This window comes from Crinia signifera, chromosome 6, assembly GCF_055691185.1.
Source record: "Crinia signifera chromosome 6, ASM5569118v1, whole genome shotgun sequence".
Lineage (NCBI taxonomy): Eukaryota > Metazoa > Chordata > Amphibia > Anura > Myobatrachidae > Crinia > Crinia signifera.
The window spans coordinates 104,883,053-104,944,000 of NC_139222.1; the positions used below are offsets into that span (position 1 = coordinate 104,883,053).

At 43.6% G+C, this 60,948-nt stretch overlaps 2 protein-coding genes across 4 annotated transcripts in view; one reads left to right on the top strand and one right to left on the bottom strand.

Moving 5' to 3' along the window:
• Positions 1 to 19,343, top strand: part of TCEA2 (transcription elongation factor A2) — a 21,584-nt gene extending 2,241 nt beyond the window's left edge. Inside the window, exons 2-10 of one of the 2 annotated variants that reach the window (XM_083146719.1) lie at positions 1,639 to 1,701; positions 2,068 to 2,173; positions 9,712 to 9,781; positions 10,148 to 10,281; positions 14,547 to 14,603; positions 14,696 to 14,850; positions 14,935 to 15,081; positions 16,433 to 16,504; positions 17,628 to 19,337. In XM_083146719.1, coding sequence (XP_083002845.1) covers positions 1,639 to 1,701; positions 2,068 to 2,173; positions 9,712 to 9,781; positions 10,148 to 10,281; positions 14,547 to 14,603; positions 14,696 to 14,850; positions 14,935 to 15,081; positions 16,433 to 16,504; positions 17,628 to 17,636 — 813 coding nt within the window. In that variant the 3' untranslated portion in view covers positions 17,637 to 19,337. Of the gene's footprint in view, positions 1 to 1,638; positions 1,774 to 2,067; positions 2,174 to 9,711; positions 9,782 to 10,147; positions 10,282 to 14,546; positions 14,604 to 14,695; positions 14,851 to 14,934; positions 15,082 to 16,432; positions 16,505 to 17,627 lie in introns of those variants that run through there. The other variant, XM_083146720.1, reaches the window with a different exon arrangement.
• Positions 19,344 to 33,890: 14,547 nt separating this feature from the next.
• On the bottom strand, positions 33,891 to 60,600 carry RGS19 (regulator of G protein signaling 19). 2 transcript variants are annotated; one of them, XM_083146722.1, is made up of 6 exons: positions 60,235 to 60,600; positions 47,731 to 47,861; positions 38,789 to 38,907; positions 37,219 to 37,293; positions 36,577 to 36,811; positions 33,891 to 35,184 (listed from the first exon to the last, which is right to left on the bottom strand). In XM_083146722.1, the coding sequence occupies exons 2-6, from the start codon at positions 47,791 to 47,793 to the stop codon at positions 34,996 to 34,998; spliced, it is 681 nt and encodes a 226-aa protein (XP_083002848.1). In that variant the 5' UTR covers positions 47,794 to 47,861; positions 60,235 to 60,600; the 3' UTR covers positions 33,891 to 34,995. The 2 variants fall into 2 exon arrangements, with proteins under 2 accessions (XP_083002848.1, XP_083002847.1); XM_083146721.1 differs by lacking the exon at positions 47,731 to 47,861 and having other exon boundaries at positions 60,235 to 60,599.
• Positions 60,601 to 60,948: the final 348 nt, after the last annotated feature.

Below are 60,948 nucleotides of genomic sequence, written 5' to 3' on the forward strand. Positions count from 1 at the left end.
AAAAGTAACAATATTTTGTTGGACTCATGTAGAGTTGGACGTCATTGTTTTTTTTTTTCTTTGCTTATTTCTCTAAAATTACCATTTCCTTTAGTTGAATTTGCACAAAAGAAAGGACTGTGTCTATGCAGATGCATACCTCCCAACTTTTGGTATTATAGGAGCGGGACACACGCGCACAGCGTCTATTCTCTTCAGGCCGGGACAAAGGCGGCCCCGGGCGGAACGCGGGAACATTCCCAAAAACCGTGACGTAACCGCGGTTAGCGGGACAGTTGGGAGGTATGCAGATTGCGTCTTATGCTTACAACTCCCTACATTAGAGAGTTGTAACAGCGTTGTGCAAGTGCAGCCTGATACTGTAATGCTGGGTACATCCTTGCAGATTTGCTAAACGGTGCTGGAGACTTGACAAATGTTTGGAGTTGATCATCCAATTTTGTGCATACATATAGTACTACACAATCAGCAGAGATGAGTCATTGTTGATACAAATGCTCACAAAGATGACCTATCGGCAGAATTCCGCTCACACTACATTTTCAGTTGAATAATTTTTCTTCGGGTCCGACAATCATTATGCGGCAGTCCATGTATCAGGACCCAATGACACTGGTTGTGGCCTGAGGATTGGCCACAGGTGCAGAACTGACAGATATTCTGGACAAATGGTTAGAAATGGTCTTTTATGCCCTGTAATGGTAGAGTGTGTAGATAGCTCTAGATCAGTGGTCAGGGAACTCGGTCCTCATTACCCCACACAGTGCATGTTTTGCAGGTCTCCTCACAGAATCACAAGTGAAACAATTAACTCCACCTGCGGACCTTATAAAATGTCTGTGAGTAATTAGTACACCTGTGCACCTGCTGGGTTACCAGCAAAACATGCACTGTGTGGGGTAATGAGGACCGAGTTCACTAACCTAGATAGTTACGGATCTCTGTTAGAAGTATCTTTTGTGGGTGTTGACCCCTGGGAAAAATATACTGTTTTGTTGATGACGATCTGTGGCTGATACTGGTTGATGTTATACCACTCCCTCAGATCAATCATTAGCATGACTGCTATTTTTATATGAAGTTCGGGTTATGTACTAACATTACTTACTTGATATTTGGATTGCAGCAGTTAAGAACATTCCCATTTTCAAAGGGGAAGCTGATCTCTGTTTTGTTGGTCCTGGCATAAACAAATCATGTATGTTACGGTGTTCTTAAAGGCATATGGCCAGATGTACTAAGCTTCAAAAGTGATATAATGGAGAGTGATAAACAACCAACCAATCAGCTCTTGTCTGACATCATTTTTCAAACACAGCCTGTGACATGGCAGGTAGGAGCTGGTTGTTTATCTCGCTCCATTTATCACTTTTGAAGCTTAGTGCAACTGGCCCCAGTCTTGCTGCGTTTACGTCTGTTACTGAGCTGGGCACATCTTGCGATACATCCAGCTCGGAATACACAGGGAATTGTGCCTATTTCCCAGATATAATATACAACTTTTCATTTTTTTTTTATTTGTCTATAATGCAAAATCCAGCTTTGCATGAGCCCCTGTGTTGCTGATCGTCTGCCACTGTTGTCATTGTACAGTGGTGTCCCATATCGGTGGGCCTCACTACACTATTTCTCTTGCAGGATGGGGCGCTAGATCTGTTAAAGGAGTTGAAGAACATGTCCGTGACTCTAGACCTGCTGCAGGTAGTGTTTGCCTTACTCCCGTGAATGGCAAATGTATACACTATACAACTGTCCTTTCACAGATGCTGGCCAGTATGTATTTGTTTCTGCATGTTGGCGATGCTATGTACTAGAGCCTGTTGGTTTTTTTTTGTTTTGTTTACTTGGTACAAACAAAATTTTCTGTGCTGGAAATATTTTCAGTTGCATTAATTACTGAACATTGAATAGAATTCACTAATTGTTTTAATGCAGTTCATGTAACGAGAGAATGGTAACAGCCTAGTAAATGACCTCTAGATGTGACATTGGGGCTACATGGGTGTTGTGTATTGGGGTTATATTGTATGATGTCAGGGCCTAGTAACAGCACATGTTTCTTGCTAGTCCACTCGGATAGGAATGTCCGTGAATGCAGTGAGAAAGGAAAGCAATGATGAGGAGGTCATCGCTCTGTCAAAATCTCTAATCAAGTCCTGGAAGAAGCTGTTGGGTGAGTTGACGGCGCAGTCTCCCCTCCATATGAACCTCAGGGATATTCTAGACCAGCTCTCCTTCCACAGACCACTCAGGGATCAGAATATGTACAGTAGAGTTCCACTTATATAATTTCGGGTTATGTTATTTGGAGCAGAACTCCACGTACAAATCCATTAGGGTTCAGACTATGGGCCTGGTTCTGGTTGGCTCGCTAAGCAGTGGTAGTTCACTGCTTAGCGATCCTCGTAACACCTCCTGCCGGGCGTGCGAATGCCCGCCCCCGCCACCCAGCAAATATACTAATTGCACTGCGAATGGATGTTTTGCATATACAAGTCTCCGAAGTGCGCCCGCACAGAAGCCCTTCACCGGCACATAAGCGAATATGCACATCCACAGAGCTTCAGAATCGGTCACCCGTGCGAACACACAGAAGATCGTGATCATACTAAAATCAGGGCCTATATGCCCATACATTGTTCATTGGTACACAGAGCATCCCCTACGCACACACTGCTGGAAAGGATATATAGAGCAGAGGTTATCCCACACTACTCCTGATTACACATAGGAGGTCATTCTGGTTGATTCGCAAAGCTGCAAATTTTGCAGCTTTGTTAGCCAACTAAATGCCGCCTGCATGAATGTCCACCCTCCCCCCTCGCATGGCGAATGTCCCCACATGCATGCGAATGGATGTTTTGCATAAATCATTCGATGGTTGTCGACTATCGAATGACTTCTAAAGCGCTCGAAAATCTAAGTCACTCTTTGGTGACTCAGATTTGCGGTGCCCTGGTACGGGAAGAGGGCGGGTAGCTGATATCCGGTTACGTCAGCTGCCCGCCCCTGGCACCTGCGTCATGGCCGAATTACCAAGGGAACACCCAGTGTTTTTATGGGGACAAACATGAAACGCTGCGCGTTCCGGGGGTGTGCCCGCTGCTCCCTGCCCACACTGCTCCGTGCGAATGGGCCAGTGACTATACAAATCACCGCGTCTGTTGGCAAATGGAGTCTGTACATGTGCATAAATGCTTATGCGCATACATAGTAGCAGAACATCGCTTCCCTGTGCAAATGCGCAGGGGAGCGATCAAACCAGAATGACCTCCATAATGTAAAATTTACCATTTCCCCCAAGTTTTGGTCAGAACTGGCATGCAGTGTAATTGGTCTATGGAGCTGATTCAATTTTGTGGATGCCCAAATGTAATGGGCTTCCGCTGGAGCTATTCAGTTGTCACTCATGTTGGATGCGCATGTCCATTACTACCAAGTTAAGCTATGTAAAAATGGACTAAACCGGTCTAATGTCACTGTTGGAGCTCTCCAACAGTTGTTTTTGCATGTCCGCTCACATCACGGGAGGGTTTTAATTGAAATGTGCCCCCACCACTGCATGCACACCTAAACAGAGCAACAATTGAATTGCTCTGTTGGGCCCCATCTAGTGGAAGCCGGATAGTCCAACAATTGAATTGGCCGTTTTTTGTACCAAAAATGCAGAACTAGAACCACTTCACATTGGAGAGCATCTTATTGAAAAAGAAGGTTTGAAGAGCACCTTCAAAGTAAAGGTGAAAAGTTGGTTTTATAAGTCAAAGATTAGTCTGTCTATAGAGAATCTTCATTCCATACGGGAAAACTCCTTCCCTGTAAAGATTGTGTTTTCTTCTTCCTACTTCATGGCAGCCATTACAATGGGTTAATCCCTCTCTTCCCTCTAATTACACAGGTAGTTTTTTCCCAGGATCCTGCCCCTCCTCTTCCTCCTTCTCTAAATAGCTCAGCTCCTCCCCATAGCCTTTAGTCTTTTTCCAGTCTCCTCTGTATAGTAGTGGTAGTTAGGTTTGTCACTTTTTTTATTATTATCCTCAGTAGGCTGGTTATGCTGCTGGGTCTAGGCAGTGTGGGGCTGGCGGTGACTTACCCCTTTTTTTATGGCTCTGGCCAGCGGCGTGGACTACTGGCCTCCCTCTGCTGGCTCTAAGGATCCGTCTCCTGTGCAGCTAAGCGCCGGGCACTAGGTATTGCAGTCCAGTCCCCGTTCGAGTCACACAGTGGTGTGTGCAGCCTGGAGCGTCTGGGCTGCAGGGTGGCTGCTGGGTGTCAGGGCTGTGACGTCTTCCGGTGGCCGCAGTTGGAGCACACGGCCTGCATTCCAAGGCAGGCCGCTGCGTTCCAAAGGCTGGAAGTGCCTGTATTTAAGGGCCTGGCCAGTGTAAGAGGCGCTGCTGCTGTTTTCTTTGCGGTACCTGCTACACGAGATCGGTTGAGCATGGAGTATTCCTCTCCTAAGATAAATGTACCGCTGCCCAGGTAAGGCCTGGTTTTTATTATAATTCTTTTCTCTGTTTCTAGTTAGTCAGTAGGTCTTTCTTTTTCTTTGTAGTGTACCTTCTGCACCTAATAAGAAGATATGTAAGAAAAAGCATGCTGCCAAAAGTTGCCCTTCATGTGACAAACGTTTGTGGGAGAAGAAACGGTCAGGATTGTACTAAGAAAGTAGCAACCGGTCCTAGTGTTTCATCACAACTTCCTGAGCTTATGAGTTGGATGAAAAAATAATTTTGTGTCCAAAGAGGCATTTCTAAGTAGCAAGAGATCTAGGTCTCAGATCAGTCTGGATCGTGATGTGGAGTTTGAGTCTGGAGATGTTGGTTCTGATAAGGATGGTTTCTTTGGTTCTAGTACAGAATCTGGTGAACTGGTTGAAGACGAACGGCTGTTTAATCTGGAATTAGTGGAAGTGGTTTTAAAGGACCCCTGTAGAACACGAAACTGTAAACAGCCAGTGAAGTCGGAGTATGACTCCCTGTTTGAGGACAGGTCCAGGAAAGGCAGATGTTTTCCTGTGCACAAAGTGGTTAAGGATATTCGGTACTTATGTAATATCTGGGCTCTCGTTTTTCTTATGAGACCGCATCCCCTCGTGGGGCTCGCTGCGCTCGCCACGCTTCGGGCACAGTGGCTCGCTGCGCTCGCCACACTATATAAAATCAACTCCATGCGTAGTTGGATAGTAGGGGTATGAAAAAATGGGGTGCATTTAAAATGAGAGCCCAGATAATACATAAGTACCGGATATTCTGTCTAAAGAATGGCTTAATGCAGATAAGAGGGTAGGGTCATTTAAAAGAATGGACCGTATGTACTCAGTTGATGACAAGGAGTTTCTAAAGTGGTGTAGCATCCCAAAGGTTGATGCAGATGTGATGGAGGTTACGACACGAACGACCATTCACCTGGAGGATGGGGCTACGTTGAAAGACGCGATAGGAAAGAAGATGGAGAGTGCATTGAAAAGGTTGCATATCTCTAATTCAATGTCTATGAAATTAGGGGTGGCCATAGCCTCACTGGATAGAGCTCTTAAGATATGGTGTGTCTCACTGCAGGATAAAGTATCTCGGGAGAAAATCAGCAAAAATTTAGGTCAGGTTCAGTTGGCTATGGACTATATTTGTGAAGCCTCCCTGGATGTTTTAGTCTTTTCGGCTAAGTTAGTAACATCAGGAGTGGTCGCAAGGAGCGCCTTGTGGCTAAGGTCTTGGTTGGCAGATTCACATTCTAAAAATAAACTTGCTACCCTTCCATATGAAGGTGCCTTTCTTTTCGGGAGCAGATTGAATCAGATGATTCAAAGGATGTCTGGGGGCAAATCGTCAGGTTGCCGCAAGACAGAAGAGGAAGATTTTCTGGTTTTTCTTCCAGACAGTCATTCAGGCAAGCGAGGTCTTATAGGCCTGGTAGGCCTTTTCGAGAGAGATACGCGTCTGGTACGTCCAGGGCGTTTTTTTTTTCGCCAGTCCGTCAAGTGGGGTGGTCAGAAACAGTGAGAGTGTGTTTCCCGTGGAACAGTTCCCCCTGGCAGGAAGACTGCTGAAGTTTGCACAAGTTTGGGAGCAAACCATTCAGGACAAATGGGTGTTAGAAGTAGTCACCACGGGGTATCGTCTGGAATTAATTTCAAAGCCAAGATTGCGAAGATTTTTGAGTTCGAAGCTTCCACCTCCAAGTGTAGAGCAAGAAGCTCTAAATTTAAGTTCGAAGGGGACATTTGATTTGGGTGCAGTTAAAGAAGTTCCAGAGGCAGAAAAGGGGTTAGGTTTTTACCCCCCTCCCACTTTGTCATAAACAAAGTTTCTTGAGGATTCAGAGCCATTTAAGAGGTCTAAACAACCAAATGAAAAAGAAAAAGTTCCATATGGAGACTACCAAGTCAATCCAGATGGGCCTAAGAAAAGACGACTATTAAGTATCAATAGACCTCAAGGACGCCTATTTTCACATTCCTATCGCTATACACGACAGATATTTGAGGTTTTGCGCAGGAAGAAGACATTACCATTCAGTCTCACATCTTCGCCTTGAGTTTTTACAAAGTCCTTGTGGTTGTGGTCGAGTGTCTCAGGAACAAAAGATTGTGATATGGGCGTATTTAAACGATTATATAATTTCAGCACGATCACAGAACAAAGCTATCGGCGCAGCAGACTTTGTCATTCAGTTTTTACAAGGTCACGGTTGGCTAGTCAATTGGGAAAATAGCCAACTAATTCCCTTACAGAACATCCAGTTTTTAGGAATAGTTATAAATAAGGTGGACTTCGAAATGTCACTGGCCGAGAAAAGGTGCGAGAAAATTCAGCAGTTGATACTGTCAGTTTGAGAAAACATCCGGATATCACTAAAGGTGCCCATACACACACAGATTTATCTGCAGATCTGTCTGGTTGGAACAAAAACATGGTTATGGATGAGAGCAAGCGACAGTTGGCCATTTGCTTGGAAATGCTGGAAAACTGACAAACTGTCACTCATCCATAACCATGTTTTTGTTCCAACCAGCCAGATCTGAAGATAAATCTTACTAGTGTATGGGCACCTTTAGAGTGGCAAGGAGTCTGGGGATGATGGCTTCCACAGTAGATATCATCCCTTGGGCGAGGTGGAGAATGGGATCTCTGCAATGGTATCTGCTGAAGTATTCCAAAAATCAGGTTTCCTGGGATTGTCAGATAAAGATTCCAAAGTCCGTAAAACAGTCCCTGGTTTGGTGGGAGAGCAGTCGATTGGTGTTGAGTCCCTTATGAGTCCTCGATAGAAGGTGATAACTACGGATGCAAGCAACATAGGCTGGGAAGCACATGGTCTAGGTAGGACTTGTCAAGGTGTCTGGTCCCTTCAGGAAGCAGGATTATCTTCCAATCACAGAGAGCTAAAGGCGGTGTGGTTGGCAATAAAGTTCTTCCACAAAGACATCGTAGGGTCTCATCTGCGTATCTTCTCAGACCACGTTACTACAGTTGGTACTTATGTATTATCTGGGCGCCCGATTTTTTTCATTGCATGCCACTACAGGCATGCGATGCGATTTTTCATTGTAAAGACCCGATTTTTAATTGTATAGTCAACCATGGGTGATTTCATACCCCCCCCCCCACTATCCAACTACGCATGGAGTTGATTTTATATAGTGTGGCGAGCCACCGAGCCCGAAGCGTGGCGAGCGGACGCGGATTACTTTACATGTATTCTGCATCCCCTCGCGAGGCTCGCCACGCTTCGGGCTCGGTGGCTCGCTGCGCTCGCCACACTATATAAAAACAACTCCATGCGCAGTTGGATAGTGGGGGTATGAAATCACCCATGGGTGACTATACAATTAAAAATCGGGTCTTTACAATGAAAAATCGGGCGCCCAGATATTACATAAGTACCCTACAGTTTCCTATATCAATCGGCAAGGAGGTACACAAAGCATTGTTGGAGGAGGTACAAAGTATTATGGTCTGGGCTAAAAAGCATCTTCAATCAATATCCGCTCTCCATGTGCCAGGAGAAGACAATCAGGTAGCAGATTTCCTGAGTCGGAAGTGTGTTCTAACAGGGGAGTGGGAGCTGGAAGATTTGGTGTTTCGCCTGATAGTGCGTTGATTTGGCTAGCCAGAGATGGACCTTATGGTGTCAGCAAAAAGCTTGCTCTCTTCTCCAGGTATCCAACGCAGGGGTCATGCGGAGTAGATGCCCTGTCCCAAAGGTGGCACTTCTCCCTGGCATATGTTTTTCCTCCTTTTTTTTATAGTCCCCTGATTTTAGTTGTGTTTATTCCCTGTACAGCTTCATCAGATCAACACATTAAAATCCTAAAATAGAAGTTGGTATTTATTAGTAATAGTAGGAACATAAGTTAACCCATTACAATATTATTGAAAAAAGAACTTTGTTTTAAGTATAAATATTCCCATGCGATTCCTTTTAGACATTCTTGATTTTTGGACACAGAGAAAAACTGCAGTCTAAACATAACACAAGGTAGGCTGATGTAGATATATTTAAATGTCAAGATGACGTAGGGATACATAAAAAAAACCCTCCCGGGTTTTCCATCCTTTGAACCAGCCGCTTCCACAGCCAGAAATCCTCCACACAGAAGTTTTCCAGAGGAAAGGGTTGAGACTGTACCCCCGAGGCTACACACGGAATAAAGGGGTGTGCTATCCCCAAGAGGCACTAACAGGAACAGAGGTACCCGGATGAGGACTACATCAATAATCCATTGTGCCCAATAGGATTGGACATTCGCAGTCATAAGTGGAACTAGTGGGTGAATATACTCAATCAATTTGTGATTCATGACATTTTAACTTTCAAATTTCATGTATTGAATATACATTTTTACTCTATCATTTTTACTGTTAATAATAAATTGTATTAATCAATAGTATCTGGTGATTAGCGCTGTTACATCCTTCTTTTCTTGTTTACATACCTGACTGGGGGAGTACTACCCCCAGTATTCTGTAATAGCAGCTACTTGGCCTACCAGCTCACTGCGGAGCGCCCTCTCTATATCTTTTGATAACACCCACCAGCTGCCACATGGTCATCACTGCACACCTTCTCCAAACACTATGATCTGGATGTGTCCGAGGGGCGGTTTGGCAGTGAAGATTTGTGACAAACTATGGCTTGAGGTATTGTATTGCCCTCTACTGCTTTGGTACATCCCATTGTAATGGCTGCCATGAAGTAGGAAGAAGAAAGCAAAGGATTATACTTACGATCATTCCTTTTCTTCGGAATACTGCATGGCAGCCCATGTTAGCCCTCCCTGTGTATGTTTTTTCCTAGGATCCATGGCGGAGACATTCAAAGACTAAAGGCTATGAGGAGGAGCTAAACTATTTAGAGAAGGAGGGAGAGGAGGGGCAGGATGCTGGGAAAAAAAACAATCTGTCTAATTAAGCAGGAAGAGAGGGATGAACCCATTGTAATGGCTGCCATGAAGTATTCCGAAGAAAAGGAATTATCGGAAGTATAATCCATTGCTTTTGAGAACTTCGCTTTCCACATATAGTGATTGGATTAGTTTCAGTCTGAGACCTACCATTGAAGAGGATATTATGCAGCAATGTAAAAATCAGAGGGCAGGATCCATATCTGATGCAGTCATGTAGATTAGTGTCTGCACTAGAACATATTCCTAACAGAAGAGGGGCATGGTTACACATGATGTGTGACTTCTCCATGTCTTTCCTGCAGACAGCTCAGAACAGCGGGGGAAAGAGAAGTGTCAAAACTCAACCTCGCCCACCTCCTCCAAAGAGCCCAGGTGAGCAGGTGACACAGCCTCCTGGTGCTGACTGCAGGCAAGGATTATGCTGGGTTGTTGGATGGGGATCAGATAGCGTTTGTGATCATTTGATCCAAAGGCTTATGGGCCCAATCCTTACCCTTCCCTGGGAAACCCATCTGTTACCTGAAGCCAGGTGCGGAACTGTGACATAGCCTGTTCCTTCATGTGAGCGCTACAAACTGACTGTAGCTCTTTAAAAGCGCTATTGTCTGATTGAGCCTCCAGTGCTTTGAGTAATGGGGCAGCAGCCTCTCTGCTGCAGGTAGCAAGGGGGTTTCCGGATAGGAGCTTGTGATATCAATGTGTACAACCCTGTTTATTTTTTGCTTTTCATCTGTACAGTTCAACCAAGAAGAATGATGCACCCAAATCTCCTGTGACCCCAAAGATGACTCGTTTCCCGCCTCTTCCTGTCACATCGGATTCGGTGCGCACCAAGTGTAGAGAGATGCTGAAAGCAGCACTAGAGACGGATGGTATGACCAGACCTATTTTTATTTGATATCTCCTAGATATAACATTTGTAAGCCATTAAAAACAAGAAATATTGAGACTATCCAAGTCATGTAGGGGCAATCAATGGTATCTGCGACCTTCCACTTGTTTTAACCTGCCCCACACCCTGTACCATAGGAATGACTTCTGGAAGGTAGTTCCATGCATATATACAAAACTTATACTTTGATGGGGGTGGGTACGGGCAAGCGGGACCACACATTTTATAAAGTAGCAACATTGCAGAGTGCTGTACATTTGAAGGGATCATCATCTAAATAGTGTGAAACTGAAAGTTAAGATGTTCCCGCCAAAGTGTGCTTACATCCTAGAGAAAAGGGGAAGTTGAGATGAAAGATCCTAGCAGGAAGTGGAAAGCGGGTGTTACAGAGGGAGTTTCTCAGATTAGGGATTGGGCAAAGTGAAAAGGTTACTCTAGTTTTGAAGGAGAGTTTAAAAGATTGGACGATGGGGGAACAATCTGCTTATGTGAGAGAGGGAGTTCCAGTGGTTGGGAGCCACTTGAAAGACCTTTTTTGTAGGCGGAATTCAGAAGTGGTCTCATGGGTAAAAAGGCGCAGGTCTGTGGCAAAGGTAGAAGTGTATTTCAAGGCAATGTTACTTACATTGCCTTGAAATACTTAAATGGAGATTTGTTAGTGAGGGCTTTTCAATGAAGGTGGGCAGCATGATAGGAGTGTTGGAAGAGGAAGATTATTCTTGCTGCAGCGTTTAGAGCAATTACAGATGGGAGTGAGGAAGGCAGCTAGCAGGAGATTGCAGAAGTGAAGAACGGAAATGATGGGAATAAATGAATGAATGAGTGTTTTACTTATGTCTTGAGTAAGTTGGGTGTATTTAAGCAATATTAACAGGGGGAGGCAACAAGAGAGATTGGGTATAAGAAGAATCAGAGCAATAGGGCAGTGGCTGGAGAAAGCACAAGGCTAAAGAGAGATATATATATCTCCTCCATGGTGCGCTAATACTGGAGAGACAGCTGCTCCTTCGATGAGGTTCTCCTGTTAGCGAGAGCCAGGGGTGTACAAAAATACAAGGGGGGTATCGGAGTGCGCTAAAGTGAGTACCACTTAGCCAATTCACAATCAGTCCAGTCAGCTGGTGTTCTTATCAGAATTCCTACAGAGCAGTTATTTGTCCGTTTTTGAAATAAGAAGGAGGCTCCTATTAAGATATGTGATCCTTTATTCATAAAACCCAACGCGTTTCGTCGCACAGGACTTCGTCAGGGGTATGGCAATAAAGTTTTTTTTTATAAAATCTCGGCAAGATAGGTGTAGAGTTAGTGTCTTCGCACTGTATGAGATCTATAACTTGTAATTTTGTATGTGTGCGGTTATCCCTTCACAGGGATCCTCATGGGAATAGGAGGTCTATTTAGAATTTTAGATGGTGGTGGTCACCATGGCTTTGGTGGTCCCAGGGTGAATTCCACCCGCTTAAAACATAAGGTATACTGATCCAGTTCACAGGTACTTTCTGATCAATCAGTGGCGTTCCCACAAGGCGTAATTTCAAAACAATCTGCCGGCAGGTGATATAATGCTGCTGGATATCCCCAGTGTCAGTCACTAATCTCCTCTGCAGGCAGGGTTTTGGGGGCCAAATCCCAGGATCTCTCTGATCAAGATCACGGCATTGGCCACCCTAATCTTACCAATAGCTATCTTGTTGGATTATTTATGGTAGCTGCTTGGGTTCATGCTTCTAAATTACTGTGGCTTTGTGATGTTAGTTCTAAAGGCCCATACTCACTGGGAGACTGAAAGCAGCACAATTTACTTGTCTGAGCTGCTTTCAGCTCAAAGCCACGCAGTGTGTATGGGCCAGCGATGAGCGGTGATGCTTGCTCCTGCATCAGTTTATTTAGTTATTTACAGTTTCTTATATAGCGCAGCAGATTCCGTTGTGCTTTACAATTGTAGACCATGATCAAACAAACTGGGTAACAGACAGACTTGGAGGTAGGAGGGCCCTGCTGCAAGCTTACAGTCTATAGGCATCATCGCTGACCTTGCCGACCGTCTGCTGGTATTACGCTATGGAAAGCCACACACCAGGGGAAAATTGCCAAAACAGGCGAAAAAAGCCCAGTGTGTATGGATCTTTTTAGACGGGCCTAATGAAGGTTTTTGATATGTACATGTAATTATGTATTATGTTAATTTTATTTATATGGGTGGTTTACCACTGAACTTCCTATCCATTTATTTATTTTTGTTTACCCCTAGCATTGTGTATGTCCCTCAATTCCTTCCCATTCCATCAGGGGACTGAAATAATTTGTATAAGTGTGTATGACTTGATACATTCTCCATGTATATAAAGATTGGGTATGGACTGTATGTATCGAGTGTACAGATTAGTTTAAATACAAATAGATGAAGGGTATAAATATAGATAATATGAAGAACAGTTACTAAATATTCCTCTTAAAGAGAAAGTCCAGAATATTATGAGAGGATTTCTGTGTAGAATTGAAACCGCAGTGGTGACCTGATTCTGTGTGAAAGGTATTTTTCTTTCTAATCTGGGCCTCAGAAGTCTAATATAGTGATGGTCGGCTCCATCTACTTCAATGACCACACACTTTTAATTACAAGAATAAAAGAAAGCATTGCCTTAAGCTAGCCATACACTAGAACAGTGGTTCCCAACCCTGGTCCTCAAGTACCCCCAACAGTGCATGTTTTCCAGGTCTCCACACAGAATCACAAGTGATATAATTAGCTCCACCTGTGGATCTTTTAAAATGTGCCTGAATAATCTGTGCACCTGCTGGGTGACCTGGAAAATGTGCACTGTTGGGGGTACTTGAGGACCAGGGTTGGGAACCACTGTTCTAGAATGATATCTGGCCGATCTGCACAATTTCGACAGGTCGTGCAGTCGATTGTGTGCACATTGTGAGGTATACATTGGTACGATGTGTGGTCCTGCAAGTTGTGAGATCGATCCTCAGATCGTACGTGCTGCGTGTGTGATCTGTCGGCTTTGCTTGCTGTCTTAAGCAGATCCATGTTCGATCGCTCTTATGACCAGCATTCGATCAGGTTGAATGCAGGTCATTCTAGTGCAGTGGTAGCCAACCCTAGCCCTCAAGATCTACCAACAGTTCCAGACAACCTGAACTGCACTCATTAATCACTGACACATTTTAAAAGATACACAGATGGAGCTAATTACTTCACTTGTGATTATGTGAGGAGACCTACAAAACATGCACTGTTGGTAGCTCTCGAGGACTAGGGTTGGCTACCCCAGTTCTAGTGTATGGCCAGCTCTAGAATTTGTTACCACTTCCTTTCATCCCTGAGTGCACATACATGCCTCTCGCTTGCTCCAAATGCCCACCACATGCCATTCAGACCCATACAAACCTTCATATGCCTCATGTCTCCCATGTCATTCAGATCTCGCTGTGTGCCCCTCTGCCACTTAGACTTCCCCCCATGTAATTTTTATCTCCTCCCGTATGTCTAAATAGATTACTTCCACAGAGCTAACTAAAAGAGGGATGGCATTTATAACTTCCTCTGCTCTGGTTATGGGGTGTCACTTGCGTACAATTTGCAGCAGAGTGGGTGCACCTCTGCTTTCTTAAAGAAGTTGCTTATTGCCCTTTCACGACCTTTCATAACTACCCTAAAATAAGCATGCAGTGCTAATATTTAAGGCGGTATTCAATCCTGATCTCCATTTCCACCGGGGGAAATAGAGGCTGTCACATATTCAATGATGCCATTACAGACCGCATAGAAGGCAGTTTCCAACAATACAGATCCCACTTTAAAACAATTTGGATCTGATTTGTCGGAAATGGCTGCGGATTGTCAAATTAACGGGTGTTTTTGCCGATTAGCGGACTTTCCGACAGTCGGTACATTGAATACCAGCTGTCGAGTTCCTGTTGGAACAAACGAAAAACGGCCAAGATTCCAACGGTCGGGACGCAATGTAAGTAGCTAGCCAAAGCAATGCTTTATACCGCAATCTGATTTGGTACATAGAGCATCAATACTAGGGATAAACTATAGACAGATTAATACTGCACGTGGATATACACCCTCACTTTACAGTTCTTTATTGATAATGCTTGTTGTGTCCTTTGGTAGTCACCACTGATGAAATAGAGTTGTATTTACTTAATCTGCTATGTCCGCAGAGATTGATATTCTGTAAAACATGAAATGACGACATAGTTGTGTTTTTCATCCCTCTCCAGGTGATTATAATGCGATAGGGTCGGATTGCGAGATGTTGGCTGCTCAGATTGAGGAAAATATCCTTTTTAATGTTCGATTCAAGGGGTTGTGATATAGATCAAGGTTAGCACACTAATGCCTTCTCTAAATGACCCTTGACTATCATCACTAATATTTGATGGTGTGCAAAACACTGACATGAAGTACAAGAATCGGATCCGGAGTCGTATTGCCAATCTAAAGGACTCGAAGAATCCAGATCTAAGGAAGAACGTGCTATGTGGAGCCATTACTCCAGAGCAAATTGCAGTGATGAGCTGCGAGGTGATGGGGTGTACAGATGTAATCAGTGACCAGTCTGCATACTGTATATGTTCTGTTATCAAACAGTTTTCCTTTCCTTCCAAGGAAATGGCCAGTAATGAGCTGAAAGAGATAAGAAAAGCAATGACCAAGGCTGCAATACATGAACATCAAATGGCAAAGACAGGGGGAACTGAAACAGACCTATTCTCCTGTGGCAAATGCAAGAAGAAGAACTGCACTTATACACAGGTACTTAGGAGCATATGCATGAAGCAGTGATACGGGAGGAGAAGTGAAGGAGATGTAGTCCATATAGTAACATCTATAATTTGCATAATATCAAATACAGAGCAGCTGATTGGTTGCCATGGGCCACTTCTCCTCTGGCTTCATACATCTACCCCAATGTGTGGATTCTCTAGCTTATGACTACACAGCATAGATCCATCAGCATGCAGACACTCTACCTAATTTCACATATGGACTAGTATCACTATGTATATACCTTCACACCTACCCCAGGTTACAGGTGCACGAACGCACTTCTATGGTCCATATGCACTTTTTTTTTGCAGAATTTATACAAGCAATGTTAACTATGGGCCTAATTCCTATGTGATTGTAAAGCGGCTATTGGGGCTAATAAGCCCCGCCAGTGTGAGAGCAGAAAAACTGCAGTCATGTGCCAACCGCAGTGTAAGTAGTGACCGGCGATGATGGACTGTATTGGGGATGGCGGTAATGTGCTAGCACTTTGTTTTATAGTGAAATGACACTATGGCCCTTATTCTGGTTGGTGCGGTAATATCCGCGTGCGTTCGTGCCGCCGATGTTTTGTGTCTGCGCATGTGCAGAGGCATCTCTGCGCATGTGCGACCTGGACGCACGGCAACATTCTGCATGAAATGTGTACACTACGAACAGGGGGTGGAGAGGGGTGTGAAGGGCTGTTTGGGCACATTACCATATGTTTACACCCCGCGTTTCATGGGCGTTCCCATGAAAACGCTGGGCGTACGTATGGTAATGCGGCCGTGACGCACGTGTAGGGGGCGGACATATGACATTGCCGGATGTCAGCTGCCCGCCCAGATCCCTGCTTTTGCACGGAGAAATGCCCGTGTGGTCTGAGGTTGCGGTAGCTGGCAGACCACTCGGCCCTGCATTCGATGTTCTGCGACCATCGAATGATGGGGGAGGTTTCCTGAGATGGAGGGGGTGTATTCATGAGAAATACACGTGCGGTCCGGTCGGACAGCTTCTTACCGCGTACGGACGGAGTTGGCGATCCGTGTGGAAGGCGGGGTTTAGGACGCACGGTGCTGGCCGCATATTCGGATCCGGCCGCACCGACCAGAATAAGGGCCTATGTGTAATAGCCTGATCTGCCACAATAGTACCAATGTTTCTGCATTTGTACGCTGTCGGATGGAAATGAAGAGGCAGCAGTAGGCGTCCCTTTGCTCATGTTAGCTACTGCCTATATTGGCATATAGTTGCATTTATGTATGGTAAAATATCACAACTGCAATCGGAAGAACAACCACATTTGAATTAGGCCTTTCATACACCGCTATCTTAATCTGTGGCTTCTGTTTAGGTGCAGATCCGTAGCGCTGATGAACCAATGACCACATTTGTCGTATGCAATGAATGTGGAAATCGCTGGAAGGTGAGGAGAAAAGTTGTTCTATACTTTGCTTCATAATAAAACTATTGGTCTGCTGTATTTTTTTTTAACTTTGGTGTGTTTTAAATTAGGATTTATATTAATTGAAAAGAGGAGGGTTTTTTTTTTTAGAAACTAATGCACGCAGAAACCAATAGCTATACTTTCATTAGTATGGTTACTAAGGTAACAAAGGCCTGCACACTAGAAGCCTCTGTTTGTATCACTAAGATCTTATTGGGTACTTGTGTATTATCACGGCGCCCCCGATATTACGTCCCACAATTTTTTTATCGCATCGCATGCCATACACCCGATGCGATGCGATGTAAGCCCCCTATACAATGTTAAATTGTATAAGCACCCTAATGGGTGCTTACAATGTTAAATGCACCCCCACGACACCCCCCCCCCCCCCCCCAGTATGAACGTGAACCCGAAGCGTGGTGAGCGCAGCGGTACGCGTCCTCTGACCTTTTCATACCCCCCACTATCCACGTCGGCGTGGAGTTGATTTTATATAGTGTGGCGAGCGCACACATATACCTGTGAAGTAATGCGCGTCCCCTCGCGGGGCTCGCCACTCTTCGAGCTTGGTGGCTCGCTGCGCTCGCCACACTATATATAATCAACTCCACGCCGACGTGGATAGTGGGGATATGAAAAGGTTGGAGGACGCGTACCGCGGCACCTCGCGGGCTCGCCACGATTCGGGTTCACGTTCATACTGGGGGTGGCGTGGGGGTGCATTTAACATTGTAAGCACCCATTAGGGTGCTTATACAATTTATAATCGCATAGCATTGTATTCCATATACAATGCCATACAATTTTAACATTGTATGACATTGGGGAACATCGCGGGACATCGCATGCCTTATGGTCTGCGATGCGATGGGCACCGTGATAATACACAAGTACCTCTTATTGTATCACTATTTTATTGTTGAGCCAAATGACGGTTCTAAATAATAATCTTCCTATGTACAAAGAGGAATCCATTTTGTAGGTTGAACCAAAAGCCAGTAGTGTTAAACTAAAAAATGCTCTAGGGACCAGTGACGTCACCGAAGCACAAAGTAAGCGAATATGACATAAATTTTCTAATTTTCTCTTTTATTCACAGTTTTGTTAATGGTGCCAGCTGTGTGATAAATGTCCGTTCCCTATATACTGCATGAGAAGATGCCAAGAAAAGCACCTGCTCATTCCTTCGATTTTCCCACCCATGAACAGGGATGTGATTATCATTTTTTGCAGTTTGCTCACATTTTTGTTATACTGTTTTTGTTTTGGGTTTTTTTTCCCAGTAAAATTGTGAAGCAGGTGATGTGTTGCAGCAGGATGTTGCTGGTTTGTAAAACACAAATCTATTATAAATGAAAAATGCTATGTCTGAAGAACTGCGTCTCACCAGAGTTATTATAACAGGACAGAGACATTGCTTTGTGTTTATTATAAAAGTTCTAGTTTGTAATTATTAGGAAATGATCCTTGATAACAGACGGGAGAAAAACGCCTCACATAATATACCCAATGGTGTCTGTAAGAAGTGTATTCGTTTCAAAATTATAAATACATAGCCGTGCATATTGCAAAGATTCACCACTAGATGTCAGAGGAACCATTATTATTGCCCTTTTCTCCTAACCGTTTAGTTTGATTTACCAGAAGAGACACCTTTCTGGAGTCTGTACATCACAGCACATATTCCACTTTGCCTTCAGAATGCTGCTTTTTATGGCTGCCCATCAGGACATCCTAAGAGGTTTAAACAACTGGATTGCAACGTATCTGCTCAGATTAATTCTGTCAGATTATGTAGTTGTGATCTGGTAGATTAGTGTAATCATCTGAGTGCACACTGTAAAGCCTGGCCAGTTTAGTATACAGTGACCGTATTTATTACCAGTTATTTATATAGCGCACACATATTCCGCAGCACTTTACAGAGAATATTTGAACCTTCACATCAGTCCCTGCCCCAGTGGAGCTTCCAATTTATATTCCCTACCAAATGTATTCATTCTAGGGTTCATTTTATTAGGAGCCAATTATCCTACCAATTTTGACTGTGTGACCAGTTTAGGCTTCTTTAATGCACATCTAAACCTAATATAGGTAACATGTAATAGGTAATACTCATGTAAGCCTGGAGTATTGTTTTTATTTATTTATATATATATATATATATATATATATATATATATAATGTATTTTAGGCTACATAAAGCTTATTGCAGAGATAATATCTGACAAAAGAAGATAATGTAGGGTGTATGACCTCAAATTATAGTTTAAAAACAAAAAAAAATTATCTAATCTTGTGTTTCCTGTAGGATGCTATGTGTCAGAGACAAGTTCCAACGGTCTTTATAGAGATGGGTTTGTTTACTGCATGGGCTCTTAATAATTTTAATTGAAACATGAGCTTTTAGCAGGAGTTCTAGATCTCTTTTCAGATAATATCCTCTCCTAGAGCTACTGTGCCTGCCAATCGCCTCCTTTTAGGTGTGAACCGAGTCATGCCTTTCAGACTGCACGGAGCAGGGTTATGAAGCAAGGACATGTGACCAGGGTCATGTCTGTTCAGTCATAGCTGAAACCTAGGTCGAGCTGCAAGCCTTGACAATATCCCACATTGAAAGGCTATGTCTGAAAGGGGTATTACAGTATATCACTCCTTCCATGTCATATATGTGGTACAACTGTCTTTAAACTACATTAGTGTGTTTCATACATCAAATAAGGATTTGTTTATATTGCTGCTATATTAAAAAAACAAGAAAAAAACAAAACAACCCAGAACGCTAATTGTTGTATTTGCCTTTATCATTCCCTTCCTTAAGAACTCTAGCAAGAGGATGCTAGTCTCATTCATCTCATTAGCATAGAATGGTACTGCCATTACGTAGGGCAGTGGTTCCCCAACCCTGGTCCTCAGGTACATGTTTTGCAGGTCTCCACACAGAACCGCAAGTGAAATAATTAGCTCCACCTGTGGATCATTTAAACTGTATCAGTGAGTAATGAGTGCACCTGTGTACCTGCCGGGTGACCTGGAAAATGTTATTTGTTGGGGGTACCTGAGGACCAGTGTTGGAACCGCTGATGTAAGGAAACAAAACTATTAAACATTTTGGTACTTGTGTATTATCACGCGCCCACGAAATCGGCAGCAAATCGCATGCAAAAATCGGATGCGATTTTTCGGCCGATTTTTCACTTTTTCTGGCCGATTTGCATGCTGTTCCATCATTGCACACCTTGCACACCCCCGATTTCCATCGTGGTGCATCGCATGCAATATAGTGGCATGTGAAGCGATTTGATTTGTAATTGTACAATCACCCTGATGGGTGCTTACAATGTTAAATGCACCCCCATTGTCAACACCACCCCCACTATCAACGCCAACCCGAAGCGTGGCGAGCGCAGCGGTACGCGTCCTTTCGACCTTTTCATACCCCCACTATCCACGTCGAGTTGATTTTAGATAGTGTGGCGAGCGGACGCGGAATACATGTAAAGTAATCCGCGTCTGCTCGCCATGCTTCGGGCTCGGTGGCTCGCCACACTATCTAATATCAACTCCACGCCGACGTGGATAGTGGGGGTATGAAAAGGTTGGAGGACGCGTACCGCTGCGCTCGCCACGCTTCGGGTTGGCGTTGATAGTGGGGGTGGCGTTAACAATGGGGGTGCATTTAACATTGCAAATCACATCGCATCGCATGCCACTTGCTGGCATGCAATGCTTTGCGGTATTTAATTGTACAATCAGGGGCATTTTCCCGAAAATCACATCGCATACCATTGCATAGTACCTGGGGGTGTGCAAGGATGGAATAACATGCAAATCGTCAGGAAATGGCTGAAAATCGGCAAAAAAAGGTCAAAAATCGGACGCAAAATCGCATCGCAGATCGAATCGGCCGATAAATCGGATGCAATATCGTATGCGATTTAGATGAAATCGGGCGCCGTGATAATACACAAGTACCAACCTTTTTTTAAAGCACTTACCAGAATGTCTCCTGGACTGGACCATGACATTGAGCATGAATAAGCTAAAGGGTAACCCGGTAAGCTAAACCATGCTTATGCGAGTGCCCTTTTTGCTCTCTGTATAATCTTGCCTGAGAAAGAATGTAATTATAATGATTATGTTGATGCCCTTTTCCCCTTTATTTATGAACTGGAAGTCAAAGTTAGGCATTCCAATCCCTGATGTCCTCCGTAGGAAGACATTCTACAGAGCCAGATTTTCCCACGTCCAACTTTTACGGAATAAATACATTTTCTGCCCCAAATGCAAGACTGCGTTGTGTAATAAACCAGCATCCCCCCCCCAAAAAAGCCAAGTACATAAAAAGAACAATCTAGAATGATAAAATAATATTAAACACTTCATGCATTTGAAAAATCAACGTTTTCATAGTGATCAACAATATGAAAGGAAAAGAAAAGATAAAAGAAATGCAAGTCACTGTAGGTAATGCAATACTTTCATTACCATAACTTAATAATCTATTTTGATACTAAACCGATGTTTGCAAAATTCTAACAGGCTATATTTGCCAGAGCAGGTAACAGGAGATAACAAGCTCCTAATGGTATACAAACCAAACCTGAATAAATGCTGAATTGTATACACTATATTAGCAATATTGTAGTATTAGAATCTGGTGTTACTAGTCTAAGTGTAGACCATATACATTTATTACATTAGAAGGCCAAAAAGGATGCGGTCATCTATTAGAATGAACTTAGGTCTACAGTCATTAGGTCGACCCCACTAGGTCGACTGGCAGGAAGGTCGACCTGACTTAAGGTCGACATGACTTAAGGTCGAATTTGCATAAAGGTCGACATGAGGAAGGTCGACTGGTCATAAGGTCGACATGGGTTTTTCACTGTTTTTTGAGCCGACATGTGCCGACAGGCGGTATTTCATGCCCTACCATCCACTAGGGCGTGGTGGGAGAATAAAATAGTGTGCCGAGCGCAGCGAGGCACCGTGCCCGAAGCATTGCGAGCGAAGCGAGCGATGCGAGGGTCCGATTCTCATTGCCAACTGTGTCCATGTCGACTGTGTCGACATTCGGATAAAAAAACAGTGAAAAACCCATGTCGACCTTATGACCAGTCGACCTTCCTCATGTCGACCTTTATGCAAATTCGACCTTAAGTCATGTCGACCTTCAGTCAGGTCGACCTTCCTGCCAGTCGACCTAGTGGGGTCGACCTAATGACTGTAGACCTAAATGCAGTCTGACGAATGATCCCATTCCGCCAAAAAGTAGCGCTTGTAATAGTTACAAAAATAATTCATCACACATAGGTGCATCACCGGAATCCAACAGCTGTGTCTCACCTGAGGAGCCCACAAATGTAAGAAATTCCAAATCTAGTCAGATCAGTTAGAAATAGGGCTTACATTTTGCCGTGTTTATGCTCCTTTAGATTACACTTTCATCATAAAGATATCTATCAATCTGAGTCTCACGGTTTTTAAACTTCTCATCAAGGAGAAGCATTATACCAGCAAGTACTGTTGCCAATTCCACAGTCAAGGAGGGGTAACTGCTCCCACACTAACAGCAGGGGAAGGATCATGAGAAACATCCAGCAAGGTTAGCATTAAAGACAAGGACCTGAGGGTGATATGTGGGTCCTTTTCCATTGGTATCCTATCAAAACAATACAAAACTGCATTGTATTGTACCCTTCTACTATGCTACACCACACCACCACCCAAGCATAATATTATATTAAGAGGCTAAAGATATCATGAAATATAGTTTGTGAGTATAGGCGTACTCACTCAATTTAGTTTGTCAGTATAGGGGTACTCACGGGGACTTATGTTCCTCCGTTGGGTGTCCGCACTACACAAACGTGTTATACAGACCAGCAAACAAAATGCAGCTCTCCAGCACGATTAAATCAAAATACTTTTAAAGGAACAGTGGTAAAACCAATAGCAACGTTTCAACAGCAATGTGTCGTCATCAGGCTCATTGACGACACATTGCTGTTGAAACGTTGCTATTGGTTTTACCACTGTTCCACTAAAAGTATTTTGATTTAATCATGCTGGAGAGCTGCATTTTGTTTGCTGGTCTACCATTCTGTCACATTTACTAGACACCAGTGGACTGTATCACCCAGAAATGAATTATATAACTCAAAGAGCTTATGCATACACACCGTGCTTTAGACAGATACTTTACTACCATGCAATACCAACAGGGAATAGTTTCCAAATATAAGGCCCCCATACACTGTCAACTTGTCCTAAGGACAAGTTGGATCTGATTTCCCTTGAGCTCACCCAGCCCGGGAGGGCTCACATACGATTTGGCACTTGATGTACCATTTTTATATGCAATAAAACTACTGGCGAGCTGCAGGTGGGGGGCAGGTGACTTAAAAGAGCCATACACAAGAATGGACAGATGCTTATTGGCAGAGAGAGCTGTCTCAGCCAATCAGCGGTTGCTCATTATTTTATATTCGAGTTTTCAAATAACCTGCCCGCTGCCGCTGGGAATGCAGAGCAGGGAGAGTGCCTTTCCTGCCAGGCACTTACCGGCTCCGCAGATAGGTGTTTACCAGCTGTGCGGCACCGCTGGCACACACCTACACGGACCATGTCTGATTTGATACATTGCGGATGCTTAAAAATCACCCACAATGTGCTGCTGACGGCTGCACGTATGATTTACAATTAGGTACTTGATGTGACAAGTTTTGCATGTGATAAATCGCATGCAACTCCTGGGGAGCTGCAGGAGGAGGGAGCTGAGCTGCAAAAAAAAAAAACCCCATACAAATGAATGGGAAGCCACTGATTGGCTGAGATGGGTTCTGCAATGTACCGTTTTTAGCCCACACACTCTCCACCCCACCCCCATTCCCTAGCTGCTCTTACCTCCAATCTCTGTCTTCATATCCAGCAAGTTTGAAACAGAGCATTCACTTTCTGTTATGACATCTTTTAGCAGACAAAGGAGTAATTTGGTCTCTAATGGTCACTGGTGTACTTAACCTCATAGATGTGGGGAGTAGTCTTATTATTTATATTATATATATATATATATATATATATACATACAGCTATTATTAAGCTGTGTAGTGGAAGCACACAGAGGCTTCTCCACAGCGGCGTAGCTTTGTTTGGGGCGCCCCCCCACCGTTAATGGTGGGGCCCCCCGTGCCCCCTCCCCCCATTGCCGCATGCTTACCTGTCCGCGCATCCCGGCTCCCCTCCTGGCTTCAATAAATTCTATGCAGACAGACCACGATAAAATGGCCGCCCCCATACCGCAGACAGTTTCAGAGAACTGTCTGCTTTATGGGGCGGCCATTTCATCGTGGTCCGTCTCCATAGCATTGATTGAAGCCAGGAGGGGAGTCGGGACGCGCGGACAGGTAAGCATGCGGGGGGATTACTATAGCACCGTAGCCCCCCGGCGCCCCCATATGCACAGCGCCCCCCCGCGACCGCGGGGGCTGCGGTGCTATAGTTACGCCACTGCTTCTCCACTATGGTTTTATTTTGACAGGCTGACCATAGACCAGTAACCAGTACACAGTAAATGTTCGTGGCCCTTCCAATAACTGAGATCTCTCTAGTCAGCTTTGTTTGTATATGTGAGATATAAATGGCCTGGACCATCTTTTATACCTTAGACGCCTTCCTCCCCCTCCCAGAGAGGGGACACACCCATTCTACCGTCATAGACACTCTGATTGCTGTCAGCTGCAACATACTTCAGATGAGAAGTGCCCTGCAGATAAAACACATTTTCTATCCTTCAAATACACGACTTCCCTGGTTCCTCTGTAGCAAATTCTATTGCCACATATCCTTCCCCTTAATGGCATGTCATGTGATTTGCAAGGAGGGCAAAGGTTTGCATTTTTGTGTAGAGTCCCAGGCCTTTGATCCATTGTAAGCTGAAAAGGTAGTAGCACCAGGAACCTCCTTATAACCTTGGCATTCAACTCTCACCTGAACAATTCCATAACCCACAAATTATTTTATGGCAACTGCAGTTTCTCAAGGTTTTCCATGAAACCTGCAGATCTCAATACTGCCTTATCCTTAAGATAATGTGATTCCCAGTCTTGTGGGTGTATAGCTATGTAATCTAGATAGGTATTATTGGGTTTCAGTACCTTGTTCATCACCCCTTGGATAATGGCCAGTGCTTCATGCAAACCAAAGGGTAGGACCATCTAGAAAAGGCCTTCAGGGGTAGAAAAAACTGTCTTTTCCTTGGCTGTGGGTGTAAGAGAAATCAGCCCGAAGCCCATCACAAGATCTGGGGTGGTTAAATATTTGCTGCTGGCCAAACTTTCCACCATTTTAATCACTCATGGCATTGGATAGACAGTAAATTGGAACATACACTTAGACACCCTATAGTCATTGCGAAACCATAAACTTCCATTGAGCTTGTATCCAGCACAATTGGTCTACACCACTCACTGGTAGACTACTCTATAACCCGCAGTTGGCCCATACTCTCCACCTCCTTTCTAATCGCACTTTGCCTAACTCTGGTAGGGCCTTTGTTTCACTACCACTATGGGAGGCTTGATAATATTATGTTCAATCAAAGCCATGTGCCCTACCAGGGTAGGAATGAAAACACATCCTTGTTCCATTGTACCATCTGCTCTATGGGCATTATTAGGGTCTATGGTAATCAAGGACTTTTCTATGTTCATACTCAACAACCTCAAACAATTATATATCTGTTCTTCTTTCCTCCTCCCAGCCTGCTGGTCCATATAGTTCACAGGGCTAACCTCTTCTAGCATTGCATCTGGTCCCTGCAAAGAGCTTGCTTTCTTGGTCTAGCACTAGAACCAAAATATCCTCTGGACAGAAGGATCAGGTTATCGCAGTATGCTAAGTTTTCTTCTGTTGACTTTGCGATTCTTCTACTCTTTGGCACACCAAAGGGCTTATCTTCCCTAACAATCTACATTTGGGAAACAAATTGAACCCCGTTTGGTTCTCTAAGGTCCCTGTTGTTACCAATCATCCTTTAGCATGTACAAAATGCCCCAGGGTTGTCTCCCATACATTAGCTCAAAATGGCTAAACTCTGTTGAGGCTTTGGTAACTTCTCAGACATTGAGCAACAAGTTAAAAAGAAGGGTGACTCAATCCTTCATTTCCTGTACTACTGACTTCCTGATCATATGCTTCATGGTCCAATTAAACCTCTCCACTAGTCCATCAATTTGTAGATGGTAAACAGAAGTGCTAAGGGTTTTAATCCTTAATAGCTGACAAATCAGAAACAACCCGTTGCCCTTCTGGGGTACACTCGTAGTACAGTAGCTTGGGTACTTTGGCCACACCACTGCACTAAGGAGCAGTCCATCGACTCCTGCAGATTTAGGCTTTCTGTGTCTGAGCTTTCACATTCAAAACATGCTAAGTCAGCCTTTGGTTCTCCTCTTTATCCAGAGTTCTTCTCTGTCAGCACTGAGCAGATCCCGGATAACCAGTTTTTGTCTTTGCACAATACCAAGAGGCTTGGCCAGTTGCTACAACATCCAAAATCGAGGTTTGGGAGTCTGCCTACATCACCACCCTCTGAAGACCACCGTTCAATGGGGTAGGATTTCCTCCAGTTTCAACAACTTTCTCAGTATTTTTATCAAGGCGTTCTGACTGGAGTTTTTTCTTATTTTTATGAAATTACACTAATGGAAGCTCTGAGTTTGGCCTGGTAACAGCCAGTTTCTTGGTCTTTAAGGTTGAGTACCCCGACACCTCCCACTTATTGAGGTCCATATAAACCTAGGCCGACAAGTATGGTGCCAGCATCTCTACCCAGACTTCTGGTGGCCATTTTGCCATTGCTCTGGTAGGGGGCATGATAGGCTTCTATGTCATCATCATTTCACATTTCTGAAGTTTGGGGTTCTTTAGGACCCGCCTGTTGTTACTGGCATTGCAGCAGCAGCTGTTCATGCTGCAATTATTGCTGCTGTTACATCTGTATTGTATTAGCCATTGCTGGAATTGCTACATTTTAAGGATTTCCTCCATTTTGGCTTATTTGAGGTTTATGATGCAGAAACTAACTGAATTCACTTGTGATAAAGAATACCATAGACCAGTAACCATTACGCAGTAAATGCTCATAGCCCTGTCACTAATACCACCTTTACACCAAAATCCCGGATCCGACCAGTATTTGGAGCACGGCTCCAATTTGGGTCGAATCCGGGATTTGCCCATTTACACTGATGCTGACCGGGAATATTCCCGGGCCGGCATCGTTTACACTGCACACGGGTTCAGGGGGTGGCTCTTGGAGATGACATCATCTCCAAGTGATGGGACCGCAAATTCCTGCACTGGGGGCAAGCCCAGCACCAAGGTAACCTCCATGCACCACCTAGCCCCTGCCTGTATGCACCATCCATTCACCTCCCTGGCTCCGCTGCTGTCTGCACAGTACAGCAGTGGAGGCTGTGTGCAGCCCTCGTCCAACCTCTATGCTGACCGCAGGATGCTGCTGTTGGGAGGTTGGGCTCCATTATTGTTGTAAATGGGAGCAGGGTTGAATGACTCTGCAAACCTGTTTACACCACCCCACCTGCCCCGTGTTCCATCCTGGTAAGAACCAGGGTAGAATTCCCAGGAAAATGGACCCCTTTTACACTGACTCCGGTCCATGAGGCACAAACCTGGTTTTTTGCTTTGGTGTATAAGGGGTATTATTAAGATGTACGCCCGAGTCAATGAACAGTTTTCCTGACGTGGGTTATAAATATAAATGGCCCAGTCTTTTATACCTTACACACCTCCTCCCAATCCCAGACCACCCACCCTGCCTTCATAAGGGAGCTCTTCACAGGTGTACAAGCGGCATGCCAACTATTTTGCTCGGTCAGCAATTTTCCCAAGTGTATACAGACATCCTGAAATCATAACCTATTGGAGGTACTCAAGGAATATTAAAGCCAAAGATGTTACGGACATTTATATGGAAAAAGATCTGTCTTTGCAAAGCACTTCTCAATGGATTTCAGGTGCAAGTTTAAAGCAGCTCTCCCATTAAGGACCTTATTCAGATCCGTTCAGTCCTCTGTGCATTTGCATGTTTCTGCACATGCACGCACCCTACATGGCGAACGGGGGGGGGGGGGGGGGTGTTGTGGTGGAAAAGAGCAGGGGAGCCAGGTAGCTCCATTAGCGGGGGGGGGGGGGGGGGGGGGGGAAGCTGACATCACCGGATGCGCCTGCAGTTCAGAGTCACTATATAGGTCTCTGAACTGCTAGCGCTGGAGAAATCATTCGATGGTGACCATCGAATGATTTCTCCCCGCCTGCGAATGGATGATTATGGATGATTATGTAAACCATCCAGTCGTAGCCGTGCGGGGGCACGTGCGAGCGAGGGGGCTGGCAGCCGGCACTGCGTGCAGTGTCTGATGGACTCGCAAGGCATACACACAGGATGATTTAAGCCCCATTTCTAAGCGATCTGAACAGCGCTTGAAATAAAGCACAAATCGCTGTGTGTGTATGCCCCTATAGCGATGCACAGGCCCACGCGTCGCTATTGCTGGGCTAGACATTTCAAGCATGCTTGAATTATCTAGTCATCGACTGTGTTTTCTCCCCAGAGAACACTGGCCTGCTAGATCGCTCAGCACACATGGCTGGTAAGTGATCTGTGCTTAACTAGAACACTCAGCACACATGGCTGGTGCAGTGCTGTTGGGCGATCTGTGCTTAACTACATCACTCAGCACAGAGCTCAACTCGCCCCGAGTGTACAAGGCATAAGCCGTGTACACATTGGGCGATTCTTCCAGTTGATTTTGACTACATTGTCCAAATTGCCTAGGTTAGACAGAATCGCCCTGTGTCTACACAGTGGTAGGTAGCGATGCGCAGCCCTGCATCATCGCTATCACTGGCCAAATACGCAGTACAGGCAAAACTTATTTCACTAGACGCTGCCTGCACAGTGTATTTGGCTGCGGTTGGGGAAGGCAGGATGTAGTTAGCGGTCTAATATCTGATAGCTAACTACATCTTGATTACACACGGGCCCATTCCAAATCGCCGGGACTGAGTCCCATGTGTACACCCCTAATGTGATTGTACATTTTCACCTGAAACCCGCCTTTAGGTCACTAAAACGGTTGCTTAGAAAACCTGCCGCTTTGTAAATAAAGGCCAAGGTGTTGTTAATAATCATGCATAAATTAGCTTCTTTTTCTTTCTTATTAACCGAAAATCATGCTCTACCCACAGCTACCCAATGATAACAAAGAATGATTGCATGCCTTAATGGCAGGCTCATTTTTTTTTTTTACCTCTCCAGAATAAGAGTTTTCAGAATGACACCTGGACTGTTGTCCCTCCCCACGGTCATGCAGCATTTTTCACCAGATGGATCAGGGATTTCACTGCACAAACTTATGAGAAAAGCAGGAACGTCTAACAATACATTCTATTGGCAGTGGTAACCTTCTGGGTGTACAAGGCTCAAACGTCAGCATACCATCTTTACAAAGCAGCATTTTATTTCTTCATACCTTTACCAGAAATTACCTTCTAGATGTGACATCCGTCTGGTGATCTGTTTAGAAGGAAAATCCTTCAAGCTATTATTCAAAGACATTTTTATTTTACACTCAAGTGTTTTTATGCTTCAACCCACCCTTCTCGTGTCTTACATTGCTTAGGAATCTCTTTCATACAGGCTGCCATGGAGCTGATAAGGAAATGAGAGAAGTATTACTATTAATTTCATTTTCTTGAAATACTCCATGGCAGTTAGTATTGCCAGCAGTTTTGTGTTTATGCATTAGGACAGCTTGAAAAGATTCTCAAATACATAGAGATAAAAGATAAGCATTATAAGGTGAAGAAACTCCATCACTGTATAATTCACTGACTTGAATACAATAAGTTATATTTTGCTGCTTAATGTAACTCCTCAACCAATACTTACCTCTTCTTTATTCAGCAATGATATACCTACTGTATTTTGAAAGCACCTCTCATACATTAGGCATTGTAAGCAACTATTAAAAACAGAGCAGCACTCAGATTTCCAATTGTGAACGGTGACTCCTGTGGAGACTTTCCATCCACATATCTCTAAGCGGTTGGGATGGAGGAGTCATACTGTATACCTGTATAGAGTTATCTCTATGCAGATGACTAGAGAGTTAACGGCATTTGTGCAGGTCACTAAGGAGTATGGCAAGGAAATGAAATTACATAGGTACACCCCATTAGTTATGGTTATGCTGTGGCCTTCTGAAATGTTCTTTCTCCAGCAATCCTTGGTAATTTCTAAAGTGGGCAAGCCTCACCATTGGAGACTGATTTACCTGGCCATGCAGATGCCATAAGCAACTATATAAACAAAGGAAATATGACACAATGTGAGATGTAATATGTCCACAATAGTAGTGATGTGAGATGCAATCCGTACTCTCAGGGCGCTTTGGTGTGAGCCATCTCCCCCACAGGGGGAATAAAACTTGGGATATAATGTTGACCCCTGCTATTTCCTGGTGACATGGACAGAGAAATGTGGCATATTTACCACCACCACCATACAGCACATTGGACTGGATATCCCCTGGCTTCACGGTGAAATACAAGACTGATATTCATGAAATAAGAATTCTGGCTGTTTCCCGTTGCAGAATATAACAAATTGTCTTCTTGTTTTGTCTGTTCATCCAGACAGGCCTGGCCAACCTGTGGCTCTCCAGATGTTTCAAACTACAAATCCCATCATGCCTTGCCACAGTTTTGCTATAAGGGAGTGTTAAAACTGTGGCAAAGCATGCTGGTATTTGTAGTTTCACAACATCTGGAGAGCCACAGGTTGGCCTGTCCTGATCCAGAAGAAGGATCAAGGTAAGGCTTCTATGGTTGCATTGTGCAGACAAGCCTCAAATATTCTACGGACATCAGTAAATAACAACCAGACCAAATAACAAAACAGTGCTTTAGGAATAATATAAAAAAAACACATAAAGTGGTTTATTAGAGACACATATATCATCTCTTATATTAAAACAACTGGAACAAAGAATATGTTGTTTTCCCTTTCAAAAGTAGAAATACACAATGGCAATCCATAACACGGTGCTACCACAAGACTGTTCATTCTGTGATATATGGATTCTATTTGTGTACAATATATGTTATGTTAGTATGGTCTTCTGTTTAGTTGTTATCCTCCAAGATCTAGATTATATGTGGCTCTAATAAGCCAATTTACATATAAAATATTCCCAAAGCAATTGTTCACTTGGTCTGGTTGTTTTTCATAACGAGTTTCCAACTTCACTCCTCATTTATTACAACAGCTGGGTTTACTTACATTCAAATTGATTACTTTTGTCTATTTGGAATACAGCACCCAAATATTTGTGAGTGAGATTGGGTCTTATGAAATCCAATACATAAAGAACAGTCTCAAGGGCTAGATGTTGGTATCACTACTAAAGCACAGAAATCTCTGCCACACAGAAACAGCATCGGAAGGCTAGGAGGGAACTGTATTGCCTTATGTAGGGTACACACCAGAATAATCATGATTGTGAGCAGATCGTGAGATGATCGTATGATGGTCGCACAATCTGTTGGAGCACACGGTCTACATACGATCTGATCACGATCTGTACCCAGTTGAAGGGATCTTTTACTGCAGCAGGTAACATCTCCCAAACGACCAGCGGGGACGTGCATCAGATCGGAATTGGATCTAAAACATGCCAAAACACGCCCAATTTACATACAATCGGTTGAAATTGCATGGAAATTGACAGGTTTGAGGCCGAATCATGCTCGTGTACCCAGCATGTGTCTGTAGATGATTATATCACCTACAGTACTGTAAGGATGGAGTTTCCGTCTACCAGTGTCCAATAAGATCTTTCTATTACCTGGAGACTGCAGTATTTTAGTGTTCTGGCTTCCACACTATATATTATTAATTTTTCACCTGAAGCTGTTAGCTTCCCACTACTTTGCCGTAAGATACTGTTTTGTGAGATACTGATGTCCTATGATGCTGTATAATATGTTTCCACATACACTTTGGTCATGGTGCAATATCTATTCTATGTGTTCCGTATTTGTAAAAGTTATGACAAAGTTAATATATTTTCTATAACACACAACTTTCTTAAAGTTTACGGAATTCTCCCCACAGAGTGTGTTTTGTTGACCAGCAGCCACTGCAAGCTACAATGACATGGCTGATACAGAAATGCATTATATATAATAAAAAAAAGTAAAAGTACTTTTAAAATGGAACAAATCATGTAACAGTGCAAGGGTAACTAATAGATTGCAGTCAGGGCAAATACAGGGTGCTTTTGCATGTAGCCCACACATCCTGGACAGCTTTATTTTACACTGCAATTTAGTTTGAATCTAAATCTCTGTGCACAATTATATCTGCCCACCAGCAGTGCACAATGGTTTGCCCAGGTACAAAGATGCTTGTATTTTTTATTTTTGCCTTACTCCTAAATGTGCCCATACCCTAGTATGATTGGCCACTATTCACCCAATTCCAACTGATCGGGACGAGAATTAGGATGAAAAGTGTGCAAATCGCATATGTTTGACATCCCATCTGATCCAATGCGCGGTACCCTACGCATAGCGTATAATGAGGTCAGTGTTGCACATAAGATAATCGGATGTACTGCCATCAGTGCACATCATGGGTGCTTTTTAGCACCTGCGTTGCATCGCATCTAATTTCCCTTCAACACTCCCCCTTGCCCTGCAGTTCTTTTACATGCAATAAATTGCATGAAAAAATGGCACATCGAGTGCAGAATTGGATTGAAGGCTTCCTTGGGAGCTGCCGGGGAAGTTCAAGGGAAATCAGGTTCGACTTGTGCCTCAGAGAAGTCAGATTTGTGTATGGGGGCCTTAACTCAGAATCAGCCCAGCCATGGAGTGTCTACTGATGACCAGCACAAACACGACGTGTCTACTGATGACCAGTACAAACACGACGTGTCTACTGATGACCAGCACAAACACGACGTGTCTACTGATGACCAGCACAAACACGGAGTGTCTACTGATGACCAGCACAAACACGGAGTGTCTACTGATGACCAGCACAAACACGGAGTGTCTACTGATGACCAGCACAAACACGGAGTGTCTACTGATGACCAGCACAAACACGGAGTGTCTACTGATGACCAGCACAAACACGAAGTGTCTACTGATGACCAGCACAAACACGGAGTGTCTACTGATGACCAGCACAAACACGGAGTGTCTACTGATGACCAGCACAAACACGAAGTGTCTACTGATGACCAGCACAAACACGGAGAGTCTACTGATGACCAGCACAAACACGGAGAGTCTACTGATGACCAGCACAAACCCGGAGAGTCTACTGATGACCAGCACAAACACGGAGAGTCTACTGATGACCAGCACAAACACGGAGTGTCTACTGATGACCAGCACAAACCTGGAGTGTCTACTGATGACCAGCACAAACCTGGAGTGTCTACTGATGACCAGCAAAAACCTGGAGTGTCTACTGATGACCAGCACAAACCTGGAGTGTCTACTGATGACCAGCAGAGAGCATTACTATTTTTCTGCAGCAATTAGATTAGTGGCATAGAAAAATTACAGCAGATAATTACTAAAAATATGTACCCATAAGATACCTCTCAACACTAGGGAAGCGGGAGACAGGACTTTTGTATGCATCTCTGAAAGTGGCCATGGCCTTGTGATATGCAGGGCCATCCCCCTTACTGTACACATTTTGGAGGTGCAACTGCATATCATGCCCCCATTCTCATCATACTGGGAGCTTGCCCCCCACAACCATACCCGGCCCATTAGTGGGGCAGCAGGTCAGTGCCTGAAAAGGACTGTACTGCTGAAATTAGGATGGTTGAGGTGTATGGTACCAGGGAACCATTACATGTTACTGGGGACATCACGCCAGTCATTTTCCTCTAGTGATCCGCTGACACAATTATAGCCCAGTGGGTGAAACACTACTGGAAAAAGCAAAGAATCTGCAAGTTCCCGGTGGTTCTGCCCAATTATTTGAAAGTACAATCATTTAAAAAGGTGACATCAACCTGGTTTTGCCTTTGAAATTAGTTTCCCTTTCAAATATTGGGCAGATTTGCTGGGAACGTACAAGGCTATTACATTTACCCCATGGAGTGTGCACCTCTAACCCTCACAGAGGGAACTATGGGACATGGACTGGGTACATTTATAAGCATGATAATATGAGCAACACAACTTGTAATTAATCTTTTACAGGTTCACCAACCAAAAAATTAAACAGGCAACACCATGCTATGTAGATTATATATATATTTATACATATATATATTTTTATAAAAAGTCTTAAAATTCTCATGGAGGTGTTGAAAGAAAGTAACACTGTCAGGCGGTGACATCTGCTCAAGGAGTGCTGGAGTATTTGGTAGTTTCAGGTAGATTGGCCAACAGGGAGAGACAATTACCCCAACCTGTGGAGGCAGAGTTCCATTCCATTAGGAGGTAGGATCTGCAGAGCATTGCATTGTCCTTAAATACCTCTCAGCCACTAACGTGAAAAGGTTATAAGAATTTTGGCTGGGGGTTTTTTAAATTATCACTGTAAACAGACCCCCAGCTTGCGTATGGTTGGCATATGATGTGTCTAATATATGTGTTGGCTATGTATAAATACTCTCTGTGTCTGAAAATGTTTCACAATGCATCCTCACCCCCTGGCGAGGAATAGGCCTAGCTCCCACAACATTCTAAATGGAAAATTAAAATAAAAAGCCTAAATTGAGTAAAATCGTACCTCCCCCTTAATCTTCTTTTTACATAGCAAACATTGCACAACGAGGGGGGTGCTCATTTCACAATAGCAAAAAGAGGGGTACAGAAATAGACATCCAGGCCCCTAAACGCCAGCTATTTAACTCTTCCAGTATTGGGCTGATAAGCCTGGAGCACAATTGAAATCTTTGTCCCACATTCCCCTAAGCTCTCTTGTCAAGCCCTTTCCATCACAAACAGCATTCATACAATATCAACGTGACCACCACCCTCTCAGGACCCCATGGGGAGTTCAGTAGTATTTTTGTCCTGAGGTAAATTTCCCCCCCATACAGTACCTAATAACCCTTTGTCTTCCTGCATAGTCTCTACAGTGAACAGAGGGGAGGGAGACCAGGATAGATGTTAGGTGAAGACGGTCGCCATTTCCTTACAACCCGCGGGAGCACTAGTCACACACACTGGCAGAGTCTCTGAGTGCTCCACACTCAAAAAAGACGATGGGCCTTGGAAGGTGGTTGGAGAACGTGGAATTTGCAACAACTGTCCTTTGCTTCCCCCTCTTACTCCCAGCGGCTTGTATAAAATGTGCATTTCAATCTGTCTCTGGAGCGTCTTGGCCAGGTCAAACCTATGACTCCGAACTAGAGCGTGAAATATTCTGCAGGAGGGCTTTGTAAATGCCCGAGTTGAGGAATCGTGGGTAGGAGTCTCTATGCATCAAGGTGTATATCTGCAACTGAGCATCGTCAAACGTGTGGGAGGAGGGATCCTGCATCCGCCGGTTGATCACCTCTCTAACCCGGGAATCCAGACTGACCTGCAGGAGGTAGAGCACAAGATAGTAAATTAGAGTGTGAAGGAAACAGCGGAGAACTGCAAATTCTTTTGCCACAATTTACAACCACGCAACTGGCTTCAGTCTTACAAAATAGAAAATCACGATCAGAGGCATCTAACCATCCATTTATAGACATTTAAGTAAAGTCCTAAGTCTTATCTCTGATGTTGCCCCATATTCATGAAAATGCAGCCTATAAATTCACTAGGAGTATATAGACAGAGAACGGCAATGAGCAAACACAGTACCAATTAAAGGATATATCCTCTTTTTCATTAAATAGTCCTCTCTATTACAACGTCTCTCTGTGCACCAGAAAGCACCAATAAGAGTGCATTTACTCCTACCCCCGGGCTGATGTAAGGCCAATGAAAGCCCCAGTGCCACATACTGGTTTCCTAAGCAGCCCATTCAGTCATTATAAACTAACTAATCTGAACTCATTTACTGTACAAACAATCTGTTCAAAACGACTACCCAGTACACACAATTTTAAATGACAATTAATATACAATCAGTAACATAACATTTTCAGATGCTGTTCAATTAGAAAAAATTAAAACAATACTCATAGCTTGGACTGAGGTCTACAATCCCCCAAGCTGTCAAGGAATGGACCAATATGTAGTTAGCAAAATGCCCACAAGAGGGCAGCAAAGCACCAATTATACTATAGATAAAGGAAAAACACTATTTTTACAGGATGCAGTTCTCTTCCAAACTGCAGCATAATTCACAGCAGTGGTTCAAAAACTAGGTCACGCAGGTTGCTACTTTTTGGGGTGCCAGAAGTTGGCGATCCAGTACTACATAAAATTATTATAACCAAAAGCAGTGCTGGTGTCGGGCAATTGACAAACAAGCACCACCTGCCGGCCGCCACATAACTAAACCTAAGGAAGACAGCTAAGCACAGGTCACTAATAATACAAATCAGGCGCAAAATAATAATTGTTTAAATAAGCTCTCTATATGTTATTTATCTACTTAATAATGAATTCTTAAGGAGCACTTTTTAATTAAATCTGGTATAAGTGTGCAGCTCCTAGGAATGACACTGGAAGTCAATTAACACACAAAAATAATAAAACCAAAGAGAGCACACATAATGTGCGCTCTCTTTAGTTTTATTATTTAAGTGCAGGTTATGCCTTATTTTTTCACACAATTTCTCGAAAAGACACTTTATGCCCAGGTATTGAGAACAATATTACCTAATATTGTAATACGGTGCTGTAATTGAAGAACATTTTTTGCATTTATGTTTGATACATTGGTAGGATTTCCCTTTCCAATTAAATAGACTGCAACAGTTAATTAACTTTTCTATTGGTTAAGAGATGGATTTTTGTTAGGCATGACTGATATTACCTCTTTTGGAGACAAGATAGATATATAGTCCTCATAGATTATGCGGGCTTTTTCTTCCACATTGTGCTTGCTGTTATCTTTCTTCAGCTCCTCACATGCCAGCCAGAAAAGCATGTTCTCCTCACTGTACTCGGTGCGGAGGAATTCTCGGAACACGTTGCGACCGGCAGGATTCTTCATCAGCTTCTCAAATGAATGGGACCAGCTGTGCACCTCATCTGAGTTTGGCTTTGTGCTGTGTGGATAGATTTGCATCAGGTGAATAATATATACTTCACCATCAGAAAAGACCCCCAAACTAAAGAAGACATTTTAAGAAGGGTGGGGGAAAAAAGTGGTCTGTCCTGTAAATAACCAGGATACATTGGAGACCTACTATAGGGCTATTAGTAACAAAGATTTCATCCTACTTTCACAATTTATGGTAGTGTTCCTTTTTTGTGCCTGGGGTATCTCTCTCTGTTCTGGTGCTTCTATAGCACACTGTGATCTGTATCTCATTCGTGAACAAAGCGTTCTAGAGGCACCAGAACAAAGAGGGACACTCCAGGCAAGAAAGAGGATCTGCACAGGTTATGGCAAGTGCAGGGTGCTACAATGGCCACTATATGGTGGAATGTTCCTCTCAGTAACCACACTCACCAGACCTCACAGTGAGAGACAGCCTCCAACTTGGTGTCTCGGGATAATCTCCGGCGTCTGTTGCGGTCTTCATTCCTTGAAAAAGTAAAAAAACAGAGACATGTTCAAAGAAGCCAAATGGTCCAAATTATCAGTTTATTAGAGAAAAATCGAAGCTTGTCCTAGTTCAGTAATACACACGTTATAGTGTCTCTCCTAGAATAGAGAACAGGGACTAATAAGAAATCAATTATTTTATTAATAAGAAAAATGGGTACTTATGTATTATCTGGGCTCCCATGTTAAATGCACCCCATTTTTTCATACCCCTACTATTCAACTACGCATGGAGTGGATTTTATATAGTGTGGCGAGCGCAGCGAGCCGCCATGCCCGAAGCGTGGCGAGCGGAAGCGGTCTCATAAGAAAAACGGGAGCCCAGATATTACATAAGTACCAAAAAATGACGTTCGTAGATACTTTTTAAGAAAGGATTGTGTAAAATTGTATAGCACTTTCATAAGAGACATTGGGGTAGATTTACGATTGTGCGCAGAGGGGTTTTTGCGCTATCCCCCTGCGCTAAAGCAGGGGATAGCGCTTCCCCTCATTTATCAAACCTGCTTGACAGGTAAAATATCGGCGGCGGTGCGGGGGCGGAGAGATAGCGCATGTACTTTTTTCAGTACAGGGCGCTTATTGCATACCTGATTTATCAACGTTCTTTATGCGCCTCTGAGGCGCTGTCCTTATCGCCAGAAATATCTGGCGCTGCAGGTCTCTCCTGCCGCTTGCTGATCTCCGGCGTCTGCAAATTCAAACTGCGCATGCGCCGGGTACACAACATCCCCGGCGAACATTACCCGGCGCATGCGCAGTTTGAATTTGCAGACGCCGGAGATCAGCAAGCGGAAAACTGCGCATGTGCCGGATACACAACGCGAGACCAAGGTATCCGGCGCATGCGCAGAAGACACCGCCGGACGGAGGATCACCCTTCGTTATGGGAGGAGGCGTATCACCACAGGTCAGTGATAACGCACTCCCATAACGTGCGCACACATATTCATAAATAAGGGCATGAAACAGGTACGCTTCGCTGCGCAAAAGTGGCGAAAAATACCTGCGCCCATAACGACCATTTGCCACACATTGATAAATCCACCCCTCAGTTCAGAACATTATCTGATTTGTCATCCAATATTACATACTGCTAACCCTGAATGGGATATTGCAGAGCTTGATTAAGATAGGCAGTGAGTATGAAGCGACAATGGTTCATACAAACACAGAATCTGAAAAAGCAAAGTAAAAGCCATATTATGCAGCTGTACAGCCCAACCACCAGCGTGACCCGTCATATCTGGATACATGAACATGTGAAATGTTGCAGAGATCCTGCAGCAAGCTGGTCATCTTTAGCACTGAAAAAGCTGCGTGTGTGCTCTTTAACTTGTCTTCTTTGTCAGCCATATGGATGAGAAGTAGGGACGAAGATTCAGATGAAGAAACAATGCAGCACTGTGTAGATAATACAGGCTAGGTAATGGTATGCTATACAGATGACCAGCTAAGCCCATCCCAAGCTCACCAGGAACAGCTGCAGCAACAACACCAGCAGAAGCAGCAAGGATTGGACCGGTGATTCCGGGTAGGCCGGTTCCTGTCATATCGTGACATGGGAGACTCACTGGGGTCAGGGCCTGTGTACTGAGAGTGAGAGAATCCAGTCAGGAAAGGAGTGAACACAACATGAGATACATTATCTTATTCAACCCCTTTTATTTGTATGACCATCTCTGTAGTGGTCATACTCCTGATACAAGAGATCTTCCCATAAAGCATTGGTGCTCAACAGTCCTGCACTGTACAGCTCCTGCCATCATCTATAGGTATTTACTAGCTTTTGCAGCCCATTCCTCTTTCAGCAGAACCCCTGTTTACTATGATTCTCTCATACCCCATATAAAATGATCTTCCGTCATCTTCTTGCACCTATTATCATGTAATGGTGTTTCTCTGTGTTTTAGTCAGCCAGTTGCAAGATATTATCTGCACTACAATATATGGGGCCAGTTCAGGGTGCAAGAATATGGAAATTAAATACGGGAAAACTTTCTTGGGACCTGGGCTCAAAACTCGATGTCAGGATAATGGTTAACTGTTAGTATAACGTTAACAAAAATGCAGCAGATCATATCTATAGATATAAGTTCTAATTATGGTAAATTAATATGAATTGTGGCACTACAGATACATGTAAAGGTGCCATACACGGTGTGATGAACTCCGTGCTTTTAGTACTAGATTGTATGCTTTTTGTACTACAGTATATGCTATGCAATGTGCTACAGCACCATTCTTTTTGTACTAGATACGATGCAAACTAGTACTAAAGATGCCCATACACGTTTTGATTTTAACGTGCTGTGCGTTTTTGAACTTCAAGGTGCCGTGCGATTTTAGCACTTGTAGGGGATGCGATGCGATGTGCAGTACTGTAATGTTGCGATGCGATATTTTTTTTAAGTTTATAGTTACCTAATGGACATCGCATCGCATGTACTACAAAAGTGATGCGATGCAGCACAAAAAGTACTGCCTGCAGATACTTTTTGTGCTATACAATATTGTTCCTGCGGGGACGCGCATCGCATTCTAAGCAATGCGATGCGTTTTGAACTTTAAAAGTTCAAAATGCATGTTAAAATCGCAACGTGTATGGGCACCTTAAAAGCATGGGCTGCACAAACTTTATGTGCTGTGCGATGGGATATGCTAGGGTGCGCGCATCTCATCGCACTGCCCTGTCGCATTGTATATGGGCACCTTTGCTCACTTTAGGAGTCACAGTAATGATACATTTCATAAGCAACAAATGAGCTACAACAACCAATCATTTCTTTGAAATCAAACACATTAAGATCACCATACATTTTTTTGTACTATGCTTGTGTTTATGCATGCGCCATATTTGTGCAAAATGTTAAATCAACACTGAGTAGAGAAATTACATTTTTCAAAAGCTTCATAAAACTATTAGTTGGCAAAAAGAAAGGGCCCAGCTTACAGCTGTTAATCGTCCATACTTTATTTTCTCCCCTTGCATTATCTAGCATTGCCATTCCTTTTAGTGCATTATATGTCATAGATAAAGCATATCTCTTTACTCACTACCAGAACGATCAAGAAAAAAGAAACATGTTTTTAAAATTGTCTCCCAGCTATCTGGTGCGCTTAAAGTTACTTCTGAAATTGGATTACCCTTGCATACAGCAGTCCCACAGAGACACAAAACACGATGTAGCATATGCACTTACTCTGTTCTACTGCTAGAGGTGACTCCCAAATGGAAACTCTTGTCCCTCACATAACGAGAAGCTATTTCTACTGAATGACTGACCTCACCTATGCTGATTTCCAAAGGAATAATGAATGCAAATAACCACCTGAATCACTATCAATAAGCATAAGAATACACTAAACCATTGTGCTACTGGTACCAAACCACTCTCCATGCTCAATTATGGCCAATATCTGTTTCTACAATATTATTTATATTTATATTTATATATATTTATCAGTAGTTCTCAAACTCAGCTCTCAATTTACATTTCCCAGGTCACTCGGCAGGTGCACATTACTTACTGACACATTTTAAAAGATCCACAGGTGGAGATAAATAGTGAACTTGTGACTCTGAGAGGTGAACTGCAAAACATGCACTGTGTGGGGTCCTGAGGGCCGAGTTTGATAACCTGTGATTGTATGTATGTATGTATGTATGTATGTATGTATGTATGTATGTATCAGAGGCATAAGTTCATCCCAGTCACTTGGAAGCAAGTTGAAGTTTGGACTTTACATAAAAGGGAAAACAAAATTGGGTGTGTATATATGTAATACATATACCACTCCTGGGTGTTCAGTTACGCTCTGATATAGGCAAGCCTTGGTGTGCAGGCTGAGGCTTGCATATATAAGCGCAACTACACACCTAAGATTGGTATATCTATCTTCTAAAATGGTTCCTGTTATGACAATATAGTTCTATATGGAGATAATTTAGGGTGATTTTGACTATACAGCAAAAATCGCATCGAAATAGAATGCTTTTCAGCTGCCTTCGATCTCTTGATTCGATGCCGATGTGCGCTCCCGTTCAGTCCATATCGTATAGAAAAATATACTGTGCAGGCGAGACTATACAGTACAGATCTGTACTATATAGTCAAAATTGAATGGGTACACTGTCGAATCGGGATTGAATAGAAAAGGAACCACACGGTGTGTAAACCCGATAACTGCAGCAGCAGCGGGTGAACCGCAGAGCTTCATTGGAATAGCTGCAGTCACACTTGGATTGAACCACACAGGGGATGCTTTACATGCAAGTGACCCTTTAAGGCTTGCAGCCCGGTGACCTCATTGCCTCTGGTGTATAATATATATATATATATATATATATATATATATATATATATATATATACACACACACACACATATACATACACACACACTATTCAGTATATCTGGTAATCATTACTGAGACAGATACCTGCTCCGTTGCCCTCCACAACTCACAATAAATAACCGGCAACACTCAGTAAAGCCCTGATGAAAATATTTACCTGACATTTAAACGCTGACGACTGGAGGAACTGGAGTTGTGTGCCTATACTGCTGTCAATTATTAATTCTATATTAGATTATAAAACATCTTAAAATTCCCTAGAAAACCATTATTGGTCTATTAAAAAACATCAAATATAGATTTATCATGTTGTAGCAAAGCTATAGTACAAGGGATTTTATTTTATTAGAATGTAACGCTTAAAACATTAGCTGACTGCCACAGTATAGGAAAGCTGCTCAGCTTAAAGTATCTCCTAATTGTACACCATGAAGGCAGCCATTTTGTTGACAGTAAGATGTAAATTGATGCACATGCATTTTGTGTTTGTGCTACAAACACACTCCGCCTAGTAACTGTACAAACATAGGTTCTTTATAGTGGAATTGTGGATATATATTGACAAGTAGATAGCTGCCATGTGATATAAAAGAAACATTATGAGAAAAAAAAAATATATGAGGGAAAAAATATAAAAATAAAAGGAAAATAATACAAAAAATACTATTAAATACCAAAAAATGGATTGTGTTCAAATGTATTTAACTAAGTGGCTGAATATTTTAATGAAGCAGAAAACAGTCAGAATAACATTGATCTGGAGTGAGAATACAATTAAATGAGAATAAACTAATATTAGTGTAGGTAAAGTAAACCTGCACAAGAGAGAAAGATATGAAAACAGAGACAGGACAGGATTGTAGAGAGGTAATTAACATGTTAAGTAAAATAAATCATGAATATAATTATATGTAAATGATGCTCAGTTTTCTAATAACTGCAGGAATATGTTAGGCAAGCTCGCTTGCTGTTGGCGATATTGGTGGTGTCTTGAGGAAGGCCACCCGAGCGCGGTCGAAACGTCGACACATGACCTGACAACTGTCGCTGTAACCCATGTGAGAAAGTACAATTTTTTAAAGCATAATTCAAAGAAGTCCTGGTGAGTGCATTCTATTATATACCTGATATATATATATATATATATATATATATATAAAATGTCCGATGGATGGCCGGCACTCCAAAAGTCAAAGCAATAGGGTCGGGTGCCCTCCCAAAAGGAGAGAGACAATCTCTGTCCAATATAGCGATGCTGCACGGGTGGCACTCCAGAAATAACGACAGGTAGACAGGTGTCAGGTGACCAACGTTTCAAATGTTAATATAACATTTGAAACGTTGGTCACCTGACACCTGTCTACCTGTCGTTATTTCTGGAGTGCCACCCGTGCAGCATCGCTATATATATATATATATATATATATATATATATATATATATATATATATATATATATATATATATATATATATATATATATATATACACAAATATTTAACTCCTGAAATTTTACTTCCTTCATCTCATGATATGAGACCGTACATCTCTAAAATCTTTATCCCCTCACCAGCCACCATACAGACCTTTGTGCCACAACTCTCACATACCAAACATATGCAGATACCAATGCAATCCAGAAATGGCTAAGCATTTTGGTGACAGAACCCACGTTTATGAGATTGCAGTCTATTAGGAATTGGCAATATCACTGATGTATGAGGCACAAAGTGAGGCCACTAGCTAATAGTAAATTAAACAATGGTTCAGTCACAAAAAAAGAAATGGCAGAAGTGCCTTGGTTGTCAGCGATGTGAACTGATAGGCTATCTTTTCAGTTAACAAGATGGCTGCTTCTGCTCTATGTGGGAAATGTGTATATAGTGAACTTACTGCAATTTAGTGATAGAAAATGCCAAAGTGATATGCCATAGCTTGAGGTAAGTGAAACTAAAATAGGATTATAAATGCCTAAATAAATACGATCAGCAGTGCCGTCAAAACAGATTCCTTTTATAATCTGTTGTCCTTTTTAAATCTGTTTTGATTTAGATCTGCAAAATGGCTGCAGCTGGCACTGTTTCTTCTCAGTGACATTGCTGATAAGTGCTGGAATCTTGTAAACATAAAAACCAAAAAAGGAAAACTACAAGAGGAACTTATACTGTTGGGTGTAGCTTCCTCTTGCGAGAAAAAATATAATTTTTTTCTGTTTTCTTTGCTTTATTAAAATTACGGTTTTGATATTTAGCCAAGCATATGGATTGGTAAAACCTGTGCGATAGGCATGCAACTTTGAATATTAGTGAACACTGGTACTTTTTCTTCATGATGCATGCAATGCGGGATTAATTAAATCTTCTTTCAATCTTTTGTGTATGTAAGAGCAACAAAAATCCACAGCAGTGTTTAAATGCTATAAAGCCATAGAAAAAGCAATGCATTCAGCAAAAGTTACAATATGGCGTGTACAGGCCAATAAACCTGACTGGACATGAAAAAACCCCTATAGATATCTGCCATTTCTGCTGCCGCGTTGAAGCCGTAACGGCTGCCTCAAATTCTATTGTAGCGGCTAGTTCCCCATCTCCTCCCAAGGTCCTTACGGCGAAGGGAACTAGTCACAACCACAAGTTTATTAGACTTTTGAAGTCTCAAATCCTTTGATAATCAGAAACATAAGCAGGTAAACATTGCTATACCAGGCCATGTCAGCACAGAGGCAAAGAGAAAACATTTTGCTATGGGATCCAGTCAACTCTAGAAATGGCTTTTCCACAAACAGAATCCTTCATGCATACCCCCCCCCCCCCCCCCCCCCAAGAAAAAATCCTCTGCCATCACAGATGCCATCCTGTATCATCAGTTCTAATGGGTTCTTTACATTTTGAAACACATATAATGGGAGATATTTAAGAAAACTGGTGCACAAGAAGGAAGTGATATTGCCTATAGCAACAAAATCATTGTTTTCAAAGACATACATGATTGCCATGCCAAACACTACTATTGCCATGCACCAACTATTAGAAGTATTCACCAATGTTATATTATACAATGACATCATTTTTAATGATTTTTTTTTTTTTTTTTGCAAAAAGCTTGTACAAATTGTTATTTTTGTTTTGGATAGCCTAACTAGAAGGTTCACTGAGGTGCAAAAGTCACGGTTTTGCCTTGTAAATGATTGCCACTTTAAAGAAAATGTCTGAGTTCGGCTGGCATCTCGTATGGCTGCCAAACTCAGACTTCATTACATTCTACCCATTGTTACGCACTTCAGTGGATGTTTTCTTACTGTGCAAGCATCTGAACCACAATTGTGACTGCGGTCACTCTAAGGAATAAATCAAATGTGTGACAGGAAGACAGCATTTGGGGGTGGGAATGAGGAGTGGCGGGGTAAACGCAGGCATCTTGTGGGCTTCCAGACAATGTTTTGTGGGTACTAATTGCAATCTTACTTGCTACTGGGAAGTAGCTCTGCCTGGCACTCAGATTCTAGTTATGCCCCAATATGCGATGATGGTACTGGTGTATCAGCAATTATATGCTGTTGGACGTAAATGATACAACAACAGTGGTGTCACTATGCTCAGGTTAGCTTTTGCCCATATTAGCAATTAATCGCAAAAGAGCAAAAGATAGCAACAGCAAGAATTGCACCTGGCTGAGCCTCTAGGTCACAAAAACACACAACTTATGCCCAAAGACAGCCATTCATATTAAAAAGTAAGTGTGACAACCAAACAAAACACAAACTAAACAGCCTTTTGAGAAAGCACCACAACACAACACCCACATTTCCTGTCTCAAATCATACAAACCACAGGGTGGACACTGAATCAAAATGTCATCCTCAACACTGAACAATGTACAGTACGTACCACGCAGACAGGATGGATCACACAAAAGGGGAAGGAGAAAAGATGTTTTCTACCAGCTTATCCCTTGGACTGGCGATTTTTGTATTCTGTATCATTCAACCATTATTTCTTCCAATTCTTATACTGTGCAAAAGGTGGGTGTAATACCAAGCCCCACCCCCGAAAAACAGAATATTATTTAATCATTTTTTTTGTTTTGTTCATAGAGTACCACCAAATACCGCTTCTCACCGCACAAATAACCCGCTCTGTGCTGTAAGAAAGGACAATTAAAAAAAACACGGGTCCAGCAACCCGGCATTCCAACCCAGGTTAAAAGAAGGGTGAAACCCTGGATGAACTCGGGTTAATGGGCAGTGTAAATGGGTAACCCGGGTCAAGTGACCTGGGGCCCGTTCACACTATAGGGAGGAGGCCACGTCACCTCCAAGCGCTGCCTACTTCCCCGCCCCCCAATGAGGCGTTGCTGCTCCGCCCCTTTTCTGATGTCAGCGACCTGGCTTATTGCTGGATCGCTGTGGGGGCAAATCACTGCAAACGTCAGGTTGCTCCCGGGATGAACCCGTCTCCAAATCCTGGGTTCAACCCAGTATTTGCAATGTGAAAGGTGTATTAGTCAGTGGTCCTTGTCCTCAGACAAGAATCACAGATGACTGAATAACCTAAACAGGAGGATCTTCTACCATTCCCTAACTAATACACCTGTATTCCTGATTCCAGTACATGTGAAAAGCCCAATCAGTTTTGCTGAGAGGACACGATTCATGCATGAGACTACATAAGGGTCAACATATATGTAGGTTAAAGAATCCTGTGGCTTATCGGCATTTGTAGCACTAGGACTCCCTTGTCTTGTTGTCACAAAAGCCCTAAACATATACTATATTCTCTCATTTACGTGTACATTAAGGGCTTGATATAAGTATTGTAATATACACCTACAGATGGACCAGAAGGTGCTGCATTCTCCATCTAACCAAACATCATATTGCAGGAAACACTAAAGAGACCTGGGTGAAATGTAATAGGATGAGATATTCAGAAAGTGAGAGATTTGGTAAGAAATCTTCAGCGGCAATCATTTACACTGCAATATCAAACTGGTTTTGCAGTGTAAATGATTGCCGCTTTAATAAAACTGGAGATTTCTTACCAAACCTCTCACTTTCTGATTTTCTCCTCCTATTAAATCCCCCCCCTTATATGCAGTTAAAGGCAAAATGTGCAGTAGGCAACTAGATATGTGATACGGTTCTAGTATAACATAAACACCACCCAGACACACAACTCAATAAACTATGGGATTCCTATCTAGCAAATTTACTAGGACACAACTAAATAGATTGTAGGATTCACCAGTGTCTGATATTGAAAACACCAGCTAAAAAACACAGTAAAAGACACAAGAGAGCAGTTACTAACATAGTAGTTAGGTACAAACATCCTAAATTATTGATGCTTGTTTCATTGTCTAACTTGTGCCAGAAAGGTAAAAGGTAACTGCTGATTGGTTGCTGTAGGTGAGTGCATATATTGCCCCTACATGAATGTCAGTTAATGAATTCCAGGGTCTCCAATGTGCAGCTATCTAAAGGCCGCCATACACTAGTCCGATTCGGCCTGTTTTCACTTGATTCAGATGGATCGGACCGAGAAATCGAGTGAAAAGTGGCCAAATTGCAGTTGTTTGACATCTGATCAGATCCTGTGTGAGTCGGAGGTCGGACCTGCAGCACACAGGATAAATTGAAATTGGACCCATCAGTGGCATAGCGCGGGTGCTTTTTAACACCTGCAATGTATCACATCCGATTCCCTTGACCTCCCCCGGGAGCACCCCAGGAGTCCTTTTGCATGCGATAAATTGCATGTAAAAATAATGGCACATCAAGTGCTACATTGGATGGAAGTTCAAGGGAATCAGGTCCGACTTGCCCTTCAGACAAGTCGGACTATTAGTTAGCACTAGGCTAGCTTTAGACTTAAATCCTCATACCATACAGGGCTACAAACATGCAGAGGTTACAGACACCCAATTACAGACAGCAAATGATGGCACCTTGTTTTATGTTGTTCCATTAACCCTGTACGTGCTAAGCACAACTACTGTCATATGATACAAAACAAGAAAACCCTGGAGATCAATGCTTAAATTCCAATATACACCCACCTTGCATCCTATAGACTGTTCTCCCAGTGGGTGCATCTGTTGACCCCTTTCTCCGATGCCCATTGGGGAGAGCCGAAAGACACTTGGTTACACTCTCACTCCTGGCTCGGGGATGGGACAGAATAGGAACACTAAGGGTGTGGGAGAGAAGTGATTATGACATCCTGTGGTGAGAATGCAACTTCCTGAAAACAAAACTTCCGTTCCTGAGTAAAGCCTGCTCCAGGGTACAAGGTAATATGTACACATACATGATGGACAGTCCTATGATAGGAGAGGACTGCCGGACAACAACCGCCAGAAGATCACGCTGGAGACAGGTGTCCCCTGTAGAAAGCCATTCCCAATTTATCAACAAACATTCTGAAACAGAACATTATTGTCACCAAACATTGTGGTATGGACCAGTCTGAATGATTTTACTATACCTGTGAAGCAGATATAGGCAAACTGTGGCTCTCCAGTTGTTGTGGAACAACAAGTCCCAGTAGGCCTTATCCCTTTCTGGACTTAAGTTCCTGTTGCTGGAACCCCACAGAATAGATAACTCTGCTGCACAGCTTGCACAGAATTATACTATGTCCCTGCAAAGAATACTGGAGTGGATCATGGTAGCATGGACAGTGTAATGGTTAGCATTACTGCCTCACAGCACTGAGGTCATGGGTTTGATTCCCACCATGGCCCTAACTGTGCGGAGTTTGTATATTCTCCAGTTTCCTCCCAGAGTCCAAAAATATACTGGTAGGTTAATTGGCTCCCAACAAAATTAACCCAAGAGTTATGTGTGTGCGTGTACATGTGGTAGGGAATATAGATTGTAAGCGCCACTGGGGGCAGGGACTGATGTGAATGTTCAAATATTCTTTGTAAAAAGCGTTGCGGAATATGTGTGCGCTATATAAGAAAGTGTTAATAAATAAATAATAAATAACAGGATTGACAGTAATTAGGTAGACAGTATCTAGACAGACACACGGTCGACATGGGAAAAAGGTCAACAAAAGCAAAAAGCCACCACAGAAAATGTTGACTTGACCTTTTCACTTTTCTCAGTGTGGATGTTGACACCCGATCACACGGACCTTCAATAAGTGTACAGAGTAGCTTTGCATGGCTCAGTGTACTTTAGGCCGGATGCCTGGCTCCACTACTGCTGCACTTACCACACTATACCGTTCCCATTTATAGTCCATGCGTATGGTAAAATATGAAAAAAAAAGGGAAAAAAATAATGTCTTTATATTGGTTGACCTACTGTCAATGTCGACCCATAGCCCAGATTCCAAGAATACAGCCACCTTCTTTATACAAGAGCAGCACTTTCCTGTCTCTATGCATATTTATATTAGACCAAAATACATATGGTCTCTCTCATACTATGGAACACACATTGCCCAGCTGACATAAATGAACAATGCGAATCACACACTTGTCGCCTAAACTAATCAGGTACACACAATGTTTATTTTCACTACATTGTTCAATTCTTGCCCAAAATACCTGAACAATACATAGAAAACGCATACATACACATCCCCCATTTTCCTCCCATACAAATACACAAAGAAATAGCCCACCTACACAAGTAACATAAACACAATGCAGTTTCCTCCATATCACTTCATACACCATGATTCCCCTCCTGATTAATGGCAAGCTCTTGAGAAAGTTCCGCTGCTTCTTCCTTTCCTGTGCAACATAAAGTTACAATTTCCTGTTCTGCTGAGACGTCTTAAGTTTGATCTATCAATTATCCTCCTCCTCCTGTCCACCTCATACTGTATGTTTACCTATTCTGCAATCCACTATCAACTGAACTGCAATAGGGGTCTCATACATCTAATTTATGTCAGGGACAAATGAAATCACTTTGGTTTTGCGATTTTACCATCAGTGGCAACACAGGATGTAGACATCCCCAAATTTCACTGCAGCACATAGAGGCGATCAATGAATACGACTACTTGACAAGATAATCCAAAATGAAGGCATACTTGTAGATATCAGAAGCCACTACTACCACACACACAGCAGCCAGCAGGGTCTTTTAGGTAGCCAGAAAACATGTGTATTGCCTTTGTTTGCTATCTGGCTCATAGACAATTATTCAACCCCGCCTACACACAGCGGAAACAGAGGTATTGTGGACATTCATTAGAAAGAGGCTTCTCTCTAGTTTATGCTCTAGTCTAGTGTAAATGACTACATCATAGTAAAGCATTAACATCCTTAGTGATGTCATTGGTCTGCTAGTGAAGTGATTGTATAGTCAGCACTGTCACTGGGTTACAGTGTATAGTGTGTGATTGGTGAACCAAAGACATTATTACGTTCACAAACACACACAGGGGGAAATTTACTAAGGTGGGAGTTCTATTTTACATGAGATGTTGCTATGGGCAACCAATCAGATACTATATATTATCTTCTAGAAAGTGCTAAATAGATGCAATCTGATTGGTTACCCATAGCAACAACCCATGTGAAAAAAAAAAAACTCCCATCTTAGTAAATTTCCCCCACATAGTTTTACATATTTTGCACGGTATATGTATTTACTATGCGGCAAACTGCAAGTTGTTCAGAAACACTTAAGATATGTCCTTTAATATCTTGTGTACAAAGAAAATACTTTTTTTGGTACTTGTGTACTAGCACGGTGCCCATCGCATAGCAGACCATATCGCATGCGATGGTATGCAATGCGACACGAAATCGGCCGATGTTGTACAATGGCATACAATTTTAAAATTGTATGCCATTGTATATGGCATACAATGCCATACAATGCGATTATAAATTGTATAAGCACCCTAATGGGTGCTTACAATGGTTAAATGCACCCCCACGCCACCCCCCAAGTATAAACGTGAACCCGAAGCGTGGTGAGCGCAGCGAGCCCGCGAGGGGCGGCGGTACGCGTCCTATGACCTTTTCATACCCCCACTATTCACATCGGCGTGGAGTTGAGAATAGAAAGTGTGGCGAGCGCAGCGAGCCACCGAGTCCGAAGCGTGGCGAGTGCAGCGAGGGGACGCGGATACCTTCACAGGTATCCGCGTCCGCTCGCCACGCTTCGGGCTCGGTGGCTCGCTGCGCTCGCCACACTTTCTATTCTCAACTCCACGCCGACGTGGATAGTGGGGGTATGAAAAGGTCGTAGGACGCGTACCGCCGCCGCTCGCCACGCTTCGGGTTCACGTTTATACTTGGGGGGTGGCGTGGGGGTGCATTTAACCATTGTAAGCACCCATTAGGGTGCTTAAAAGCGCACATAAGGGTGCTTATACAATTTAATATTGAATATGAGTTAAAATCGCATCGCATGCCATCGGGTGTATGGCATGCGATGCAATTAAAAAATCGGGCGACTAATTATCGGGGTGCCGTGCCAGTACCCCTTTTTTTTTGTTCACGTTACCAGAACCAACTGTGAACTTTTATAGCAAGTTTATTGGCTTGACCCTTATTCCATGCTTATTAGTGGTTTTTTTTTCCCATTTTTATCCATTTATTCGTATTAGCAAGCAGAGTTGTTTGTTTCTGTTGCCCTGGGATACTACTAAGTTATGTTGTGTTATCTACATTGGATACATTCTGATATCTGAATAGTAGCTTTGTGTCATTAATTAGAGAGATTATGCTTTTATATCATTCCGATATGTGAAATTTTCTGGTAATATGACAGCTAAATACATCTGAAATAATGATTACGAGAAGAATTTTTTATTTTTTTTAAAGCATAGCAGACTTCCTGCCTGTAAGAAATTAACTGTAGGGGGCTAGGTTCTGCCTAAAGTCACGATTGCAGATAGAAAAGCAAAAACATTTTTGGCTCCAGATAGAAAACAGTTTCTCCCCAGTTGTTAATGAACTACTATACCCAGCAACACAATGTACAGCTCCCCTCTCATACAAAATATTACTAACTACAAATGTTTTTCTAGTTTATAGAGTTAAGCTGTGTACACACGGGGCGATTTTAAGCACATGTCACTAGAAATATGGTCGCTGAGCGACCATATTACCAGTGATTTCTATGTGCTGTGGGCGATATATAGCCGCATGCGCACTCCCGTGTTCAGCCCCTAATGCTCCTGCGACCAGCTATTTCCCCCTGCGGCTCCCTCGGCAGAGTTTCCTTTTCATCACGGACCATCCCTGGTCGCTGATGAAAACGGGACACTGAGCAATATATTACACCGTGTGTACACAGTTTAACAATAATTTTAGTACAGTGTACAGTATATTAGCAAACACATTATTCTGGCATTAAAACAAAAGGTACTCTTTACCTAGAAGGGCGCCCGCGATTGAAATCGCGGGCGTCGGGGGTAAAAATCGCGGTCATCGTGGGCATCGCGGGTAAATCGCGGGTACATAAAAATCTGCTACCCGCGATGACCGCGATTTTCCCATAGGGAACAATGTTAAAAAGGCTGATTGAGCGCGATTTTGATGTAAAATGCCTCAATGCCCGCGATTTGGCCATAGGAATCAATGTTAAATGGGCCACAGAGCCCAAATAGCCACAATTAACCCTTAAATGTCCCCCCAAATTTTTAACGCCACCCCACAGCGTGGCGAGCGGCGGCGGTACGCGTCCTCCGACCTTTTCATGCCCTACTATCCACTAGGGCGTGGAGTGAGAATAGAATAGTGTGGCGAGCGCAGCGAGCCACCGAGCCCGAAGCGTGGCGAGCGCAGCGAGCCCCGCGAGGGGACGCGGATACCTTCACAGGTAGATGCGTCCCCTCGCGGGCTTCACAGGTAGACGCGTCGCCACGGACACCTGTGAAGCCCGCGAGGGGACGCGTATAACTGTGAAGGTTTCCGCGTCCCCTCGCGGGGCTCGCCACGCTTCGGGCTCGGTGGCTCGCCACACTATTCTATTCTCACTCCACGCCCTAGTGGATAGTAGGGCATGAAAAGGTCGGAGGACGCGTACCGCCGCCCCTCGCGGGCTCGCTGCGCTCGCCACGCTTCGGGTTGGCGTGGATCGTGGGGTGGCGTTAAAAATTTGGGGGGACATTTAAGGGTTAATTGTGCTTATTTGGGCTCTGTGGCCCATTTAACATTGATTCCTATGGCCAAATCGGGTCCATTGAGGCATTTAACATTAAAATCGTGTCCATCGGGCCTTTTAACATTGATTCCTATGGCAAATCGGGAGCATCGCGTCGCGGGCATCGCGGGTACATTTATGGCCGGCCGCGACGCGACCGACACGATTTCCATGTTTAACATGGGTTTCAATGGGAAATCGCGGGCATCGCGTCGGTCGCGTCGCGGCCAGACATAAATGTACCCGCGATCACCACGACGGGCGCCCAACTAAGTAAAGAGTACCAAACAAAAAAACACACACTCAATAAACAAACAAACAAACGGCAAACAAACATCATTTAATGGTCCTTTATAAAGTTTTGCTGAAGTTACCTAGGGGGAAATTTACTGAGATGGGAGTTCTATTTCACATGGGATGTTGCTATGGGCAACCAATCAGATACTGTCTGATTGTCCTTTTAGAAGGTGCTAATTAATGAAGAAGAAGCTGATGATTGGTTGCCCATAGCAACATCCCATGTGAAATAGAAATCCCATCTTAGTAAATCCCCCCCCCCCCCCCCCTTCTAGAGTTCAATTATGTATGTTTACGTAATAAACATATTTTCCCTTACATTAAACTCCCACTGGTGAATAGCTTGCGAGAAGGATGCAGCAGAAGCAACATTTTTCTGATTTAGCCCTAAGATATAAAGAGGGAATTTGTTTTGAGGCTAAGTTAACCGTTTTATCCTCCCCACTAAAAGTTTCTGCTTTTTTGCTTAATGCGGGGTACACACCAGGACGACCCGCTCACGATGCACATCGTGAGCGGGTCGTCAGTGTCTCGTCCGACCCGCTCACGATGACGCGGGGGGGCACGACCCGCTCACGATGTGCACCGTGAGCGCGTCCGATCCGATGGCGACCCGCACCCGGCTGTATGGTCGTCATTGAGATCCTACCTGCAGCAGGTAGGATCTCAATAACGACCGACCGACCCGCGGGACCGCGCATCGGATCTGTATCGGTCCACACCAGGTCAGAAAAGGGCCCAATCAGCACACAATCTACATCCAATTGATCGGAATTGGATCTAGATTGTGGGGATCGGGCCCTAGTCGTCCTGGTGTGTACCCAGCATTAGATCGTCCAGTCAGCTGTGCTGCATGGCCAACCAGATTATATCACTTGCGTCGCTGTGCAAGGTATTTAAGGGGAGGATCATTATGCCCTTCATTACATCGTTCTGAGGTGTACCATTGTAACAATATGTTGGCCTGACGGCTGGCATATCGCTCAATTGTGTACCTGGCATTAGAGTTCTATAATGTACTATGGAAAGCAGTGCATTGTGTTATGCTCATTTTCCCTGCAGCGACACTGTGTAGAGGGACCTACATATATCCTGGGTTTTTGCACGCCAAACCCGGGACTGTAGGCAGGTGGAAATGCTCCCAGTTTAAATAACCTGGGTCGTGAGACCCAGCATTACAACACTGGTAGCGACCAGGGTTGAATACAGGTTCAACCCGGGTCATTGTGCAGTGTAAATGGATAACCTGGGTCGATGCAACCCAGGTCCGTTCACTGCAATGCAAAAGCCGGCGCTGGGGGATGCTCTCATCTCCCAGCGCTGCCCCGATTCCCGCCTCCCGATGAGGTCACCCTTCTGCCATTATGTCGGGTGGAGACTCTAGTGTAAAAGGGTTCACAAGCTGGGTCGCACCCGGGTTGGAGCCGGGTACAAAATCCAGGGTGCGACCCAGCTTGTAGATGGAAAAGGGGTATGTGTAGGCTTTAGGTAAAGATCTATTTGCTGTATGTGGTGGGCACATTTATTTAATAACTAACTCTGAGGGCCTGTGCTTTGAAGAAAGGCCCCGAGCAAGTGTGGTATGGGATATAGACATCAGAATGTCGGGCCTTATTTGAATGACGACATTCAATATGGCTCTCATGTTGACATTGTTTATGTTAACATATAATTTTCACAGTATTTAAGCCTAACCCTGCCCTGAAAAGTACTGTCGACAATGTAACTGGCTACATTTATAATGTGGACATGACAAGTCCACATTTTTACTGTTGATGCTTGACCAAGTTGATAACCATGAGCAGCGGGACAGTTTTTTGTTTAGAATTTACTAGATGTGGATAACATTTTTTCTGGCGTGTAGAACCCCTACAGCAGGCATTTCCAAACTATGACCCTCCAGCTGTTGTGTAATAACATGTCCCAGCAGGCCTTGCCACAGTTTTGTTATTAGGGAATGACAAGACATGCTGGGATGTGTAGTTTCTCAACAGCTGGAGACCCACAGTTGGGACATGCCTGCCCTACAGTCTAATTGATAAGCTGAAGCGAGGACTGTTTCTTCAGTGCCAACCCCCATGAAATACATCAGCACTCCTTACTGATCTAGAAAGATGAGCCAGCGAGGTATGTCCCTGTCCAGCATAGCAATTAGCATTCTAGTCTGACTGATTAGCACACTAGTCGCTCTAATTGGTGTTCTCCATGCCTAGAACACCATCCATCTTTTTAAACTCTACATATCAGGACTGCATAGGACGATACACAGAAATGAACAGACCAAGGAATGCCGGAAACATCCAATGTATCACAACACATGCAAACAAAGCTATTTTTTTTATCCCTATACAAATACAATAGTTAAAAAATGTCTAATCTCCCCTGTCTAATCTCAGCATCTTTCTGTGGACCAGCAGAGTAAACAGGATACTTCACTTAAGGATAGGAAAGGCACTTTGGTACAGCACCCATGCGCTGTGAAAGCTGAAGTACTAGTCCAGTGTATAAAAATGTACCATTTGGCTACACATAAGAAGGCCTCCTTTTGTAAGCAACAACGATTATTAATTCACTAGAAACTATGAGCAACAACGAGGCATAAGGCACAGAGTGCCTCATGCCTTGATAAATGTTCAACCAAGTCCTCCCAGGTCTCATCAACAAAAGTACCACACTACCCTAACCTCCAAAATAACTATCCCCTGCCAAATTGCTCTTCCCAAATAATTTCATAGTGGGAACAACTGCACATGTACCTGTTCATTGAAAACGTCATAATCTAGGGAATTATTCTGGTTCACTCTCAGAGGCAAGTTCCTTCTCAAATGGACAAAGCCATGTGCACTGCTGGTGGGGCAGATGTAACAGGTATAGAGAGAGTAAGATTTGGGTGGGGTTTTTCTTCAAAGTGAGATCTATATTGCAGTGTAGAAATAAAGCAGTGAGTATTTTCCCTCCACAGAAACAAAATAATTCACCCAAATCTAATTCTCTCTGCACCTGGTACATCTGCTCCCCCTGCAGTGCACGTTTTTTTTTTATGAGAGTGAACCAGAATAAGGCCCCTATTCTCTACCTATTTTGTTGTCAACTCAATTAATCACACGAGGCGAGATGCCTTTGTATAGGCCTGCAACTCATACTGGACTTGTGGACATAGCCCTATTGAACCATAGGTGTGGCATATGTCATATCTGATTTAACTGACCCCCAACTGGGACAGAACACCTAACTATTACATTTTACCTACAGCCATTGCAGTCAAGGATGATAAACCTTTAAAATAAGGCCATCTATACTATTTAAAGGTATTGTAAAACAACCAAATGGATACAAGGATTTTATACCATAGGTAATAGAATATTAATTTATATTCTGCAACTGTACAATGCCTCAAAATGTTTTTTAAGTTTCTAGAAGTACCGTAAATAAAATCATCCCTGAAACACATACACAGATACACCAATATAACGTCTCCATAACATCTTGGGGGAAATTCAATACGATGAGAGATTCAAAAAGTGAGAGATTTGGAAAGAAATCTCCAGTTTTTTAAAGCGGCAATCATTTACACTGAAAAAAACAGTATGATTTTGCAGTGTAAATGATTGTCGCTTTAAAAACACTGGAGATTTCTTACCAAATCTCCCACTTTCTGAATCTCTCATCGTATTAAATTTCACCCCTTGTATCATGCAATCATCAAGGAATTGATTCAATTATATGCAAATTGCCACCAGAATGGCTTTGTGCCATGCATCTCGCACAGTTCTGCTCACCGCCATCAGCTACCGTAATTATGGTGGTTTACGCAGAACACATCGCAAAGCTGCACTTGTGTAAATGAATCTACCCCTAAGAATTTTATACATGCAAAAGCATATGGCACACAAAGTACGCAACACTATCTGTATGTGGCATTTATTTGTTCCACCTGTGTTCACGTGGGTTTCCTTTGGCCTCTGATTATTCCTGTAGTGCTATCTGTGTATTTGTGTGCCTGTGGGGGGGAAATGAAGACAGAAAGTGCTAGTGGGGCCAGGAATGATCTGCCTCTGGTGGGAGAGATGTATGAAGTATTGGGTAGTGATAAAGTGGAAAGAGATAAAGGTGTAGATGTATGAAGCAGTCATAAGGGAGAAGAAGTGATAAAGTGCCTGGTACATTATCACCTGCCAATCAGCTCCTAATTGTCCTTTTTTAAACCCAGCTGATTGGCAAGTGATAAAATACCAGGCACTTTATCACTTCTTCTTCCTTATTATTTATTAGCAGTTTCTTATATAGCGCACACAGATTCCACAGCGCTTTACAGAGAATATTTGACCATTCACATCAGTCCCTGCCCCAGTGGAGCTTACAATCTATATTCCCTACCACATGTACATGCACACACAGACATTCTAGGGTTAATTTTTTGGGAGCCAATTAACTTACCAGTATATTTTTGGATCGTGGGAGGAAACCGGAGTACCCGGAGGAAACCCACGCAAGTATGGGGAGAATATACAAACTCCACACAGTTAGGGCCATGGTGGATATTGAACCCATGACCTCAGTGCTGTGAGGCAGTAATGCTAACCATTACACCATAAAACAAAATAATTCACCCAAATCGTATCACTGCTTCATACATCTACCCCATTGTAGCAGCCAGTTACTTCCTATCTATCACGTAACAGGCTGTGGGGGGATGCACTAACATCCGCCACCCCACTTTGCCCCCCTCCGCTGTCTACCGCAGCGCTACTACTCGCATCTGCTTTAACATATGCATTTAGTATCGCAAAGGGCCGCTCGTGCGATAAGAGCTACCCTTTGCAAAGCAGCCGACAGAAGGTGAGCGGGTCCCCAGTGTCTCCCCCCTCCTCCTACCAGGCTGCTGCTGCGAGGAAGACTCCGCCTCCTCCTCCCTGCACCCGGAAGGGGATGTATGGAGCTAGGGAGGAGGAGATCACTGGTCCGGCCAGCAGAGCAGTAGGGCTGTCTGGACACAGGTGAGGGGGGGGGGGGCGTCGGGGGTCCGTGCAGGGTGGCGGTGGGTCGTGAAGAGAAGCCCATAGGCTTCTATGGGGTATCGCCAGCTTTTGCTGGCAGTACCCACTCAGAGAAATCTCAGCGTGCTGATTTTCCTGCATACCAAAATGCGGTAAAAACCCTGATAACAGGGGTTTTTACAGCATTTTTCCTTAAGGGCATCCCGCTCTGTGTTTGAAAAATGACAGGAGCTGGTTGGTTAGTAACTCTCCAAGGCTTAGTACATCTGATCTGCCCCAGTGACCGACTTGTGGTGTCACAGCAGCTGAAGAACCACAAATTACCTAAATCTGTTCTAGGCAGGGTGACATTACTCTGACCTGCTGTGGAGTCACAGAATTGCTTGTTTAGGAGGATGTGATGCCCACTACAGTATCAGTTCAGGAAGTGTTGTGGGAATGACAGGAGGAAGAGGACAGGGTATACAAACGTAGGAGGAGAGATGCATGTACAGACGCCAATGCACATGTTTATAGGTGAAATTGTAACATCAGCTGCATTACAGAGAATGGTGGTGACAAGCAATTAATTGCTAAACTGATGGAACTTGGGGGAGACACAGTGCAGAGTAAAAACATTCTATGGGCCAGATTTATCAACTTTCACAAAGTGATAAAGTGGAGAGTGATAAACAACCAGCCAATCAGCTCCCTGACATTTTTCAAACACAGACTGTAACATGGCAGATAGGAGATGATTGGCTGGCTGTTTATCACTCTACATTTTATCACTTTTTGAAGCTTGATACATCTGGCCCTAGACACAATAAGTCAGAACAAAAATCCTTCATTGTATTAAGTTATAACTTAATAACATGGAGGAGTCAGTAATATAAAACAGTTCATCTAAAAATCTACTTACTGTATACATAATACAGTGGAACAATTAAATGAACATTAGTCGCTGCATGCAGTGCAGTACCCTGCACACAGACAGGCAGAACACATTCACACATACAGCATCACTTCCTCTAGCCAAGTCCCAACTACTACAGGCTCACTACATGTTCAAAAGACCCACAGCAAATGCAGAAGTAGATGATAGATAGATGTAAGAAGCACTAATTCCATACAAATACTTTCATGGAAATCCAGTTGCTCTATGGTTACTATATATATGTTTATAGGTATCTTACTAACATCTATTATCTACTAACTGTATCTTCTCTAGTAAATTTACTATATGTTCTCACACACACAATAGGTCGGCCTTCAAATATCTCCTCACTGGTGACTAACTTTCAGGCATTCTATATTAACCCTTTGCTGTGGCAGCATTAGAGATAAGCAGTCAAATAATATATGATGGGGGGGGGGGGGGGGTGTTACATCAGGGATATATATAGAGAGAGAGAGAGGAAGAGGCTTTTGCACAAAAGAGGGTGGTAGTGGACAAAGCACGTTTAGGAGTAGAATATATATATATATATATATATATATATATATATATATATATATATATATATATATATAATAAATACAGGCTGACTCTTCCACTCTCTGTGCCATTGGAAATATTACACACACACACACACACACACACACATATATATATTTATAGTTGCTGACAAGGACAAACTTGGAAAAAAATACATACCCTCACCCCTCGCATACTCCCAATATACCCCAGTTAGCCGAGATGATGGTGGGGAGGGAAGCTGCTGGGAGGCATAAAGTGGGCAGCAGTCAGCAGTGGGGGGCCTATATGTAATGAGAGGCTGCTAAGGCTGGCGATGTTGGGGTCCTGCTATTCATCAATCCCTCCAGCACTGATGCACGGGAGCCCCCTGCTCTGAGCACCGGATAAGAGGCTGCAGTGTGAGCGGGATGGGGGCTCCGGCACAGGCTCCCCGGGAAGGCAGCAGCCATGTTACTCCAGTGTCCGGTGTGAGAGTAGTTTTGGGGTGCGGGGGGAGGGTGATGCGCTGTGTGCATGCGAGGGGGGCTGTAAATCACTTTCTTGCACCCTGGAAGGTGCCACTGCGCGCCCGGTAACCCTGTACCCGATACATGGTGGGCACGGGGCATCCCGGGGACCCCCTACTGGTACCCCAGGGGCAGCCCCTGCACTGTTATCCCACACCCGGGGCAGTTGGTACTCACAATCTGGGCAGCGGCGGAGCCCGGTCGCTTCCTGAAGCACATTCGCCTTGCTGGGGATAGAGCCGGCACCGGGAGGGAGGGACCCGGGGACCGGGACACACGGGAGGGACCCGGGGACAGAGACACAGCCAGAGCCGTACTGCGCATGCGCGCCGCCCCCATTCACTTCCTAACTCAGCGCTGCGGCTCCACGTCAGTCATTGCCGGGCTCCATACAGCGCTGTGTGTGTGCTCTGCACTGCTCTGAGCTCTCTCCTGTGCTGCCGCTGCTGCTAGTGTGCGGGCAGCGGTGCTCAGGTTGGGGCTGCGGTCACACAGCACCGGCGAACTGGGATGTGATATGCACACATCTGCCTACACTAGCCTGCTCTGTACTACTGTAACACGCCGCTCTAGGCTGCGGTGCTGTAGTGCTGCTGTTGTGCGGTGCTGCTGCCGGTATACTGCCTGTACTACACTGTGCCACCACTGATACCATGCACGGCTCCTCAGAACTGTGCTACAGAGATAAACACATTGCTCTAAAGTTGAAGTAAAAGTACATTATGCAGCCATTCATTTTGTACTATCAACCACGGGAGACATGTTTTTAAAATTACTGGGTTGCTTACATCACTTCATTGCTACGTCACCACCCCACATATGACTGAAAAACACATGGTGCAGATGCACTCCATATTATTAATCAATCAATAATAGAGGTTCTTGGTATAT

Bases quoted from the DNA above. Each gene is read 5' to 3' on its own strand.
- RGS19 (XM_083146721.1), bottom strand. From the start codon at position 60,396: ATGGGGGCGGCGCGCATGCGCAGTACGGCTCTGGCTGTGTCTCTGTCC. The intron at 38,908-60,234 runs GTGAGTACCAAC...TCTCACTCTCAG, and splicing joins GCTCCGCCGCTGCCCAGATT to TACACAGGCCCTGACCCCAG. The intron at 35,185-36,576 runs GTAATATCAGTC...TACCTCCTGCAG, and splicing joins CTATCTTGTCTCCAAAAGAG to GTCAGTCTGGATTCCCGGGT.